The sequence below is a fragment of the Suncus etruscus genome, chromosome 13, assembly GCF_024139225.1.
Source record: "Suncus etruscus isolate mSunEtr1 chromosome 13, mSunEtr1.pri.cur, whole genome shotgun sequence".
Classification (NCBI taxonomy): domain Eukaryota; kingdom Metazoa; phylum Chordata; class Mammalia; order Eulipotyphla; family Soricidae; genus Suncus; species Suncus etruscus.
This window is the reverse complement of record NC_064860.1, coordinates 21,003,833-21,075,921: the sequence shown is the minus strand read 5'-3', so window position 1 is coordinate 21,075,921 and position 72,089 is coordinate 21,003,833. Positions and strand designations below refer to the sequence as shown.

Below are 72,089 nucleotides of genomic sequence, written 5' to 3'. Positions count from 1 at the left end.
CAGAAAATTACAGACTAAAATCAGTTCTGATTAATGATGAATATATCTTCATCTTTAACAAAATATTATCATTGCATTAGATATTGAATGGATTAGAATGGAGGACTTCCAACAAGAAGGGTGGTGGAATAGTTCTGAGAACACAGTCTTTAAAGGACAGAACATTCTCTCAAGTTAACATTCTATATTTAAATTGAAAGGGAAAGATTGTGACAGTCTAAAATGCATAATTTCCCAATAGTGGCTCCTGTGAGCTGACATAATTATTGTGACTATATATTTTTAAATTATTGGCACATCTTGTAGTAGTATATGTGAAGCTTGCCAAAAGGAATTGAGTAGGGTAATACCAGTTATCGTCTAAAATGTCTAAGAGATCTGCTCAACTGAGTCCCTTCAACAATGCATGCTGTTCTGGAGGAAATCTCATGCGTTTTAATTCCAAAGTTACAGTGCATACAACCCATCAGCTATTTCAGTGATTTCACCTAAAAACTTTCTGAAAGTGCAATCAGACACCGCCCCACTACCTACTGATTAGCACACTCCTGGAATGGAGTGCAGTGATACACTCTACATTAGTCCAGGGGATTTTGATGTCTGATAAAATGTGGATATCATTCTTTCTTTGAATGTCCAGGAACCAAAAATCAGGGGTATTAAATTAGTTTAGTCTTTGTAAAAGTTGGAAAATAGTTTTTTAGCAAATAAAATGATGCCACTGTATGAACTTATTCATTTTCTTCATAAACTAATGTTTATCTTGAAAATGTCTATATCTGTACTATCAATGTTCAATTTACATGTGACTATAATATGCTGTCACTATATACTCTCTTTAATATGTCTCATTCTCTATGCTAAAAAGTATTTTATTTTCCAAGCAATATTTTAGGTATTATCAACATATGGAAAGAATGAAATAAATGTGAATAAATGGAAAATGGTAAATAGATGAAGGTGGCTAAAAAATGATCACAATTTTAAGCATTTTCTATTAAAATTTAATAATTAGAAGAAATTGTAAAAATCCATTTTTCTCTACTCAGAATATACAATTTGGCAATGTCACTTCCATTAGCTAATGAGATTTTTATTATAGTATCATAAAGTAGAATGTTGGAATGAACTTGAACATTTGAGTTTTCTTTTTTTCTGTTTCTGTAACAGAGCCAACAAATGTGAAGACCTGGGCTAGGTTCTTAGAGAAAAGATAAGATAATGAAAGAAAGATGATGCTTCCCAGAATTTCAGAAACTAGCCAGAAAGTAAGTTGTGGAGGTGGGGCTGAGTCTTCTTAAGTCTGCTAACTAGTGGTCAATACATGTGTAAGGTCTGGAGTTAATATACCACAGTAGAATTTTGAGCCAGATAAAGGAATTATTTTAAGTTACTAAATGTTGGTGTATCTTATTATGAAGACAAAAAATGTAAACTATTTTAACTTAAATACAACTTTATTTCTATAGTCAATGAATGTTTAATTTTATTGTTGGTTCCTAAACTCTGGCCCACTCTCTGGGTTGATACTTAAGATCAGATTTCAAAATACAAACAGTCCTACAATGAAAAGTAAGAAAAAAGAAGAATTAATTTGGCTTAATATTTGAAACTATAGACTCTAGACATTAGAAAAATCTTATTGTATGATTACTGATAATTATGGTAATTATGGGTAATTCACTGTTTGTTTTTTTTGCTTTTCTATTTTTTTGTTTCTGAAAATTTTCTTATATGGTTATTGGTGATTTATTTTTCTCTCTTAATTTTGTTGTTTAAATTTTTTAGTTCTGTTTTGGGGTCACATTTAGTAGTTCACAAGGATTAGAGATCTCTAGGATCACTCCTGGAAGTAGCTGAGGGGATTTCAGTGCTAACCATATGGCAATGCTTTATCTCTCTTTCCCCTTATTTCCTCTTAGCAATTTAAATTATCTTCTTTTATATTCTTTGTGAATTTACATTGGGAATTTTGTATTTTTCCTCCATTAAAGAAAAATTTTTATTAATTTTAGGATAATATTAGTTGTTTATATTTGTGGCATATGTTTTCCTTAATATAGTAATTGAGTTTAATTATATAATATTTTAAAGCATAAAGTGTATGATATGCTAATTTAGTTGTGTTACTTTGAAAGTCTGATAAAAAAACTAAATATCTTATACTTAATACGTTTGTCTCAAATCAAGTGGAGATTGAAAGGCGTGTGCAATACAGGTACTCTATCCTCACTGTACTATTTCTCTGGCTCTCAAAGGTAAAAGAAATACATTTTTCTCTGCAGCTTCCAGAGGACTCGCCCTTGATGCCCTGAACCCCACCCCTTCCTAAATCCCACGAACTTGCCCTTGAACAAAAGATACATTTTAACTGTTGCAAACCTAATGACCTGTGGTTATCTAAATCTTGCAAAAATGTAACTGAGCAAATGTCAAGTGTCACATACTCCCTGAAATGGACCACCCTACTGTAATTTTCCACTGTCTGAAAAGCTATATAAAGGCTTGTTAAATCTGGTTCAAGGCCCTCATACTCTGGCTTATGTTAGGCCATATTGACAGACCTTGCATGTGCTTGCATAATGAAAACCTTTGCTTTTGCATGGTCTCTGCCTCTTGGAATCATTAGAGGAGTACGTGTGGAATTCCCAACCTTATCAGCTGTACAGCATACATTTTAATATATTCTTTTTTTTTTTTTTTGGTGTTTGGGTCACACCCGGCAGCACTCAGGGACCACTCCTGGCTGTCTACTCAGAAATCGCCCCTGGCAGGCTTGGGGGGACCATATGGGATGCCGGGATTTGAACCACCAACCTTCTGCATGCAAGGCAAATGCCTTACCGCTGTGCTATCTCTCTGGCCCCTAATTTTAATATATTCTATTTGCATATTCATTCTCATTTTATTACTTATATCCTTTTGAGCTTCTTTTTTTACTGAAAGTTATTTTTAAGACCTAATTTCCCAATATTTATGTAGATGTTAAAGATAACTTTGTGGTTGCTTTTAAGGTTAAATATAACATTACTAAATAATGTATATTGTGATTTTCTTTTAAAGTTGTTTTATAGCGTAAAAGATAGTCTGGGAAGCTTCTGCGCTTCAAAGGAAATAGTAACTAATATACAAAGGCTAAACCATGAAATAGAAAAAATTATTCACCCAGTACCCATCAAATAAGGGGTAATATCTAAAATATACATATATACATATATAAATATAAATACATATATAAAATATAACTTTACAAGAAAAAGTCTAACTTCATCAAAAATTGGGGAAAAGAAATGAACAAACACATCCTCAAAGAAGCAATACTGATATCCAAAGACACATGAAAAAAAGCTCCACATCACTAATCATAAAGATGCAAATCAAAACAACAATACCAGATCAGCATATATCACAAGAAAGTAAGAACAATCAATGCTGGCATGGATGTGGAGAGAAAGGTAGTTTCATTAACTGATAGTGAATGATGGTGAGAATGCAGACTGGTTCCAGCCATTTTTTTGGAAAATGATATGAACATTCCTGAAAAAGATAGAAATTGAGCTTTTATATAATCCAGCAATATCACTCCTAAGGATATAATACAGGAACACAAAAACACAATACAAAAATGACCTCTGGGCCAGAGAAATAGCACAGCAATAGGATATTTGCCTTGTATGTGGCCGACCCAGGCAGGACCCAGCTCAATTCCCAGAACCTATATGGTCCCCCAGCCTGCCAGGGGTGATTTTCTGAGTGCAGAGCCAGGAGTAACTGCTGAGCACTGCTGGGTGTGGTCCAACAACCAATCAGTAAATAAATAAAGTTTAAAAATTGCACTCTGGGAGCTGGAGCGGTGGAGCAAGCAGTAAGAAGTTTGCCTTGCATTTAGCTAACCTAGGACAGACTGCAGTTTGATCCCCCAGCGTCCCATATGGTCCTCCAAGCCAGGAGTGATTTCTGAGAGCATATCCAGCAGTAACCCCTGAGTGTCACCAGATGTGGTCCAAAAAGCAAAAAAAAAAAAAAAAAGCACTTTTTACTCCTATGTTGACAGTACTATTTTCAATAGCCAGAATCTGGAAATAGCCTGGGTTCCTGACAACAGGTGAGTGGCTTGTCGCAAAGAGTGGTGAGTGCAGATAGAGTAGAGAAGAATCTATTATGACAATAATAGTTAGAACTGATCACTCTGGACAAGAACTGAGTGCTGAAAGCAAAGAAAGGGACATGCAAGGCATCATTTATTAACAATAGTGCAAACTACAGTGTCAAAATGGAAAGAGAGAGAAAATGGAGAGAGTGATTGAGAGAGAGAGAGAAGCAAATTGCCTACTCTACAGGAAGTATGGGTTGGGGTTGAGTGGGAAGTGGAAGACAGGTGGTGGGAGGGGTGTACTTTTGAAGATTGGTGTATATTCTGTGAATGAATACCACCAATAAACAATTTTGTAACCATGGTGCTTAAATAAAGCAATTAATATTTTTTTAAAAGGATAATCTTGTGAATGTACCTTTGTAAAACGTTTCTATTTTGTTATGTCCTAAGACCGTCAATTTGGTCAAGATCCTTGATACTGTTTTTAGGTCTTGTTACTGTCAGTTTTATGTCTACTTGTTTATATTTTCCCTGAAAAATAAATTCTCCAAAGATAGATCTCTCAGTCAAAAGTCTCTTAATGTATCATCACTGTCTTCTGATGCCCATGCTTTCTTACTGAATTTAAGTTTTCCATTTTAACTATACTTAAGATATATATATATATATGTATATATACATACATATACATACATATATGTGTGTGTTGTGAATCACTAGATTTAGGTTCCTTTGTTCTGGAATTTGTTAAAGCAATTATTTGTTCAGTTTACCTGAAATGTATGATTTTTCTGTACCTCTCTCTCTCTACTGTTTTACACTGCCCTACTGCACTGAGTCATTTCCTTAATATAGCTATTAGTTCACTAATTATTTTTTCAGCTGTCTGTTCTTCAATGTGACATGCTTATTACCCCCTAAAATACTTTAAAGGTCAGTATAACTTTACAGCACTACTCTCCTGTCCTTTTATGTTATTTTATAAAATTTAGATGATAAAGCAGCTTGCTTATACTATTTTATTCATAAGACCCAACTGTGATCAGGCTGACATTTTTATTTATTTATTTTATTTTATTTTAAAATCTTCAAGTCTTTTTTTTTTTTTTTTTACAAATTCATATCTCATTTGCTATGAAATAAAATTTCTGACATGGAACTTATAACAACTTAGTGTGGGAAAATACACATAAATGTCATGTTCCTGTTTTCAGTGTCTTAGTCTTGGTTTTCATTAAGAGAAAGAATGTCAGATTCAATGATTCCAGAACATGTTAATTTTTATTTACTTTCTACTGTGAATAGTGAATTCATAATGTTATAATTGGACTGATAAAAGAATCAAAAAGGGCACATTTTTTATTTAATATAAATGATTTATTTAAGCACCATGATTGCAAACATGATTGTAGTTGGGTTTCAGTCATAAACAGAACATCCCCCTTCACCAATGTCCCCCTCATTCCCATTCCCTGCCTGTTTTTGAGACTGGCATTTTACTTCAGTTATTTTTTTTCCCCAAAGTTTAGTAAGCTGTTTTTTTTTTTTTTTCTTTCTTTAGGGGTAAGTGTTAAAAAAAATACAGTAGTAACCATGTGAGAATGGCAATTGTCATTGTTTACATAGACCCAGAAAAATATGGGGAAAACAGAAGGAAAAAAAAGTATTGGCCTAAATACAAGGAGATTTTACCCCTGAAATATTCCTGCATAAAACTGACTCTGAGCTCCAGGCATATTAGGCTGTCCAACTCCTGAGGCATTCACTGTGGTCCCCGTGAAAATTTTGCACATTGGCTGTTGTTGGTGTCAGGTTTCTGTAGTTAAAGATTCTGTTTTCTGTGCATTTCCTTCATCGAAGTCAGGCTGATGTGGAGCATCCTCTAGTTTCACCTCACCATTAGATACAGAGACATGCCCTGCATGCAGGTTATTGCTGTTGCTAAGTCATCTGGGTGTTAAAAGAGCACTCTTTGGAGTAAGTCAATGCCAGAGCAGCGGTAGGGTCTTCCCTGGTAGAGGTTTGCTTCCTGGTAATGTTATAGACAATTGTGGTTGTTTCTATTGATGATATCCATTGATCAGGGGTGTATGGGCAATGCCCATTCTTCTAAGGCCTGAGCCAAGTCATTATGCCAGAGTTCAGGGTATAAGGCCTAACTGCATTACAAAATTTGTGTTCTGATCTCTATTATACAAGAATTTGTTTGCAAATGTAATATTTTCCCATTTTAATGTGCCTATACAAAAGAGTAAAAATGCCAAAAGGTATTATTGGTGCATCAGGGGGGTGAGAGAACAAAACCAACATTACCTGTAACTTGGTTCTAACATGAATTTTAAACAGAGAGACTCTTCTTCCTTATTGAACACATCCCAAAGGGGAAAAAACAGTGGGCAAAGTTGTCACTATATAAAAAAATATTCAAAAAGAGTTATAGATGTTAAGGGAATACATCTAAGATATACAAAGGAGATACACATGTCATGTCTCTTTTATGTCTTTAGAAATAGTTGATGAAAGGGTGTTGAATCAGGGACACCACTTTAGCCTGTGATTTGGCCATCTGGAGTCTACAAAATGGCTCCCAGAAGTCCCATATCAGGAAATGTCTTTGAGTGGGGGCTTCTCAGAAATCGAATATGCTAGCAAGCACAGGTACACAGTGAAAAAAAATTGAGGATAGGAGGCCACTGAGAGTAGATTAATAGAAACAGAGTATTGGGTTCTTCTCAGGCTCAGTCTATTTTTTCACTTTGGGAGCTGGTTGGCAGCTAGCTTGAGTGAAAATAATGATCTGCTTCATGAGGAGCCAAGAACTGAGGCTGAAAATGGTTAAATGTGCGGTAATAGGCAGCGTGGGTGAGAATAAAGGACTAGAAATGATCCTGTAAGGTGATGAACCAATGGGGAAAGGAAAGTATACAACATAGACATTTTGTAAATTGTAAACATAGGTCAAACCCTATTATATCCTATTAAACTATCTATACTTTACACGTGCTGGTGCTAGCCCCGTGCTATTTGAGAATTGCCATTGCTGGGAAGGAAAGTTGCCAGTGACTTCCCCAAGACAGACCCTCTTTGCAGGGTGGGGTTTGAGGAAAGTCTGGGGTCCCAAAAGGGCACAATTTTATTAACATAATTTAACATTAGTATATTGATTAGCAAAGGTAAAATGATGATTCCAGAAAATTTCACTTTCTGATATATGTAATAAAAATATTTGCAGTAAGATAACTTGCTCCAAAGTACCAATGTCTTTTATCTAACATCAAGATCGAATGGAAACTGAAACCCAAATTTGCCAGAATTAGATAGTCATCTGATTAATTCATCCCACTGTTATGAAATTTTCCCAATAACCACTTCTTCATCCAGATAAAATAGCTAAAAGGAAAATTATATATGTATAAATTTACAGAGGAAGCTTCATATACCAAAATCGTATAGTTACTTCTTCACATCTCTGATGAATATCCTCAAGGTAAATGAACTTTGCATGTAGGACACAACCCTTTATATTTAGTTTATGTTCATCCTTAAAGCTAAAGATGTAGATTATAGACAAGTTGTATTTAGATTTTGTTTTAAAATTTATCCAACTTCTTCATAACTTTTTGGATGATTTATTTGCTTACTGTAAAGTAATTATTGATATATAAGGACTCACTAAAGACTTTCTTTCAATTACTCTCTGAATGTTTATACTTTTTTTTCTCTCATACTGCTGTCAGTGTGCATTCGTAGGTGGTGCTTGGGTAACTGTGTGGGTACCAGGGATCAAACCTAGGTTGGGGGCATACCCACTATTCTTTCTAGTTCCTCAATATAAATCAGTGCCTTATATACCTGAAACAAAACTTTTATTTGTGTGGGGTGGTGTGTGTGTGTGTGTGTGTGTGTGTGTGTGTGTGTGTGTGTGTGTGTGTGTGTGTAACTGCATGACCTTACAGGGCTTAATTAATCCAAGAATTAGACATTCAATGAAAAAAAAAACCAAGGAATATAGTAAACTAGTGGTCATTTTTGTTTTCTTTAATAACATAATCATTGAATTAAAAACATTAATTTGATTAAGATAACATAAAACATAATAAATTACATCAAAATTTAGATTCTTTTTTTGTTTTTGTTTTTGAGCCACACCCAATGGCACTCAAGGGTTACTCCTGGCTATTCGCTCAGAAATTGCTCCTGGCTTGGGGGACCATATGGGATGCCATGGGGGTGGGGGGATTGAATCACCACTATCTGTTCTAGGTCAGCTGCGTGCAACACCCTACCACTGCATCACCGCTCTGGCCTCAAAATTTTAGATCCTTTTTTTTTTTTTGGTTTTTGGTCTACACCCGGTGTCACTCAGGGCTTACTTCTGGCTATGCACTCAGAAATAGCTCCTGGCTTGGGGGACCATATGGGAAGCCAGGGATCGAAAAGAGGTCTGTCCTGGGATAGCAGCATGCAACGCAAACTCCCTACTGCTGTGCTATTGCTCTGGTCCCAAAATTTAGATTCTTTAGAAAACTAGAAAGCATACATGGATCTTTGACTATCACTATGTTCTTCTTATTCTTATCCTTTATTTTAAAGTTTGCCAAATATAGGTGAAAGTACTGATACACATATCAAATTTTTCACCAGGAGGAACTTCAATTTTTATTTAAAGAAGACTGAAAATCTCATCAAATAAGATGTTTAATTTGACTGCAACATTTTTTCTGTTCATGTTTTTCCTTTTCACTTAGCTTTTTGTATTGTGAGCAGAACATTCTGTGTTTAAATTATGTCATCTGTTTCAAAATAAGTATAGAAATGAAAATTAAAAAGGCAGAACCTAAATTCTCTGAGTAGGAGCTAGCTAGTGTTTGTTATCTATATAACATCTATCATTGACTATTCTATGAAAACTGTAAAAATTATCTTTTAAATATGTACATAGCTGTTAAGACCATCTTGTTTTATTTCTCATTAAAGGACATTGTTTTCTTGGTGATTTTCTGTTTGGGTAATTTTCTTGTTGCCCTAAGTCTGGTGCTAATGTTCACCACTATTATTGTATCACTATAAATGTCTTAAAGTCTGTTGTTATTTGATTTTTATATTACTTTTGTTTGGGTACATAAGTATTAATTAATATGTCTGTGACTTACGTTTCTAGGTAAGTCATTATACAATATTTGTATTGTCTTTTTTTTAATAATTTTGAACTGGAAATCTAATTTAAATCACTTACATATAAAGGGGGTTTCTGCCATTCAAATTTTTCTATTTCTCAGTATTTTTATTGTTTCACTTTACACCGGCTTGTTTTTTGTTATCTGAAGAGTCTCATACACAGCATATTTAAATTTTTCATTCATATAGTCAATTGTGTTTTTTAATGGTTAGCTTAGTTTATTTGCATTAGTTGGTGAGTTAAGTTTTTTGCAGTAGACAGATTATTGAAATATTTTGCTACTGCTAACATGATTTGTTTTCTCCTCCTCCTCCATATCCTCCAAATCCTCCTCCTCCTTTTCTTCTTCCTTCCAAAATATTTCCAAAGGTATTCTAGTAGCAATACATATACATGTTTTACTTTTATTTATCAAGGAATGTTTTTATTTTTTTACCCAAAAATCATTTGCAGGATAAATTATTCCTACTTAGAAATTTATCATTGAATGACTTGAAAATGTCTCTTGGAGTCTAAAAGTTTCTGTAGTGAAGTCTGATATAATTGCCTGATCTTAATATTTGGAAGATGTTCAACAATTATTTCTTTGAATAAGCTCTCTGTTTTCTTCTCATTATAACTACCTATTGGGAATGCATACATCATATTACTTTTCCTAAAGGAGTTAAGTATATCATGCAGTGGTTCCTTGTTACTGAAATTTCTTATTTCTCTCTTCTCTATTTGAATCTTTTCTAGGTTCTTCCTTGCTGGGTTCACTGATTTTTTTCCTCCATATGAAGAGAATTTCCAAAGCATTCGTTATTTTTCGAAGGAGGGCCTACTGGGAATTCTTAGGACTTTATTAGCTTTGTAATTAGAACTACTTGAAGTATTCAGGGGACCATATGGAGCTCCTGGGTTTGAATTTGGTTTAGCTGCATGCAGGACCATTACTTACTATAAGGTGATACCCAGCTATCAACCCCAAATAAAAGTCTGTTCCCCCAAATTTCTCCTTTCTTAAACCTCTTCCTTTGATATCTAAAAGCCCACCGAATAAATACTTTTGTCTAACTTTCTACCTTCTCCCTCCTGGTGGTTGGGTGTTGGTATAATAAAGAAAAGTCAGTTTGGGCTTTGCACTCAGAGATACCACCAGGCACAGACTGGCTTTATACTGACTGGTTTGGCTTATTATTTCTTTGCCACTACCCTGATTTTTCAGACCCACCTGCAAGTGGTTTAGAAATTTTGTGCATGGGATGATCTCACAATCTGTGGAATTTTATTTATAACTGGCAACTGAACAGGGACCTGAACTCTGGATCTTCATATTCTGTACTACCTCTCCAGCCCCCTCCACTATCTTGATAATATTTATTGAATTCCTCACATCATCATCTTCATTAGATTTTATTTAAGTCTTTAATTTCTTCCTTCTACTGATTGCTTTTTGAGGTAATTTTGCATTACTTTGTGTTTTTCTCTTAGAATTACTTTTCTTCTGTTTGTTTCTCATATCTGATTTGCTTTTAGACAGCTATTTTGAATTTTTTATTCCATTAAAATGAAATAATACTCTGTGCCTTTAATATATTTCTGGAGTTGTGTTATTTCATGCCTGTAAAATAATAATCTCTTAAAATTTTAGGTGACCTTCTATGGTCTTTTCTGCCTTTCAGTTTGGAAACCTAGATCAGTATTATAAATGTGCATCAGTAACAGAAAACTGAGCTGATTGCAAGCTCTTCCAACAGATCATTTTCAGGCCTTGCTTCTGGCTCTGTACTCAGGAATCATTTCTGGTGTCAGGGGAGATCAAACCAGGGTTGACTGTAGCAGGTGAGTGTCTTAATTTCTATACTATCATTCTGGTCCTGATTATGATCTTTTGAAGAACTCTCCAAAAACAGTGCACAGGCATTCTAAGAGTTTCTCCTAGTGATGCTGGACCTGTCTATGTAGCCCTGGAATTGAGGCATCGGTGCTCAGATCAGCAACAATGTATAATTGTTGTACCCAGTCGTGGTAGGGACCCCTATTTGCACCCAGCAGTGGACTCATATAGAAACACAAAATTTCAGATTCTAACCAGTATTTTTCTCTTTTCTCATGAGAAGAGTGCCATCAATTTAGCTAATTCTCATCCACAAATTTGGCATATCTTCTATTTCAAGGTTTAATTTCCCTCAAACATAAGAAGAGCTGGTATCTAAAGAGACTTATTGAACTAAGAAAAACAAGTTACTTACTCAAGATAGAACATTGATAATTGTGTTTGGTACTTACCATGCAGATCAAAATGTTGATGCACTAGGAACTAATTTATTTATTAGAGTAAAAAACTACAGATGGTATGAACTAATCAAGCTAAATTTAAGGCATATGTCAACAAATATATGTTCATAATATTTAAGATATTTAAAGTTATTGATCTTGTTAGCAACTTTTTTTCCTGTCAATTATAGTTTAAGTGTGAAGGTTGAATGTTTTATAACCATATAATAAGAAAATGCACAGTATTTTCATTTAGTTTCTGAAGTACGTTTTCTTTTATAGTTGATGTTGTAACATACATTGTGATTCTAAAATATTTTAATGACTTATTAACATATTTTAAATTTTATTTTATTCATGGTTTACAAAAGTTTTTGTGCTAAAGTTTCATGAGTAAAACATTCCAGCACCTCACCTTCCACCAGATTATCCACTTTCCTCTACCACTGAAAATAATGTTAAAATTTTCTGAAAAAAAAAAAATCTATATTGTAATTTGAAGTAAATAATTTTTACTACTCAAAATTTAGTCTTATTAGACTTATATAGTTATTTGTTAAAAGTTATTTTTACTTTAAAATCTCAATAAATGATTCTAAGTTGTTAAACACAATATTTAATTTTATCCTATCTTGATTAGTTATGTACAATTAAATTATTAGTTTCAGAATTGTTTAAAAATTTCCTAATGAATTTTTTCCTTTTTAGTTTTGAAGGTTGTGTTACAGTAAACCTGACATACTGTTCTGAGTGAAAAAAAAACAGGTTAAAAATTATTAAATTAGGGTTGAGGAACTATGTCCAGTACTAAGATTCTAACAATCTACAACTACTGTGTATACTGTATAAGGTGTCAATTTTTTCTTATTTCTTAAAAATTTAATTTCTTTTTATATGATCTGAAAACACATTGCAGAATTTGATCACTTTGTTTTGGTGAAAATATTTAAAGATCTACTTAAAGGTTGAGAGAAGAGACTGAATAGTCAGATATATTTTATAGATATGACTAGTTACAAAGTCAAAAGTAAGATGGAGGTTTTTAGAAATCATGATATTTAATATTTTTAAACACTGTTCCCTTCCACATTCTGTATCCCAGACCATTAAAATACTACCATTTTTTTAGATTACTTGAAGGACCATTTTCTATTTCCTTTGTAAATCTAAAGTATTATGAGTGCATGCTGATTATGATTATTTGGTGAAATATGCTATGCTACTCTTCCATTTTAAGAAAATGGTGACAAAGAAAATAACCTAAATCAAAAAGGACAAAAAAACTAACAATATGAGGAAATTAATAAAATAGGAAGAGATTAAACAAGATAAAATAATACAAAAGTTTATTCTGAAGAAAGATATACAAACTTTACAAGCCCAAATGAGTTCTGGGGGAAATGGCTGATTACTGAAATTTGAAAAAAAAAATGGTTTACCATTGGTGTTACAAAAAATTCAAGATAATTCCGAAAAAAAACATTGCAAACAACTAGATACCAATTTAATAGATAACTTAATGCAACAAATATATTCCTTTATAGAATACCATACTATATTTAAGGATACATAACATTTGTAATTCCTCAGCATTTTAAGTTTACATTATCTACTAAACTAAAATAAATCTTCAATTTTCAATTTGCATTTCTTCTCTATTAATGGTTTTCACTTTTCCTTATATGTATTTTACTATCATAAACAAACTAGACTACTATTTAAATGATATGCAAAAATCATTTTGACTAATTAAAGCCTAGATCAAGCGTCAATGCAATCTCCAATTAAAATTATGAAGGAATTCTTTAAGGTCCTATAAAAATTTTTCTAAAATTTTCCTGGAACACTATAACTCCCTAAATAGCCAAAAAAAAAAAACCTAAAATAAAAGAAAATACATTTCCTGACTTTAAATTGTAATATAGAGTTATGCTAATCAACCCCCTGTGATACTGGACTAATTCTTAGACCAATGCAAAAGAATTGAAAACCCATAGCTAAATCAGATCAATGGACAGTTGATACTTGGGAAAGGATCTGTGTTATAAAAAAAAAGGGGGACAGAAATCTCTTCAGCAAATAGTGCTGGGAAAATTGGATAGTCGCATATAAAAAATAAAATAGGAGCCATATCTTATACCATTCACACTAAGTGTTATGTCATACCAGACTGCAGAATATGCATTGAGAAAAATATATAAAATTTTTCCAGTATATGGACATAAGAGATTTGTTCAATGATTTGAGTCTAGAGGCAAAATAACAGAAACAAATATAAATCAATGGGACCAGTGGAGACAAATATTATTTTCATAGCAAAAGAAACACATTCTAAAATAAAAGATAACCTAATAAATAGAAAGAGTTGTTTTATATAATCCATCAGGTAACAGGGTAATATCTAAGAGATTTAAAGAATTCATAAATACCAACTATAACAACAAAATCCAATAAGCCATCCCCAAAATAGGGAAAGGAGATAGGCACTTCTCAAAACAAACAAACATAAAACATGGGGATGACAAGTAGGCATATAAAAATGCATTTGTTGATGCCAATTATTAGTGAAATGGAAATTGAAACATAATTGAGTACTGAAATTTTATTTATGAACTATTTGCTTCTTAAAAAAGAGGCAAAGATGTTATAACACTATTGGTTGGTGGATGAAAATGTTTGAGACTTTGAGACCAAATCTGGTCTGAGCATTAAACCAGTTAAGTAGTTTTCCTGTTTATGGTTTTTAAATTTTGAACTAGACTTTACCACTCTGTGTCCTTCACTTCTTCATTGTTATTACCTACATCTGAGGTTTACTTGCCAGACTCTGGCCAAAGATAGTTAATGAACCCTGGTTAACAGTTTTGGTTTGCAAGTTAGAAGGAGCCCTAAAATAAACAAGACTATAAAATAGATGATGGAATGTTCATCTTTAATTCTCTTGCATGAAGTAATTTTGTGGTCTAGCCTTATGGGTAATTTCCCTTGCAAACTTTATTGAGAGCTTCACTCAGCAATGGTGATTAAGATAATGCACAAAAATTGGCAGAAGTTGCTTGAGTATTCCTGACCCAGTTTGAATCAAAAACTGAAAAATATGCTGATGAATATTGATGCCAAGCTCAAGCCTTTTATTGTTTCTTGATTTAAAAGTTGGATATTTATTACTTAATATTTTTCTTTTCCTCCCACTATTGTGATATAAATTCTCTGCTTCTAAATAAAGAACTTCTAACTTAAAGTTCTATGATATCTAGTTCGCAAAATTTCAACTGATTTAATGCTCCAGTTATTTGCCCTTTCCTTTGAATAGATTGTCACATTTTGAGATAATGAAGCTAAAATGAAAAATTCAACTCTCTGTGTACAAATATTTCTTCCCTCTTTGGAAATGAAAATAATCCTATAATAGTTTGCTGTTTTGTATGAAGACATCTCTAGTTGTCTATAATCTGTGAGTTCATTTAAATGTCATAGATTCATTTCCAGATGTAGGATATATATATTTATATATGTATACATATATGTTGCAAGTCAGTCCCTGAAGAGGTTGACTGATGGAGAGATGGAGGATGAGGTCTTTCCCCTCCAGCTCGGAGCACGCATCTGCCACCCTGTCCAGCCGACGGTTCTGAGGTGAAACTGCGGTAAACAGCTCGCAGACAGTCAGGTTTGTGGAAATATTAGCTTTATTTGGTGGACAAGACTGAAGTCCAGAGTCTCAGCCTCAGTTCCAGCAAAAAGCCCTTCGCCTTCCACAGACCCTTGTTTTTATCCCCCAGAATCAGGTACCACCCAATGGTGGAAGCAGAATTAGGTACCACCCCACGGTGGGCGCAGAATGCCAGGTTACGCCCTAGGGTAGGGCACAATCACCAATCAGGGTAGGGTCAGTAACATAATAATCCCGTAAAATGTTTACATACACAACACACACATTATATATATTTTTTTCATCCATTAATTTTTTTTCATATTTTTTGTTTGTTTTTGGTCCATACCCAGTGATGCTCAGGGGATACTCCTGGCTATGCAATTAGAAAAAGCACCTGGCTTGGGGGATTATATGGAACGCCAGGGAATTGAACTGAGGTCCGTCCTAGGTCAGCTGCGTGCAAAGCAAATGCCCTATCTCTGAGCGACAGCTCCGGTCCATATTTTCATATTTTTATTTGCTTGTTTGTTTGGACTACATCAGCCATGCTCAGAGGTTACTCCTGTCTCTGCACTCAAGAATTATTCCTAGTGGTGCTCAGGGAACCACATGGGATACCAGGGATCAAACTGAGACTTGCATGCAAGACAAATGCCCTATCCACTGTGCCATTGCTCCAGCCCCTCTTTTCATAATATTTGCCTTCCTCATGTAAAAAAAAAAGTTTTGGCTTAAAAAAGTACTATTGTTCACTAAATAAATGTGGTGGAGAATAGTAGGAATTTCTCCTATGGAATTCTTGGCACAGATTCTCCAAGATAAGCTCTTTCCTCTTTAAGAAATACTAGTTTGCATTCTTATTGTGATAGTAACTTTATTAAATATATTTCAACCAAAACATAAAATCTACCACAACTTATCAGTGATCACTGATGATATTTTTTTTCTTTTTAAACTAAGACATTTGGGGGATTAGAGTAGTAGACTGCTTGCCTGGTACATCGCTGAAGTGTGTTCAATCTCCAGACACCTAATTTTGCCAAGAGTGATCCTTGAGTTCAGAGTCAGGAGTAAACCCTCATCAGGGTATGGTCCAGAACACAAACAAAAATAACACATCTGTCACTATTTTCATCAAACAGCACATGGCAAATAAGAGTCATGACTTCTAAAGGAAGAATACACTAAGCAAGGGTTTAAATTTTATCTTCCCACCAACACAGTGTTTGCATTCAGAGATTATGTAGGAAATTCAAAAAGTGATCATAGAAGATTGTGATGATACAACTGATTTCCACTTAGTCATATGAAGGGAAGGAGATGTTGCTGTAAGGTTTCATTTCTTTTTGTTGTTGTTTTGTTTTGTTTTGTTTTCTTTTCTGATTTTAGGCCACACCTGGTGACGCTCAAGGGTTACTCCTGGCTATGTGCTCAGAAATCGCTCCTGGCTCAAGGAACCAAATGGAAAGCCAGGGATTGAACCCAGGTGTGTCCTGCGTCAGCCGTGTGCACAACAAACACCCTACCGCTGAACTATCTCTCTGGCTCCAAGGTTTCATTTCTTAGAGATCTCCTCAGGACCTAGGCTCAGTCTTGTGCTTGGTCCTATTCTCTGAGTCCTTATTTAGTTTAGGTTGTTAGACCCTTACTCACATGAAAACTGTTTTTACAGTCTTGACCTTATTAAGATCATTTAAACTCCTGGCAGAATCCTCCAGCCTTTTCTTGTCTTCTTGTCTGCCTGTACTATGACCCCTCAAGGTAAACAAAAATTAACAGAATTTGTCATACAAAATTATATAAATTTGGCTGATTATTAAAATATTTTTGAGCATTGATTTCCCTATGGTCCTTTTGAGTTCTAATAACCTTTTAGTAGTACTGTGTGATCGTTCTAGATGAGAATGTGTGAAAAGTCTAGTACAATGTTCAGAAAATGCTTATTAATTTTAGCTTGTGAATAGTGATGAAACAAATGATCAGTACGTTAATTTCACTTCAAGCAAAAATCTCAACTTTCCATATTGGAAATCTCATATTTTAATTTCATTGGTCTTTACAAAGTAGATACTTAAAATTAAATGGAAATGGACCAGAAATGCATTTTGATAATATTATTTTATAGATAAACATAGAATATTGCTTTCACGTTTTTAAATAAGACTTATGGAAAGTAAAAATTGTTCTCAAGAAGCTGAATATTCCAAGCAATAATTTTCTTTTTTGCCTCACATTAAAAATGAGAGAAATGATTGAACTGCAAAAACTAAAGCAAATTTATAGAAATAATTTATAAAGTGTGAAAGATAGATTACCTAGATTTATTCTCATTCTATTAAAAGGCAGAATATTTACAAAAATGTATTTAAGACTTTGACTCAGTCTCAGATGAAACAAAATGTAAGTACATTGATATTTTTCTCTGCTTTTTTTTAGATCATCTGTCATAACCTCTGTTTATAGGCAAACCATGTGTGATCATTCAAGTGAACAGTTTCTTTTTTCCAAGCTGTTAATTTAGGAAAGATTTGGGGGTTCTTGCTTGATTTTAGTTTTCTGTCCCTTTTTTAGTTGACAGTAGTATTTAACAATTTTTAGCATCCCTCTGAAGATGTTGAGATAAAGCAGATGCTTCTTGGAGAAGGTGCTGTGATGTTTGTCTAAGAAATCAATATATCCCTTGGGTTCAATGGAATGGGAAATGTGTTGCCCGAGCAATCTGACCCATCCTGAACTCGTACAGTCTTTCTGTTCTCTGTGATAAGGAGGATGTTTCCTTCCATACGTTTGTGCTCAGCTCCTTCTTAAGCTGTTCTCACTGTGGGATTTTGGTTGAACCCAGGTGGCATAGAGAACATGCTAATCTCATATGTTGTTTTAAATTTTCATGGCTTTAAACTTTCTACTCTAAAGGTATTAAGTGGAGAACTGGAACTGGATTCTTAGTTCAACATGAGTAAGACTGGCCCTTCTCTATGCTTTGCTCTACAAAGCTTGTCCAGTGCTGGACACATTTTCTACTGCAGCTCATAACTTTCTTCCCTATATTCACTGTGTTCAGGCCTCTTGCAATTTTCAAACTTGTCCAAATGCCTCCTACATTTTGCCTAGTTTCTCAGAATTTCCTTACGGTCCTTGCATTTGCCTCTCCATTTGGTTGCAACTAGAATTCTCTCCTCTCAAAAAAATATTCTAACTACTGCCTTTCCTCCATTTCTTCTGCTCAAATATAGCAGTGACTCCATTTCTCTCTCCTTTTTATTTTTTTTAAATACTGAATTGCTTTTTTTTATTCTTAGAGAATTTGAAAATTTTCCACTCCTCCTCACAAACACCCCCCAGAGGAGCGTATCATTAGTTCGTTTTAGCAATGACCATTATTAAGCTTGTTTTGATCACCAAATTGCTTTTAAAAATGAGCACAATTCTGAATGCAAATCAGTAACATCTCTTGAAATCAATTTTGGAAAATGAGGTCAGCAGCAGCAGCAGCAGCTTCTGTCCAGTAAATAGATTTGTGATTCAACCATTGAGCCGTTCTTAATTCAATCAACATCTCCAAATAACTAAATTTAGCATTATGATCTCTATACTCCACATGTTCCCAAAACTCTATCAAAATTCTCCTCTTAAGAAAGAGAGAGAGAAAGAGAGAGAGAGAAAAACAGAGAGAGAAGAAAAATATCTACTATAGAGGTAGGCATAGGGGAGGCAAAGGGTGGGCAGGAGGGAAACTGGGGACAATGGTGACAGAAAATGTAAAGGGATGTGTGTTAGTCATTGTATGACTAAAACTCAATCATGCACAACTTAGTAGCTGTGTATCTCACAGTGATTTAATTAAAAATTAATAAAATTTCTCTTCATCTATAGAATGTGACTTACAAGCTCATATCATGTAAAAAAGATATTCAGCTTACTGCCTTAAATATAGAGCAATAGATTCCATTGTTATTTATGATCACGCAGGATTGGATATTTATGCCTATCTATTGGATTATTATCTCTCCATAGTTTAACCTCCTTTAAAGTAGGTGACTGTTCTTGTGTTTATTGCTGAAATTTAATGCTGACACAGGTGCTTAGCACATAGCACATAATATGAAATTCTGAACTATTTAGTAAATGTTTTGCTGGAATAGTAATAATTCCCCACTGCCTAAAACAGTACTGATACATAAAAGTAATATCAAAAAAAGTAGATAAAGGAATAAATTAACTTTTCATGTTTTGGATGATCTGTCAGAGACATCCTGATGTAAAGCAGATATTATTCAGATCTCTGTGGGTCCACATCATTCTCAAAAGCTCTTCTCTCATGTCAAGAACACACTCCATGAAAGCTGTCTTTTCTGTCTGTCTGATAACTTCTTAAGGAAGATGTAAGAGAATTAGAAATTTAATATCTTTAAAATCAAAGCCATTTTCTTTACCCTCAACTCAGAATCTCTTATGTTCTGCTGCTAAACAAAGTGAACCTTTTTTAAACCCCTTCAATAGACATTTTCCAATTAGTATCAAGTCATAGTGATTTTTTCCTTCTAAAGAATCTTGATATTTTCACTCACCTCCATTTATGAGTGCCCTTTCAATCTAAGCTTCTAGAAACTGTCACCTCAAGCTACTTTAGTAACTTGCTTATGAGTCTATAGCATCCTCTACAATCCACTCAGAAAATCATCCTTAATCAGCCAACTTCCTTTTTATAAAATGTATATTTACAGAATCGGTTCTACAATGTTTAACATGACTTGCATGTTAAAACATGACTTTTCCTCACTTAAACCATAGGCCATAATCTTGAATGGTCCATATTTACTGTTTGCTTCTTCAAAACTTGAGAGGGTCACAACTTCTTCCTCATCACAGAACTTTTTCAAATGTTAGTATTCAATTGAAAGCATTCTTCCTCCACCATAACTTATTTTTTCTATGTTAAGTCTGCTATCACTCTTTCACTCCATGGTCAGATGTGAATATCTTGTCCATTTCCTTGAAAAGCTTGTTACATGTAAAAATTAAACTTTGTTAACTCTGTAATTAGACCAATAGTTACCCTTTTTATTAAACTGTAAGCTTCATAAGAGGGTCAATATATATATATATTTTTTTTTCTTCAAATTAGGAGTCTATAATGAATGAGACAGAGTGGATCTTGAAAGTTCTAGATGGTTCTAGAAAGACAATTCAGAGGTAGAAGCTATTCTGTCACAGAATTTTTCTTTTTTAATTACTGTTGAGATTGTCAGGTATCAAATGCAGAGTTTCAACAAGAAAGGCAAGAGCTCTATTCGTGAGCTATATCCAAGCCTTTGTGACAGATATTTCAATTCAGCAAACCTGAAAATAATGACTATTATATTAAAAGAAGTATGCTTTCCTTCTGTAAGTCTATATTGGATGTGGTTAGTATGTAGCACTTATGGTTCATTTAAATGTATAAGTGAGTATATATACATTTTAAAATCCAAATTGTGTCACATAGAAATGTGTCTTTAATGAATGGTGCTGTGTATTCTTCATGCTCCACTTTGAAATCTCAATACTACTTCTGTATTTTTTTACTTTCTTTCTTTTCTTTTGTACACCACTATGATGTCATAGTTGATGGTTGTGATGAGAAAATGGACGATATTGTGCACACCACTATGTGGTCATAATCAAGTTACTAACCTCACAATAGAAATGATGAGGCAGACCACAATGACTTCAAATTCATGACTGTGACTTCACAATGGACATTATGCTGTATACCTCTATGAGGTCATAAGTCACATTTGTGATGTCAAAATGGACTTTTTGATTCATACCTCCATGTAGAGTTAAGTCAGTTGTGAAATCACAGTGTTCTTTACAATGCATCACCATTATGGCATCATAATTTATTATTGTGGAATCACAAGGGACAATTTTGAGCGCTCCTCTATGAAGTCAGAATTCATTGTTGTGATGCCACAGATTCCTTCATGTTGTGTCATGATTATGAAGCCATATTTTGTGGAATCACTATGGACATTATAATGTGTCATCGCTTTGACATCATAATTCACAATTGTGACATCACAGTGGACATTATGCTGCACACTGCTATGAGGATATAATTCATGATTGTGGCATCACAATGGACATTTTGATGGGCACCTGTGAGGTCATAAGTCAATGTGTGACATCAATGAATTCTTTATGATGCACCACAATTATGAGGTATTATAGTGTGATTGTGACATCACAATGGACATTAACATGAGCCACCACTATGACATCATACTGGATTATTTTGACAGCACAATGAAAAATATCATGTGCACTACAATGAGGTCATAATGCATGATTCTGACTTCACAAAGGACATTATAATGTATTCCACTATAAAGTTATATGTCACAGTTGTGACTTCACAATGAACATTAAGTTATGCCAATACTATGCGATCATAATTTAGTATTATTACCTCACAGTGGACATTAGGCTGCACATTGCTATGAGGTCATTATGCCTGTGATGTCATAACAGACATTTTGATGCACCAATCTATGAGGTCATAACTCATGGTTGTAATGCCATGGGATCCTTTATGATGCTCCAACATTATGAGGTCATATTTCATGATTGTGGTGTCACAATGGACATTATGATGTGCACCACTATGAGGTAATAACTCAAGTTGTCAAAATAGACATGGGGTAGGACACTATGTTGTCATAATTCATGATTGTGACTTCACAGTGCTCATTATTATGTGCTCCACTATGAGGTCATAATTAAACACTGTGACATCACAATAGACTTTATGATGCACACCACTATGAAGACATAATTAATGATGTGGCATTACAATTGACATTTTGGTGTTTACCTTTATGGTTGTGCATAACTCATGGTGGTGACATCACAGAATTCTTTATGATGTGCCACCACTATACCATCATATTTCATGATTGTGACAGCAAAATGTACATTATGATGTACATCATTATGTGGCCATAATTCATGATTCTGACTTCATTGTGTATTTTATGTTGTGGCACCACTATGAGGTCATCATTCATGATTGTAACTTTACAATGGACTTTATGATGCAAACCACTACAAGTCATAATTTTGGGGAGAGAGGCCAGAAATAAGGGGATTTCTGCAAGCTGGTCTTGAATATAAAAGAAAGTCTCTATTTAGAGACTCATGTCCCCTGCTATTATGAGTGCTGGATGAGCTAAGGAGAAAATCATCCAAGGCAAACTATCTAGGCTAATAGTACCATAAGTATTACAACCGTTATCTTTACATACTTTTTGATTTAATGATGTCATGTGCATTGCTATGCTATCTTGACATACTTCCTGATTTAATAATGCCATGGGCATTGCAACCACTATCTTTGCGTACCATCCAAATCAATGATGCCATGCCATTGGTGATGGGAATGTTGCACTGGTGATGGGTGGTGTTCTTTACATGATAGAAACCCAAACACAATCATGTATGTAATTAAGGTGTTTAAATAAAATATAAACAAAAAAAAAAGAAAAGTAAAGTAAAGGCCTCCCAATTCTTACCACAGGCTGTGCTCTTTACACTGACTGTATAGAAAGAGGAGGTATAGTAAATGCACCCCATATACACCTTAACACAGGCCCTTTGCCTGGTCTGTGTTGTGAATTGGGGGACAAAAAAAATGATGCCATGCACCTGTGACTGTTGTCTGCACATACCATCTTGTTGCTGTAATGCCTTAAGTTTGTCCTTAAAAGCCTTGTCCCTATCTTCAATAAATGAAGCCTATTGCTCCTACAATACTTCCCTGTGGGTAGTCTGTGTCTCTCAGTCTTCCCACATTTTCCAGAGTCCAACCTTTGAGGCTACAGGCTGGAAGAGAACCTTACCCACCCTTGCATCAGCCTTGTTGAGGGGGAGCACCAGAAACCTACAATAATTCATATTTGTGACCACACAGAATTTATTTTATATTCATTTATCCTTTATATATTATATATCATTTATCAGGTCATATTTCACTATTATGGAATCATAATAGATATTATGACACACACCATTATGACATCATAATTCACGATTGTGAAGTCACAGAGCAATTTATGATGCACCACCACTGTGAGGCCGTAATTCTTGATTGTGGCATCAGAATGGACTCTATTTATTTATTTATTTATTTATTTATTTATTTATTTATTGTTTTTTGGGTCACACCTATCAGCGCTCAGGGGTTACTCCTGGCTCTATGCTCAGAAATCGCCCTGGCAGGCACAGGAGACCATATGGGATGCCGGGATTCAAACCACCGTCCTTCTGCATGAAAGGCAAATGCCTTACCTCCATGTTATCTCTCTGGCCCCAGAATGGACATTTATAATGTTCACTTTTATGAGGTCATAATTCATGAATGTGTTAGCACAGAATTTCTTTATATGTGCTACCAGATGAAGTCATATTTTGTGATTGCAATATCACAACGAACACTACAATGTGCCACCGCTATGATGATTATGATACCACAAAAAGAACAATAAGATGCACTCCATTATGAGATCATAATTTAAGTTTCTGACATCACAACAGACATTATGAGGCCAACCATTTTGTCATCATAATTCATGTTTGTGACTTTACAATGGTCATTAGGATGCATGCAACTATGAAGTCATAATTAAGCATTGTGATGTCACAATGTACGTTATTATGCACACTGCTCTAAAGACATGATTGCGGCATTACAACGGATATTTTAATGCATATTTCTATGAGGTCATAATTCAAGATTGTGACATCACTATAGACATTATGATGCACAATTCTAAAAGATACTATTTCAGTATTGTGACTTCACAATGTATTTTCCAATGTTTGACCACTATGAGGACATAATTCATGATTGTGGCATGACAATGGATATTCGGATGTACACATTTTTGGATCATAATTCATGGTGGTGACATCACAGGATTTTTTAGAATGCACCACAATTACAAGGTCATAATTCACCATTGTGATGTCACAATATACATTAACTTGCACCAATCTGAGGTCAGATTTCAAGTTTTTGATGTCACTATAGACATTATGATGCAAAATTATAAGAGTCATATTTGAGTATTCTAATGTTACAATGTATTTTACTGTGTGTCACAACTATAAATGTCATAATTCATGGTTGTAACTTCACAATAGTATGATGCATATAACTATGAGGTCATATGTCACAGGTGACCTCACAATGGCCATTAAGATGCACTACCACTATGATGTCATTATGAATTACTGTGATGTCACAATGGACATTTTGATGCACACCTCTATGAGGCCATAGTCCATGGTTTTTGACTTCAGAGAATCCTTTATGATGCACATCCTAGTACTGCTTTTGTGACCTCAGTCACCTTTTATTTGAAAAGTCAGAAAAAAATGGGCAAATATCACCTTTGAAAAGAAACTCTGGGAGATGAAGTAGAAATTCAGAGTGAAGGTGGGGAAAAGCTAGATAATCAGAAGCCTTGCATAGTGTGCCTAATTGTCTTTCTTTTTGTTATCCTTCCCCACACTCTGTTCACTTCCCAGACATTCAAACAAAGCACTCTCTCTGCCTGGCATGTATTTTACCCTAGGGCATATTCTAGGATTTTCCTGTACATTATGAGTTTATTGAAATCATCCTCACACATTGAATTTTTTTTCCAGCAAGATAAAAGTGACTGTTCTCCACACTAAAGTGAAACCTGGTTGGGGGAGATAGAGAGGGTGGTTTTCTTCCCTGGGATCAGGTTCTGGAATTAGCCAATGGGAAGCTTGAGGATATTTAAAAACATAATGGCAGAGATTTGCACACCAAGGAGCTAAAGGAGAGGCAAATAGACTCCATACATCTCTCTCTTTTTTTTTTTTTTTTGCCTTTTATTCAGGCATTGTCCTTCCTTCCCCTATAGGCAGCAGAACCATAGCCCTAAAAGAACTGATTGCATGGCCAGGAAAAATTGCTGTGATTTGGAAACAACTTATTTTCTCTTGAGTGGTAATAAAGTAAATTGCTTTGCTGTAGAATTGTTTATTTATTTTGTAGCTCTTACAGTGCATCCTTCCATACACTGGAAGAGTATATATAGGCCATGCCTCACATATGTAAAGATTGTGCTCTGCTTCTTGAGTATTATCCACCACTCCCACCAGCAGTGCTGTTATAGTTAACTGAGGCAATGTGGAGCTTCTTTGTAGGAACTCTTTATTTTGGGACGTGGAAAGAAAAGATACTAAGTGGAGAGTTGGAAAGACACTATAGGAGGTAAAGTTTGCCTTGTGCCCAGTTTGATTTGTGACATGCTGTGCAACCTCAAACAGCACTAGGAATGACCTTTGAGTACAAAGCCAGAATAGCACCTAAGTAAAGTGTGAACCAGAACCTCTCTTCCAAAATGCTAAGGGAAGGGCCAAGTGATATTTGTCTTATATGTAGCCAAGTAGGTTCTAGGTTCTATCTCCACCATCCTGTATGGTCCCTTTAGCCTACCAGGAGTGATTCCTGAATACATAGCCAGAAGTAACCCCTGAGTACTTCCAGGCACTGCCCTAAAAGAAGCAAAACAAAACAAAATGCCAATAAACTCTCAACTCATAGTTCATTTGATTACTTATTACTTTATTTAAAGACTATGGTTACAAAGTTGTTCATGATACAGTTAGGTATTTTTTTAGCCTAAAGTTCTTATTCCAGTACTTAGAAGAACTAAAATGACACTTGTGGGTTACTGCAAGAATTTACAAAACATGTCTTCAGATACTATGGAGAGTTCTCATCCGAAACAATTAGATTGGTAGCAAATGTTTGGCATATGCTTCTTTTGCTAAATGTCAGGGGCCAGAAAGATAGCATGGAGGTAAGGCATTTGCCTTTCATGCAGAAGGTCATCAGTTCAAATCCAGCTTCCCATATGTTCCCCCATGCCTGCCAGGAGCAATTTCTGAGCATGGAGCCAGGAGTTTCCCCTGAGCACTACCGGGTATGACCAAAAAAAAAAAAAAAGCTAAATGTAGGAATTATTTGGTTTCTCTAAGGACCTTCAAATGGAATTGGAAATTTGGACCCAGTTTGTGTAATTTTGAGTAGAAACTAAATGAAACAAGATGATGCTTAGCTGAAAGGAAAGCCATTTCCCCATTTTCAAAAGGGGAGAATTAGGGTCATTCATAAAAATTAAACTCTTGCTTTGTGTGTTAGGGATTCAGAAATGTAGACCATGGACATTTAGTAATGTGTAAGTCACTGAAAGCACTAAAGTAGAAGGCATTAATTAGTTGATGGCTAGACTTCTAGACTTCTTGTTGGTTTCTTGAATTAATTGTTGTTTGTTTGCTTGACTTGGCTTTAAATGCTGTAGTTGTCCATTTTCTTAGATTCATTTTGAGTGAAACTTTATTTAAAAGTAAAGTGCTCAAGGCCACTGCGTCTACTAATAAAATATATTTATGTGCTTTGAAAAATATTTTGGCATGTGTTTTTATTTAAAACATGTTACAAGATTTCTTATAGAAAGTAAGTGTGCCTTCAGAAATAATTTTCATCTATTTTCCTTATTTTCAATCATGCCATTTAACAACTTTTAGTTTTTAAATATAAAGTAATATGCTTTCCTATAATCTGTTTAATAAACAAAGTCAAAAGACTACTTACTAAAAAGAAAATTAGAATTCTAGTTCTTTTGATTAGTAACCAGACTTAGTACCAGAGAAACTTCAAAGTATTCTCTACACATTGAACTTTCATCAGTGATGCTGCAAGCCTTAATTTTCATCTTTCAAGACAACCCTTGTGATAGCTTCAGAAATATAAAAGGAAAGAATAATCAACTTTCAAAGCTTTTATACAATGGTCGGTAATCTTGTTTTTAGCTCTCGTGCATTCACAACCAGATAGTTCCTTCATTATATAATGCTTTTATAAATGTAATGGCAAAAACCTTTTGCTACAAAAACATAGTCAAGTCATTCATTAATGAAATCCAGAGCCCAGGGGATTTCTAGAAGAAAATGAAAAAGAATTAGACAGCGTCAAATATAAGCCTCTTCAAAGGGAAAAAGATTATTTAAGTTTGTCTTTTACTTACCAAATTTTGTTCTGCATATTTCTTTACATATGTCATTTTGCTTGTCATAATCCAGCCAAAGAATGTTCAAAGAACATAAAATCCTATAAATAAAACACTGGATATGAATGAATTTATATTAAAAGGTAACAATGAAAATTAATAGTACCTTTCTTTATAAGTCAATTATCCTTCCTAGGAGCATTCCGGCAATACATGATATAATAGAGAAAAATAGAGGAAGTCTGGAAGCATCATGACATGTAAAATATTTAATTTTCAGAGTATAAGTCACAGGGGTCCTCAAGCTTTTTAAACAGGGGGCCAGTTCACTGTCCCTCAGACCATTGGAGGGTCTGACTATAGTAAAAACAAAACTTATGAATGAATTCTAATGCACACTGCATATATCTTATTTTGCAATGAAGAAACAAAACAGATACAAATACAATATGTGGCCCGCGGGCCATAGTTTGAGGACCACTGGATAAGACATTTGAAAATCTTCTTAAATAGACCTGGTATCATCAATCAATATTTGGGGTGTTTGAGGGGAATGAATTTGACTGTGAGGCATTTTTGTATTTTCAACTTTTATAGAAACCCCATCTGATCAACACCAGAATATCAAAGTGGAAGGTATAATCACCGATAGTTTATGCTGAAGTCTATACCAGAGAGAACCTGGAAAACTGGAGCTTCATCAAAGTAGTGAAATGAACATGCCATTAAAATGAAAAAAAAAAAAGTAGTACTTCTATTTAAGCTTTACATAGAAGGTATAACTTACTTTAGTACTACATGTGAGAAATTGTTTCAATAGCAATGCAGGAAAAAAATGAAATAGGTGGGAATGTCTTCCCTCATTCATTACTACTATGTGCCTTAAATATTACTGAGAAAGAGTTGTAATTCACTTTGCCCACAACAATAAAAGAAACCATTATATTTGGGCATCAACAAAAATTGAGTAGACAGAGCTAAGAGTGTGTCAGTCTGTTTTTTTCTTTTTCAGCTGGCCTGTGGATGTGATTATTTAGACATCTCATCACCTCCAGCTCTCCCAAACAACTTCAATCACGGTTGTTCTTCCACCAATGCTCAAAGGATACAGTTAAAAACTTAAAAGTTCTGTCACATTGCACTCACTAAATATTTGTAAAAAAATAAATAAGACTTATTAGAAAAAATAGAATAGTTACAAATTAAGGTAAGGAGGACAATTGGGAATTGACAAGAGTTGTTAAATATATTCAGTGGGTCAGTTTCTCCCTTGGACACTAAGTAATTAGTTATTAAGGGAATATAGTGATTTACTTAAGTTCTGTTTTCCCATGATTGGAGTGTAGTTTGGATCAGTCCATTTCTCACTTATGGCACAGAGGGAATTGATGGATGTACATTTTTACATCAACTTGTTTCATAAAATAGTAAATGGAGCAGATTAAAGGTGATCTGCTCTTTATCAACACTAATTGAAAAAACATAATTATAAAACTAAACCTTAAAGATTTTTATAGTGTTTGTTTCCCCTGAGTTTTGAGGCCACTTGCAGCTGTGTTCAGTGGTTACTCTATAGGTAATATTTGGGATTGCGCATGGGGCTGATTATTGAATCAGGGGTTTTAGCATGCAAAGTGTGGGGTAGTAACAGCCTATAAAACTCTATCTCTGGCCCCATATTAAAGTTTTGGAAATATGAAAATGTGTGTGTGGACATTCACTCGGAGATGTTTGAAGGTATTAGTATTGAAATGCAGAATGAACAGAAAGAGGGATATTTGAGAAGAACATAATTAAAAGATCTTCAAAGTGCATGGAGGAGAATAGAGAATTAATTGATGGCACAGTAGGCATCTTGTAAGCTGTTTAGTAATTGTTAAATTTGTAGATGAAAATGGGGCTTAAGGATAAGTTAAAATATTTACCACTCTCCATATATGAATTGTCTCTACTAATAATAATATGAATCTGAGAAGTTAAATATTTTCTCTAAAGTTCCTGAAGAAAAATATTCTAATAACATAATATATAAACATATTTAACGATTAATAATTTCTGTACATATATGTTTTAATTAATATAAAAACCACATATATAAAACCAGTGATGTCACTAGGAAATTAATTTTATTTTAATCACTTTCCCTAGTGAATTTATAAGAGACAACGTAATTAGAACCAATCCCTTCCACAGGATACATGTTATATAGCCATAAAATTTATTATCCTAAAACCTTAAAGAATAAAGAGATGAGATGAAGAATATAAGGGGCTTTTTGATTTGTTTTATTTATTTTTTGTTTCTTGAGCACACCCAAAAGTACTCAGGACTTACTCCTGGCTTTACACTCAGGGATCAATAGCTCTTGGAGGGACAAAGGGAACCATATTGAGCGCAATGGATCGAACCAGGGTCAGCTGCTTTCAAGTGAAGCTCCCTGCTACCTTGCTCTCCCTCCATCCCAGGAAGAATCTACATTAATTGATTAAAACAAGAGTTTTTGTGGGGTGCATCAAAAATAAGGTGTGTTCTGTAAGGGGCTGTACTGAGCAAAAGAGGACTTTATCTTTAGCACAGTTATATTTTCACTCCATAGTCACCTAAAAAGAGATGTCCCTAATAGGTTTGTAAGTTAGAGAGAAAGGGCTAAGCTATAATATCTTTGTAGCAATGTATGCCATCACCTCTTTATTCATCCCTGCCATCTCTTGTGTCTCTGTGCACTTGAAAGAGCAAGAGAACAAGCCTTCCCCATGTTGAGTGTCAACTGCTAATTCCGCTAATTGCTGAGCAATGGTCTTTTTTTCCATGATAGATAAGGGAATATTTGTATTTATGTGCTTTTTAGTGCAAGTCAACACTTGAAATGAAAAGAACAAGGAGACTTAGTATTTGAGGAAAGGATGAGTTGGTTATAACAGACCATTGTGCTGGAGGAAATACAAGGGGCTTGCAAAGTAGTAGAGAAAGGTGCCATGCAGGAACAGAACTCCTTGTATGTTGGTTTCTGAAGAAAATTGGTTCTCAACTCCTTTTCTATGGACAAAACTTCTTTGTGGTGTAAATGTGGTATAAATAGGATGGGCTTGGTAATAGTTGGTCAGTGAAAAGGAAAAGAACTAAGTGCTTTTCTTTCCATACTCACAAAGAGAAAACAGGCACCAATCATTGCTGCTTTGAGGGTCACGTCAAGGTCTGCAGGCATGTGGATCCCAAAATTATCAGCATTTGTGAAGACACCATTTACAAATCCCGACCAGTACTTAGAAATCTTGCCAATAGTCAGCTTTTCATCAATGGTCTTCACCTGTGGAAAAAAACATAGAAATACCACATTGGCAGGTGGGAAAACAGATGGTTTTATATTTCTCAATATATTGATTCATGAGAGAAACTATTTTATTTATCCTCTCTTGATGGCACATCTCTCATAGTCATTGGCTTATGTAATTGTAGTTTATAGAAATAGCCTTCCAGTTCACTTTAGGAACTTAGATTTTTTGACAGTTACTTAATCCGTCTTAGCTCTACCCCAAACAAAACCTTTTACTTCTTTTTATTGCTGTTGATTTATCAGAGCATATAATAGCAAAAAAAACCCTCAAAAAACCCAAAAAAAACAAAAAACAATTAGGCCCAGAACATCACAATGGGCACAGACATATAGTCATGATTATGCCTTGAAACCAAGAAAGGCAATAGATCAGATTCAGATTTTAAGTCTGAATCCATGCATAGTATATAAGGAAACAAGTAAATAAAATAGACAAATAATTTAATAAAGAAAAATATAATTTTTAAGAAGTCTTGAGAAAAATATCAGTAACAACTGATATAATTTGCAATCTTAAAAACTTATTGAAATGATCTTATAATTATGTACAACTTTTATAACTATTATGCAATTATTTGCTATACTAGATCATACCTTTATTTTAAAATGCACAAATGGACCAAGTCGGTCAGATACTTTAGACTCTTTCTCTGGTTCATTTTCTATTTTTGATTCTGAAATTACAATTTAGATTCATATTCTCTAAAATCTTTATTGTGAAGTTCTAAGAAAGAACATGTTAAAACCTAGAAGGAAATGTAAGTTTGAAACTAACTGCTGTTTTGCTTTTGTAAACCCTGGCTTTACTTTAGACATTAAGACTGCCATGAGAGGCCTCAGATACCTGGCAGAATGGGCTAGGCCAGAACAGCTAGTTACAGGAACTTCGAGGGCACTGTACCAAAACAGTTAGATAAACTAGCAACACATAGGGAACTGCTGGCGGACAGGCCCCTCCTCTACTACTTCAGCGAATGGAAACACTAGACAACAGCCAATCACATTAAAGGTTAACTATGATGGTTTGAAACTTCTGTGACCCTATTTGAAAATTTGCCTAAGAGGTCATTGCCTAACGAGGGTCGACCACAGTATGCTGGTAATAATAACCTCTCATGCCTTTTAGCATTGCTGTTCGTCTCCTGTGGTCTCTGTGGGACAGATCTCAAATTCGGAGCTTACAAACATATTTGTAGCAACATGGATGGAACTAGAGGGTATCATTCTAAGTGAAGTTAGTGTTAGTGTGCAAACTGAAAGTCCTAGGAGGAATGTATATGAATGACAGGCTGAATTAAAAATAAACGCAAACTACTTTTTATGTGGGTTTTCAACCACACCCAGTCAGCAGTGCTCAGGGGCTATTCCAGGCTTGGTTCTGAGGAGTTATTTCCGTCAGTGTTTGGTGACCGTGAAGTACTTGGGATTGAACTAGAACTCCTGCATGAGAATGTACACTCCAGCCTATGGGGCTTTCTCTCTCTCTCTCTCTCTCTCTCTCTCTCTCTCTCTCTCTCTCTCTCTCTCTCTCTCTCTCTCCTCTCTCTCTCTCCCCCTCTCTCTTTCTCCTTCCTCTCTATTACTCTCTTTCCTCTCTCTCTCATTCTCCTCTCTCACTCTTCCCTCTCTCTCTCTCCTCTCTCTCTCTTTTTATGCCTGATATGTATTTTCAAGAGAAACTATTTGGACAGTTCACATTATTCCTGATTGAATTGGCTTTGAGTTTTGATTTTACACTAATGTGTATATGAGATCAGAAAACAAAATTGACTAGTCTGGTGAATGTAGATGCTTATATTACTGGTATTTTAATGAAATGTGCATCTGGGATATAGAGTGAGACCCAAGTTGGAATGTGTTGCCAACCAGAATTTCAGGAGAAATATGATTTAGACAATTTTAAGTAGCATATACATTATATAACATATGTTTGTATATAACTATAATACATTTTGTTTATGTAAATAAAATATATTTATTTTATAGAATGAGTGCTAATATTGAACAATTTAAAATTGTACAAAATGATTTAAAACACTTCTTGGACTTAGTGCCTCTGGAATTATTAGTTAATGCTGACCTGCACAATATAGGCTTCTTATATTATACAAATATATCATATTGTATGTTTATTCAAATATATAATTATGTGAACATATAAAATTGTTATATTGTATGTTTATTCAAATATATAATTATGTGAACATAAAAAATTGTTATGTGTTACAAAAACTAGGACCTTCACAAAAATTTCCTTTGTTTTGTCAAATTACCTCAAAATCCACATCTCCAAAACAGCTACATGTTGTGCAAGGACCAACAATTTTCAAAATATCTTCTTTGTTAGCATTTTGGATTGTGAATTTAGGCCGGAAGGGGTCCCACTTCTGTGCAACATAGCCAACTGTTGTACCAGGAGGGGCTTCTATTTCTAACTGTAAGAAGAGATAATGACAACATAAGAGTTTGTAAGGTCACTGTATTTTACTTTTACTATAATGAGATTCTACTTCTAAAGAGTATACTGTTATAAAATTATTTTCAAATTTTATACATAATTCTAAATGTATGCACCTAAGGAAGCAAAACAATAGGTTTAAAATACATTAACAAGAATTCAACATGAAGTTATATGCTTGACACTGAGCATAGAAAGTTATTATCTTCCATTTTTTTCTTAAAGAGAACCAATTTCCAGTCACTGCTACTTGGCTATTTGTGTGCTAGGTAAAATTATTGTCCTGTTGTCCAATCCTACATGGTACCTCAAATCTACTCTTTCTCTGGTGTGATTATAGCATCAAGATCTATTTTGAAGCATTTACCAATTATTAAATATACATGAACTCTACTCTTTTTTTTGGGGGGGTCATACCCGACAGCGCTCAGGGGTTGCTCCTGGCTCTATGCTCAGAAATCTCTCCTGGCAGACTCGGGGTGCCATATGGGATGTGGGGATTCGAACCACCATCCTTCTGCATGCAAGGCAAATGCCCTACCTCCATGCTATCTTTCTGGTCCCGCTACTCTTTTAAGATTATTGACTTTTAGCCATTCTATGCACAAGTCACAAAATACATATTTTAGTTTCATTTATATACACCAACTAGATTCTTTTTTTTTAAATTTATTTAAACACCTTAATTACATACATGATTGTGTTTGGGTTTCAGTCATGTAAAGAACACCACCCATCACCAGTGCAACATTCCCATCACCAATGTCCCAAGTCTCCCTTCGCCCCACCCGACCCCCGCCTGTACTCTAGACAGGCTCTCCATTTTCCTCATACATTCTCGTTATTAGGACAGTTCAAAATGTAGTTATTTCCCTAACTAAACTCCACCAACTAGATTCTTTATTCACATCTTCCAAAGTGTCAAAGACTAGAAATTACATTTTTAGGCTTTGCTTTTATTTATTTATTTTTTTGTTTTTTGGGCCACACCTGTTTGATGCTTAGGGCTTACTCCTGGCTAAATGCTCAGAAATTGTCCCTGGCTTGGGGAGGACCATATTGGATGCCGGGAGATGGAACTGTGGTCCTTCCTTGCTAGAGCTTGCAAGGCAGACACCTTACATTTAGCGCCACTTCACCAGCCCGAGAGGCTTTGCTTTAATTAGTTTTTTTATTCCATTCCCTCCTATTCTCCCAATTTTTTTATTTTTAAATTTTTTGGGCATATTTGTACATCCATCTCAAATGTCCTATAGAAGAAAAACAAAAATATGATAAAATAAAATAAAATAATCTAGAGGTGTGTGTGGGGTGTGTGTGTGTGTGTGTGTGTGTGTGTGTGTGTGTGTGTGTGTGTGTAAATGTTTTGGTTTGGGGGCCAAACCCAGCAGTGCTCAGGACTTACTCCTAGCCCTACACTCAGGAATCACTCTTGATGGTGCTCAGAAGTCTATATGGATGTCAGGAATCTAAACGAGGTTGGCTGCATGCAAGGCAAGCAACTGCCCTACAGGCTATAGTTCTGTTCTATCCCCAATAAAAATTATTTTATTTAAAATAATATCAAATTTCCACAATATACTATAATTTTGCCTCTTGAAAAGCTTAAATTCATGTTTGTAGTTTTCTTGAAATGCTTAGAATGCCATAGATTTGTTCTCGGATCACTCTTAAACTCTTTGACTATATTTTGAACAAATTAACACTATACTAATGGGTACTAATAAAAGATGTGTCCTATGTCTAATTTGTGTGAAACTCAGTTGTGATTTATGTGAACATGAGTTACTATGAATAGAAACATTTATTTTTCAGAAAATTTCAACAGGCCATATATTCCATAGGTATATGATACTACTATCTTGGGGCATATTAGAACTTTAAATTCCTCAGTAGTAGAATAGAAATTCTTGGACTGTAGATTTATGAGCACCTTAATTAACTAAACTAATTAATATAACTAAACTCATTACTTAGTTATGTGAATCTTTGGAAAGTTAGTTTTAATATATAGTAAAATCCTACATAATTAACCTTTTTCCTTCAATATTACTATTTATCCCCCATTTTGTTTAGTAGAATATTTATTCATAACATAGGTTCTTTTTGTTTGTTTTTGTTTGTTTTTGAGCCACATATGGTGGCACTCAGAGGTTACTCCTGGCTCTGAGCTCAGAAATTGCTCCTGGCAGGCTCAGGGGACCATATCAGATGCTGGAAATAAAACCCAGGTTTGTCCCAGGACTTCTCTTGCAAGGCAAATGCCCTACCACTGTGCTATTGCTCCAGCCCATAGATAGGTTCTGTTTTGTTTTGTTTTGTTTTGTTTTGTTTTGTTTTGGGGGGAACACCCGTTGATGCTCAGGGGTTACTCCTGGATATGTGCTCAGAAATTGCTCCTGGCTTAGGGAGACCTTATGGGACAATCAATTTTGTTGATTTTCTTTTGATGGGCTTTTCATTTAGTTCTCTGGAGATCTGGGCACCACCAGTGAGTCTTAGCCAATCAAGGACCATTGGTTTAATAAAAGGGTACAGACATAATTTGCTGGTCATATCTTTAAGTATTGACAATACCATGGTCACCCCTACTGTGTTGGAAGGTTGGAAGACCACACTTGGTGGTGCTTGGAGGCCTCCAGGGCTACATCTACCTGTGCAGGGGCCTCATGTGATGCTGAAAATCAAACCCAGTTTGGGTACATAAAAGGTATGAGCTCTAACAGCTATATTGTCTTCAGGACCCTGTTTCCTAACTTTACATAAATAAGTCATGGTGGTCCCACTATTGGACTGGGCTAGTTTCATCATGAACATTATTGAAATGACAGCAAAGAATTTTATGCAGTAGAACAATAACTTACTGGACAAGAAAGTGACAGATTTAAGAGAATTGACTTGAATTTTGAGTTAAGTCTACTGTGTGTAAAATGTTTTCAAACATAAAAACATGCTTTCAAGAACTTTTCCAGAAAAGGAAGTGTCAAGAGTGGTAAACATCATTATTACTTCTTTTCAAAATACTGTCTCGTACCTTTTATCTTTCAGAAATTGTCTCCTTAACCAGTCAGTACCCATCAATATCAAGGCAAGAAAGACTCTTCTGCCAGTAAAATGCTACAACTCACAAAGGGCTCAGATGACAATTAGCATATATTTTACCCTTAGATTGATATTATTTTTAGAGTATGTAAAATGTTCAGGACATAATTTAATTGCAAATTTTAATAGACTACAAAATAAAGCATAATATTTTTATATTGTAGGTTTCCAGAGACCCCAAAATGCACAACACTTGCTTTATTGCAATAAACATTCTATTATTGTCTGAAACTCAAGGATCTCAGGGGTGCTTTTGATTTTTAGTTGGCAAGGAACAAACTTTAATGAACCACCAATTCACCAGTGTTCCTATCCTAAAAAAAGGCATACAGATTCATAGAAATGAAAATATAATTGCCCCAGAGCACCAGAAGTATTTATAAAGAAATAATGGTTTATCATTTCGAATGTGGCAAGAAAATTCCCCGCATGCCCTATGCCATGACTAACCTCTTGTAAATAGCAAGGACACCAGCAGCTGTTACATCTCAAGGGCCTGTGGACAATGATTACCTCTTGACCTGAGTTGTCTGTGACCCGAAGAGTGCAGGAGCGAAGGGTGGAACAGAAGGTGCGATTGAAACAGATGCTTTCTTCCACCGCAAAGTATATCCTTTGACCCAGGCTGTTTTTAATCTCATACTTGTTGGTGGTCTCTGTACCAAGTATCACTAATGGAGCAAACAAATTTATTCAAAATAAGCCTATTGCTTAGCAACAAGCCCTTTAAATAGAGAAGAGGTAGTGGTGATAAAGAGAATAAAGTAACTGGTTATTAAATATTTTATATTTTCTTTACACAAATTGATATCCTTGTACTATAGAATTTGAAGTCTTCATTATACAAATCAAGAGTTGCTTAATTAATAAATATTGTTTCCAACTCTATTTGCCTTGTTAACATTCAATATGCAATTCAACTATTGAACCAATATGATAGGGTCAGAGCTAAAGCACAGCAGTAGGGAGTTTGCCTTGCACGCAGCCAATCCTGGTGGGACCCGGTTCCATTCCTGGCATTCCATATGGTCCCCTAAGCCTGCTAGGAGAGATTTTGGAATGTTTCCAGGTGTGACCAATAAAAAAAATAAAGAACCAAAGTAGTAAAGAAAAATCCAATGCTCAAATAATTCTATCACCTATAATTCATGATATTATTTTATCATAATTCTATCATATTATGGAATTTACTGGAACAAATCAGTGGTACTACTAATAATTTTTGTCTAAAATCTCCATCTGGTAATATATATCTACAACTTTATTCTATATGGCTATTTTCATTTTGACATAGCTTAGGAATAGAATATTATGTTAAACAAAAAATTGTACAATTGAGGGCTGGAGTAATAGCACAGTGGTTAGAGTATTTGCCTTGAATGCAGCCAACCCAGATTAGAGCCCCATCATCCCATATGGTCCCCTGAGCCTGCCAAGAGTGATTTCTTTATTTTTTAAACTTTATTTATTGATTGATCAATTGATTTGGGGGCCATACCCTGCAGTGCTTAGAGGTCACTCCTGGCTCTGCACTCAGGAATCACCCATGGCAGGCTGGGGACCACCTGGGATGCCAGGAATTGAAATGTGTTCTTCCCGAGTTGGCCACATGCAAGGCAAACGCTCTACCAATGTGCTATCTCTCCAGCCCCTCAGGAGTGATTTCTAAGCACAGAGCCAGGAGTAACCCCTGAGCACTGCTGGGTGTGGTCTAAAAATAAAATAAAATTTATGCAATTAATTTAAATTTAGTTAGACATAATTATAATCACTTATTGTTAAATTATTTTTCTCTTTGATGGATCACCAATAAAATGATATAACAGCAAAATTCTGGTAGTCTTAGTCTTTATCTCTGTTCATGAAATTAAGAAAAACTAAATTAGAAACAATAGATATGAAAAACGTTTTAGGGTTTTAAGATTATAATGGTAGATTCTGAACAAAAATATTAATTTAAAAGGATATATGTATATCCATGTTCTTAGTACAATATACGTACACTTAGTACAATATATATGGAATACTAAACATCAAAGCAACAAACAACATTATATATTGAAACTACAAACAAGATATGGAAACAACTCATATATACAAGTACAACTGAGTGGATCAAGAAGTGTAGTCTAGGGCCCGGAGAGACAGCACAGCGGCGTTTGCCTTGCAAGCAGCCGATCCAGGACCAAAGGTGGTTGGTTCGAATCCAGGTGTCCCATATGGTCCCCCGTGCCTGCCAGGAGCTATTTCTGAGCAGACAGCCAGGAGGAACCCCTGAGCAGTGCCGGGTGTGGCCCAAAAACCAAAAAAAAAAAAAAAAAGAAGTGTAGTCTATATACACAGTGGGACATCATGCAGCTGTAAGAATGGGAAAAATCATGCAATTTTTCTGCTACATGCATGGAATGACAGGATACTGAATGAAGTCAGTAGGAAAGACATAGATACAGAAGGAGCTCCTTCAATGTGGGAGTTAAAGATAGACGTTAAAGGAGGAGAAATGGCCCAAAGCAACAGAAATGGAGAATGGTTCACATAACTGAACTTGTGATGAGGAGAAATTGACCCGGAGAGACCTTTAGGAATTTTGTAGAGGGAAGTAGACACCTGGTGGAGGTAGTAGTTTTGAAATTATTTATGAATGAAACCATCATAAGCAAACACAGAATTTCAAAAAATATTTTAATGCTAAATTCCTAATGACATCTCCAGAGACTTAAAGTTTAAGATTCTTAGTTTTGTCTAAATCACACTAACTTTATTTTCCATTTTTATTTTAAAAATAGATCAGTACTCCTTTCCAAATCCATTATAGATAATAGACATTTAATTTTTTCTTTATAATAGCATCTAGATATAAAAAAAGGAAAACTAAACCATTTTAAAGCATTTTCAACAGTTTTAACTGAAATTGAATTGGATATACTTACTTCCAAGGAGTTCCACCTGCTGATGTATAATGATCAGATCTAACTGTTCATGAAAATAGAAAGGGAATAAGAAGAATTACATCACAGCACTTTGAAAACCTCTGCAGGGGTCCTCAAACTTTTTAAACAGGGGGCCAGTTCACTGTCCCTCAGACCATTGGAGGGTCTGACTATAGTAAAAACAAAACTTATGAACGAATTCTTATGCACACTGCATATCTCTTATTTTGCAATGAAGAAACAAAACAGATACAAATACAATATGTGGCCCGCGGGCCATAGTTTGAGGACCACTGCTCTAGAGAGACCAATACTACGTGTTTCTTTGACTTTTTAGAGTAAAAAAATATATGTAATATTTTTGGGGGGCAATCTGGTAGTGGCCAGAACTTCCTTCTGACTCCATGGTTAGAGATCACACCTGATGGTGCCTGACAGATTATTTGGAATGCCAGGGATTGAATTTGGATCAGCTGTATGCAAGGCTAGTGCCTTTCCTATTGCACTATCTGTTGCTGGTCACAACAGCTTATATTTTATAATTAAAAAGAAGAAAAAAAATATTCGTGTAAAAATTAAAAACGGTGGCGAAGGCCATATTTTGTGCTGATGAAATAAAAAAGAGATTCAGGAAAGAACTACTCCAAGGAGATGTTCTGAGCACTCTTGGTAACAAGGGTACAGAAATTTTAAACCTCCGTTCTTGGAGTTTGAGAGTAGCCCTGGTATAGGAAGGGAGAATGTGGCACACTTTCCTTGCATGCAACTGATTTCAGTTTAAATATGAGTGTCACCTTTGTGTCCCCAAGCATGTATCATGCATGGACACAGAGGTAGGAACAGCTTCAGAGTACTACAGGATGTGCACCCTCCCAAACTGAAAAGAATCCAAAGCACCCTGAGCAGCTGGGGAGGTGGAAGTTTGAGGGGACCGTGGAAAAATGGTGAAGGCATTTTCTTAACATTGGTGGAGAGACTGCAAGTAGGTAATAACGGCTTTAATATTATTTAATATATAAGGCCTCAATGAAAAATTTAACAAATTCATTAAATTAATAAAATACACTTTTTGGGGCCGGAACGGTGGTACAAGCATTAAGGCATCTGCTTTGTCTGCCCTAGTCTAGGATGGACCATGTTGGATCCCCCGATGTCCCATTTGGTTTCCCAATCAAAGGGCAACCCCTGAGCATCACCAATGTGGCCCCCAAAAAATAATACACTTTTGCTTTTAAACAAATGAAAGGGATCTTGCACTACCCTCTGCTCTGGCCTCTTTATTCCACTCACCTCATATAACTGTTCTACTCAAGCCTAGTGGAGACAAAGGACCTCCCATGGCCAAAGAAACACGTTTCTACATTTTTTTTTCACACATCTTTGATCAGAGGAACCAGAAACCATGCTGATGCCAACAAGATGCTCATTCACAAAGAAGAGGTATGTCACCAAAGACAAGAAAATCAAGCCCATGCCACTGAGAGGGAATCTTATTTCCAGCCATGGAGTAACTATATATGGCTGAGAAGTGATTCAATTACCCAAGCATCCTGGACAACTTGTTTTTCATTGAGATAATACAAGTTTGTTCTTAAGATGCATTTTATTTGTCTGTATCTCAAGCTGGATGTCCAGGACTCAAAGATTCACTAAGATGAAAATCCTAAAAACCAATTACTGTGCCAGACATCACTTCCAAAGGTTTATCTTCAAAGATACCTTCATGCATTCTGCATTTTATTATAAACCTTTATAAACTTCTGGGCACCTGGTAAACTATTACTAAGAAATGGTCACTATTAAGCATCCCAAAGCTAGAAATTGCAGTGCCATTATTCACCTCCAATTATTTTGCTTATTCTGAGGTAGAGATTAGACTAACTTTATTTCCTTTTACTTGAACCACATAGATAAAAGGTGCCCATCATCTCGTCTTTGAAAGCCAAAAAATTCATTGTTCTCCTATAATGACAGTTTAATTTATTATTACAAATTCTACTGTAAACAACAATTGAAAACACTTTTGTTTAAAAAAAAGTATATTTTAATTCATCTTTGGTTGGGCACTACTGGCAGTTCATTGTTTGTCCTCTGAGAAGGCTGTAGGCTAAGGTAAATCTCTAACAAAGAGGCACGGTTATAGGATTAGAGGACAATTCCTCTGGAGGCCAAAACAAAGGGCTGAGATTAGGAATTTTGACTGGTAGATCTATGAATTAAGTAAGATTGATTCTTGAAATACAGACTTCTCAATGAGATGCACTCAAGAGTGAAAAGGGAAGTTGTATTTTTTTTTTACTAACTCAGAACAGCTATTGTTTATTGAATGAGGTAGTCATGCAGTCTTTGTTTGTTTGGGGAAAAGAAGCCTCCAAAACAGTGTTCAGGAGATCATTGATGTCTTGCTCACCATTCAATGACTCAATGGTAGGTCTCAAGGATACCATGTTGTTTTGAAAGCCTATTCAGGCCACTTGGGGATCATGTGGTGCTGGGGACTGAATTGAAGACAGTGGCTTACAAGGTATATGCTATAACCCTTGTACTATTTCTCTAGCTACCAGAACATTTTTGGAGCGCTTTATCTGATTTAATTCTGGGCTTAGATAACATGACCTGTTGCATGTGAGGAAATCCTCACATATCTAAAAACATATACTCAAATTCAAGAATTTGAAAATGTTAAGCCAGAATTTCCTTCACTCTATATTGTCAATTTTTACATGCTTTCTATCTTCTTAAATGGATCTCATTTAACAATTTTACTGGCTGAGAGAAAACATTCTTCAGTGATACAATGGGATTTTTGAGTGCTTTCATTCCCATTTTATCTACTCCTCATTTCATTCTCTTTAAAAATAATGATTTGTTTACACTCTAAGGGTGAACTCATGGATGGAGGACTTCGTTGGCTTATTCTGGTAGTTTCTCTTAATTAGTCTTGGACCACTCTTGAACTCTTGTGTTTAAGAGGTTTTTTTTTTAAATCCGTTGCTATTAACAGACAAACTAGAAAGCCTTAAACAAATTCAAAAATATGATGTGAGGTTCAGAATAAGCCAAGCATTCTTTAAGCATGAAACTATAAAGTGAAATCCAGTGACAGACATGAGTATAAGAACCAATTTGTTATTGCTATTTAAGGTGTGCTGGTGATGGATATTGGTGTTCAAGAACTTTCCTAGCAGTCTTTAAGAGGTCTCATCTATTTATGGCATGCACATATCATTGGACTCCCATCCCAAGTTCCCAAAACCAATTCCTCATTTATTCCATCAAAATTAGATGTCTAAGACATGCATTTTATAGTGTGGGTATGTAGAGTTGAAACTTTTATGCAGTTTTAAATTCTCATGTGTTTTAAGCATCTCATAATAAATTGCTTGAACCTTTAAAGACAAAATACTGTTTACTATTATGGAGGTGTTAATTCAATCTGGAAATAATGTGTTAGTTTTAAGTAATATATTAGCTTAAAATGGTCAACAACTATATATATTTGTGTGCATGTCTGAGTTACATACATACAAATATATTGGTGTTTGTGAATATTTTAAAATTGTTTATGGAAGCAAAACTTTGAATAGTTTTTGAATAAATTTGACTAAGTGGAGTTTACACATATATTTAATTACATTCATAGATGACTATTCCTTACAATCTTATGATACAAATTTTTAAAATTGCTCATTTGTTATATAGGCACTAAATTAATAAGGGCAGGGAGGGTTGAATTTATGGGTGGCAGGGCTGGGCATGAATGTTAGCAGCATGACTCAGGAGGCTTGTGGAGGAGAGGAAAAGGTGTCATAGTTGGCAGGATTATGCACAAATTTAAAATAAACAAGTGTTATTGTATTTTAAAAACAAGGAGATTATCTTTTCTTTTAAGGTATAATCTGAAAAATATTCTTTAAAATGTGATTTTGGAAATGTCCTCTATGTTATAACTGAAGCCAATATATTTATATTACTATTTATTGATTGTAAAAAATGTATTCATGTCAAGCATATGGCTCTGGGTGTGCCATCATTCACAGACAGAAAAAGGATAAGAGATGACCATATGTGATCATCAAACCTAGCCCTCTGGCACTGCTTTATCACTTTAATACTTGGCAAAATCTTGTCTGACAACATTCCCAAACAGCTTGCAGTAGTTAATCAACGCTAGTCAGCTATTACAGCTGATCCTTTCTGCAGATGGAAGATGGTAGGCTCGCTTTCCCCAGCTCTTTTACATATTTCCCTGAGCTCCCTGGTCTCTGAAGTACGTTTAACTGCCAGTGGGTTTCTGGAGAAAGCATCTGCAATTATAAACATTTTCCCAGGAACATATGCTGCATACAGCTACGGCTTAAGCCCTATCAGGCATAACAGAGATCACTTGTACCTTAAGGGAATTAACACAAAGATTTGATTTTGATAAAGGAGATAGACTTTATAGTTTGAAAGGATGCCAAACAAGCTGAGAACTGTAACAGATGTGCTGACGTCTCAATATCAGTGCATTTGTAATCTTTGTAGGATTAAATTCAAAAGCAATAGTAATGTACCTACACATCAATCCCCTTTACATTTAGATGATGTGATTTCATGATTGACTTCTAGGCTTGGTTGGGATCTTTGCTTATACACTCACTGATGACTAAAACAATGACTGTATTGAATAATAATATGACCTTTTAAACAACTTAGCCTGTGCATATGACAGTAACATGTATACATTGATAACAGAATCACTTGTTTTTATTTGATTTCCATGCACATTTTGAGTGCCAAGAGGGAGGATACGTTGATCTTTTATTTTATTGTAGAAGTCTTTCCTAAGTTCCTTGATCTTAACACCTATTTACTCCTCCATATGCAATTTGGTGAATTTATCAGATCTTGATATACATTCTTAACTATTCTGTCAACAGAATGTTTTGCCAATTAGGTTGCAGAATGGGTGAGGGGAGCTCTGTTTTGGGCTTTGCTTTATGCCATGATCATAGTGTGAACTCAATAAAAATTCTTTAATTAAATAGCTTTAGATGACTAGGCCTTTCAGACAATTCCTTGAGGGTAAATTTGCTGACACTTTGAGCAATGAACAGCAGGAGGAGAAATGTGCTAAGTAGTTCATTTCCAAATGTTTGCTTGTGTTGTCACTGTTAACATGAGAAAGGAGAAATGTTGATAGAAGAATATATTGATTTTTTTTCCAAATAATAAGTGAGTAAAAGAAACTTTTTTTTTATAAAATCATGATTTGGAATATTCCCTGTTTCAGTAAGATATTTATTGTAGTTCCTAAACTTTGGTTGAGATGCAATAAACTGTGTTTGTGTTCTTATATAGAGATAGCATTTGAGAAAATAGGAAAGAAAATAAAAATACACCTAATTGTCATGATTATTTTTTGATGAGGGGTGCACTCAATAGTTCTTAGGAATGGGGATCAAGTCCAGCTCAGTGACAGGCAATGCAAATGCCTTAACTCTTATATGATAACTCTGTCCCTAAAATTCAGCTAGATTAAATAGAGTAAAGTTTCCAAAATAGTTCCAAAAGTATACCTGTAATCAACTTTTGTATAAAACAAAAATAAGCCCCAAATTGGTAAGTATTATACTTGGCTGGAAAACAAGAAGCCAGCTTTGTATTTACTGTAAGGAGACTGAGCTGATAGAAAGAGAAAAAAGAGACAACACCTGACTTAAGTATTCGAGACCAGGAGGGACACTGCCAGGCAGAGAGCGATGTGGTTGCCAGATTTGGTGCTCTGGGTTGGTATGGGAGGTGGCAAGGCTGCCATCCAGGTCTGGTGCTCCAGGAAGAAAACGAGGAAGACTTTGACCTCTTTGATTCTGTGAATCTGCAAGAAAATGAAAAATGATAGACTGTATTAAACATGAGAATGTGGGCCATTTTCTTTAGGTTTTCTTATTATATTCAGGAAAGCTATATAGTTTCATTTATAAATTATATGTGTAATCTTTTAATACGTTATATTACAAATAACATATAATTACATACTAAGATATGTAGTTACATGTATAATTGTTAACTTTTGGCATGACTATTCACATAGAGCTATTTAATTAAAAATATCTATTGAGGCCGGAGAGATAGCACAGCAGTAGGGCATTTGCCTTGCAAGCAGCTGACCCAGGAACAATGGTGGTTCGAATTCCAGCATCCCATATGGTCCCCCATAACTGCCAGAGCAATTTTTGAGCAGAGAGCAGTAGTAACCCCTGAGCACTGCCAGGTGTGACCCAAAACCCACATATTTGCTATGATCATGCTAGATATAAAACTTATATATAATATATATTTACATAAAATTTAGATATATGTAAACATAGTTGCCCTCTTTCCCTACATGGGAAAATCCACCTCTTTGGAGTTGTTAAAACTATTGAGAATGGGAGGTGACTGTATTTTGGGGTATAAATGGGTGCTCTTTCTATTTGTTCACTTAAAGAAGGTGGATATTTGGCATGACAGGGATGGTCCTAAATGATTTTTGCTATAAAAAATAACAATAGACCAAATACATTTGGAACCACTGAGTAGATGATCATCTCCTTTTTAGTTATTTTTAAATTTATTTAATATTATTGGTTTTAGGGGCCATTCCTAAAGATACTAAGGGTTTATTCCTGGCTCCATGCTCAGGAATCACTCCTGGCAGGGTTTTGGTGACTTTTTATGGTGGCAGAAATTGAGTCAAGTATGCCAGGTAAGCACCTATACTGTCTCTTCAACTCCTGTTGCCTGCTTTTTACATTGCTATTCATCCTGTTACATAGACACCACTTTGCTTCAATTTACTTTTTTCTGCTCACTACCACTTGTCACATTAGTCATAGAAAACGAAGAATAGAAATCCTATGATGGTCATGGGGGAAAAATGAGAATCATGTATGCAAAAAACATGATATTAGATATTTTTGTAGGCACATTTTTATTTGTTTTCAAGCCACACCCAGTGGTGCTAAGAATTACTTCTGGCTCTGCTTTTAGGGATCACTCCTGGCAGTGCTCAAAGGGCCACAGGAATGCTGGGGCTCACTCTGTATCAGTTATGTGCAAGGCAAGTATCCTTCCTGGTGTGTTATCTCCCCAGCCTGGCAAGTACACTTTTCTTTAAAGCAAGGAGGAATATAAGTATCTGAAGAAAATTAAAGAAGAAAATGAATTATTTAGCTTCTGAAAGGATAATGTAGACATATGGCTGGATTGACAATTATGAGTTTCAAAGCCTCTTCTCACTTTACAAAGATGGAGGGTTCTTGCAACTTCCAGAATGTTTTCTCTCTTTCTTATCAATCACGGCTCTATGGAGTCCCTCAGGATTGTAAAAACAGACTTCGATGTGGTGGTGGTAGGGGTTCAGTTTGGAGTTTGAGGATGTACATTTCTAATATTGTACCAGGTTAGTTAATGCTGTTGGTTTGAGAATAGACTTGGAGAACAAATTATATTGACCATATAAATATTCAAAACTGACTTAGAAATTCCTTAAAGGCAAAACCTAATTGATATCTGACACCTTAGTATTTTGTATAAAAGTTTCTTTTATTTTCTGACAGTAAGATTACCACTAAAGCTCATCTAGAATTATATAAGACAAAATATTTAGAGATTTCTATAATTTTAGGCTCAATTTACTTAGTGAAATCACCTTTTTTTGGATATTACTAGTTGGTAAGATGCTATTACTTCAATTATTTGTTAGATTGAAGGTAAAGATTGGCTATTTATTTACCCTGCATGTGGCAAGAATCTATGTAATAGTATACAAGCACCCTAATAAATGATGCATATAAAATTCTTTGTTAAATATATAAGTTTATATTCTATGGGCTGTCTACTTTTTTACTTTCTATTATTATTTTTCCTGTTGGTTCTTTCCATTTGAGTATCTTCCTGACATAGACAACATTTATTTTTAAAAACAACAGCATTTTGTGCTCATTTTTCTTAATTCAGAAATACCAGAGGTCTCATGTGTGTTTACCTCATCAATATTATGTTGCTTTAGATTTAATACAAGTTCCTGATAGTTACTTTTCAAATATTAGAGGGTCAAGTAAAACAAATATTTTAGATTATTATGGATTATATATATATATGTATCTAGAGACAGATGGATATAACACTGATTCTGGATTAATATAAGGAAGAATTTTTATAACAAATGCAAAAAGATGCAAGTACTTTTAATATACTTACTAAATATTAGGATAACATCTATATAATTCACAGAAGTGTATAGTGTTTTCTCTCTAGCCCAGACATTCAGCTTCAAATAAATTTGCATGTGATATTTTTCTGAAAGTTTTATGTATCTCTTAAGATATATTTTGGGGCTGGAGAAATAGCTCAAAAGACTAATTGGCATGCAGAACCTCCACTTCCCTTAGTTCACTGCCTCATACCAAATAGCTACCCATTAAGGTGGCCCTGGTATTCCCAACTCTGCTAGGCCCAGGTAACACTAAGTTGTATAGAGCTAGAAGTGGTTCCCAGGCACCATGAACATTTCTTGGGGGACTTCAAAGTATATTTGAAAAAAAATTGCTAAGTTGTTTTTGGAGATAGCAAAGGAATTCAGACAAGATCTGGATGATCACTAGGAGAGGAATGCAAAAAACAGTATTAGTTCCCATTTTATTTCTTCACTTCAATATAAGATATATGTCGTGTGCATAGGAATTTGTTTGTAGTTTTTTTTTTTTTTACTATAGTCCAGCCCTCCAATGGTCTGAGGGACAGTGAACTGGCCTCTGAGGACCACTGGATTCAAGGAATGGTTCTTTGGATACTATATGGTTTGGGGTAATTGCAAACAGTAATGTTTGGTATAGATGTGGTATTAATGAGGTACAATTACTTGATAATAATTTAATTATTTAAATTCAACATTGTAGTACTAGATCTAGATGAATTCCAAGTTTGTATTACCTGTAGTATTTGGAATTTGGAAATATTCTCATGTTCAACTGTATGAAAACCATCTTGTCAGCAGGCTCCTAAAACAGAGCTCCCTCTTGGTAAGATCACAGCAATTTGCTTCCTATGAGGTCCTTATTTTGACTTCTCAGATCAGGACAGACACCAAGGATATTGACTGAAGAACTCCTATTGCTCTTGACTTATACTTGATGAACTAAGAGGACCCTATTTGATTATGTGGATAGAACCCAGATTGGCTGCATGTAAGGTATATACTAGATTTCATGCCCTGAAATTTACCTTTTTGTAACCAGTTAAATGCTTATAAGAACCAATTTCAGCTCTCAAAGCACTCTCAAGATGAGCACTTTAAAAAACTAATACCCAACCACAAACATGCTTGTAATCATGATGCTTAAATAAAGATATTAATATATTTATTTTCTTTTTATTAACCAAACCTAACTTGACTAAAAGTGGCTGAATGTTCAGGATTATAATTTGAACTCTTTTTTGTTTGTTTTGGGACACACCCAGTGGCATTCGGTGTTACTTCTGGCTCTGCACTCAGAAATTGCTCCTGGCTCAGGGACCATATGGGATGCGAGGGACTGAATTCATGTCCGTACTGGTTAGCCACATGCAAGTCAAATGCCCTACCACTGTGCTACCACTCTGGCCCTGAACTCTTGATATGTAGATTTTTTGCATTTTCTCATTATCTTTCCCCTGTTGAGGGCTTTACAAATAACAAAAAATAAGCCTTAAGGCTTAATTAAAGCTACTCTAAGGACAAAATTTGGGCTGTTACCTACAATCATATTTAGATTTGCAAATCAAGGTATCCAATAAATTTGATTTTAGACTTACTTTGTTATCATAGATAACAAAAACAAGTAAATCAAGATCTTTAGTTTCTTAAACCGAGGATTGTAGAACCCAAGAAGTAGTACAGGGCAAGCATTGCCTTGCATATGGTCAACCCTGGTTAGATACCTGGCACAGGATATGGTCCACTATATATATACTTTCATGTGTCTCTCTGAGCACAGAGCAAGAAGTAAACCCTGAGAGCAACCAAACCAACCAATAAAACAAACATAAAAAAGCTGTGGATCCCAGGCTCCTACAAAATGCTGTAACTAAATTGTGAGATATTTGCTTGAACATAAATTTATGATTTTTTAGCAATAAATGTTTGGCTTATATTTCTATATTTTTTACCCAAAATCTGGTTAAAAATTTTTATGCAGAATGAGCCATTAGTGGAAAAAAGTTAAAATGCACCATCTTTTTTATTCTAAATGCTCTATCTTGAGGGAAATAGTTGATAGTGATAAAATTTAGATGAAGGTTCATCTTTGCTGTGGAGGATGCCGGGTGGACTATTGTCCATAGGCGACCTTAATAAGGGGTTCAATATGTTCTATAACTTGAATTTTGTGGTAATTACTTAAGTATCTTTTTATATTAAGAATCATGGATTGGGGGCCTGTGAGGTGGCGCTAGAGGCAAGGTGTCTGCCTTGCAAGCGCTAGCCAAGGAAGGACCATGGTTCGATCCCCTGGCGTCCCATATGGTCCCCCCAAGCCAGGGTCAATTTCTGAGCACTTAGCCAGGAGTAACCCCTGAGCATCAAACTGGTGTGGCCGAAAAAAACAAACAAACAAAAAAAGAATCATGGATTGAAGCTTGGCGCTGTAAACATAGTTTTAGACGTTGTATCCTATATAACAAAAAATGTCAATGAATAGGAATTGCTTTCCAATTGCTGGTAGAAGACAATTTTATTCTCCCTCATTATAAATTTTACTGAAGAAAAATAAATGAGAAAATCATTCTACATATTTTGGGTAGACTATTGTTGCTTTAAAAAATGCAGGGTATGGGTGGTGTTCTTTACATGACTGAAACCCAAATACAATCATGTATGTAATAAAGTTGGTTAAATAAAAAAAAATGCAGGGTATCTGGCATTGGCCCTAGCTCATGTCTGACCCAGAACTTAAATCCTTAGACTTCAGAGTCCTAGATGCCTTGATAGAAAATTCAGGGTCCTTTGCCTGGGTTAGGGATTAACTTCATAAACTTTAGATCAACATTCTGAGTTTATGCCCTTTCTCTTTTGAAATTCTATTCATATAGGAGCAGCCTTTAAAAATGATAATTCAAATTAGATTTTCCTGGAAAAACTAGTTTTGTTCTCAGACTTCAAGTTTGAGACCTTCCTGTTATAAAATTATGTTCAGTTATACACAGGCGCTATTAATTGACATTAATGGTTCCCCAGTCTGAATGACATCCTGTATTTAGACTGTCCCTAGTCATAGAGTGCCGATTAAGCTATCCAGGGAATGAAGTAGAAGTCCCAGGTAATTCAGGTCTTCAATATGCTAATCAGAAATATTATTTCACGAGAACTTCATAATGCTGTCCATGCTACCTTTAATTATAGTTGAAGAATATAGCGCACAAAGATATTTTAGATAAGTGAAGTTGATATTCGAACTGGTGCCATCAAACCACACAATTAGTTCAAAAGCAACTTTTATTTTTTTTCAAATACAACAGGGTCACTCAGATGTTTGTTCGACTTGAATACTTTGAGTCTATTGTACAGGAAAGCTAATTTTCCACCTGAAATTTAGTCTTCAGACATAATTGTGACTGTCCATTTCTTCGTTTTGGCTAGATTAATCATATTTTGATCAAATATTGCTTTCTAGTCGCAAGTTTCTTCAAAGACTCAGATGACCAAATAAAGAAGGAACTCCTTTGAATTCCTATCTGGCTTTGAATTTCTATCTACTCTTTTAAAAATGTATAAGCAGTTTATAAATATTTCACGGACTCGGCAACTCTTTACTTTCCAGGGTATAGTTGTTGCCGTAACTCTTATATTATAAAGGGCTCGTGTGTTTTGGCCTAAGTGTTAGTCCTAGTCTTAAATGAAAGGGAGAACTTGTCAAGATTTTTTGTTTGTCTTTAAATAAAAAAATGAAACACACTTATTAACATTCATGACTTTTCTGTTTCATGGTTACATTGTGTTTGAGCTTTTTCAGTGATACCCCACGACTAGCATACATGAAATGCTAATAAAAAATGAGATGATCTTCTTTGTTGTAACTATGCTAAATAGCACCCAACATGTTATTTTGATAAAGGAAGGATATAATCATTACACATTTCTTTCAATGGATCATTAATTTAGGAGATTATAAATTGGTGGACTCTATTATCCTATTTGTAATTAGGTTAAAAGGTTTCTACCAATTATCTTAATCATAATTCTTCAGGCTAAAACTTTTTATTATAATTTACAGTTTAATGGTTTGCTTTGATAATGGAGTAAAATGCATTCTAATTTTGTTTTTTACATAATTTTACAAGTGTTTTTACTAAGGCTGCAGCTCATTATCTTAAAATAGTACCTTATATTTTGTCTTTATTTTAATTTTTTTATTTTTTCTCTTTTGCGAAGTTCTTTAAAGTTACAAAACACTAATGATAAAAAGTTTTAGAAATTTAAGAAAACTCTAGCTCTTTCTCCAAAGTCCCCAATTAATTTATATGCTTAAATTTGTCATTTTGTTTTTCTTCTTTTTATATAACTTTATATTAAATATCTTTTTGAAGATTCATGGTATAGATATATTCCCTTCTAGAACAAAATGTTTATTGAAATTTGCTAGTAAATACTTTTACTAATTCTTTATGATACCATTTCTTTTTCCTATATCATTGGTACCATTGTTATGGCATTTAATGATTTGATAAGATAAAAATCATAATATGACACCAATACCTGATAACACTGACTTGAAATCAATTGTTTGCTATCAATATTTATGACACTGATCACTTTCCAATGATGCAAAATTACCAATTATTTATTTTATATGGCTGTGCCAAATATTTCAGACAAATTGGAAATTAAAAATAATTGACCCATACTTTCAGGTTGATTATATAAAGAAGTCTTTATAAATTTTTCTTCAACCTATTCTGTGTTTGACATTAAGTACTCCCATTACGAAGTTTGCTATGCAGATTTTTTATTAGCTCTATATTTTTCATAACTGGCATACTGTGTACCTCTCAATGTCTATATTATTCTAGAAATATGATTATTTTATATCTCAATTAATACACAATTCTTCTTGGAGTTAAGATTTTAAAATATTTACACATACAAAGGGGATGTGATAGAGTTTTAACCGTAAGCCACACCAATTGAAACTTCCCACCTCAGTTTATTATCAGTCATAATATAAGGAAAAATTTATTAGTTAATCTTACTTTCTCTTACCTTTAGAGGCCATGAAGATGTCAAAACTGCTACTTCAAAGACAGCCAGGTTAAAAGAAAAGGCTTTTATTCTTGCAGCAAGGAGAGGAAACACAGCATGCATAAAACTTCAGAGGGTGTCTTTTTACTTCATGTCAACTCATAAGACACAGCGGAGAGTCCTGCTCAGTTTCTCAGTTCGCTATTTTAGTAGCTGGTCAACAGGGGGAGACAAAGCTTTCACCAGAGGTGAACACTGCTCAGAAACCATTGTGGGGCTGGTGAGAGCAACAGTAAAACAATAAAAAGAAAAGGAAAATAAAAAATAAAATAAAATCAGACGGGAAAATAGGCATTATTTAAAGAATCTAAATTCCCCCAGACAGTTTGCAAAAATTTCTCAAAACATATATTTACATTCAATATCATACTTACATATGATATTAGTAATTTTCTGTTTTGCTAGTTCCATATTCTATTTCATTTTCTAATTTCTAGTCTTTGACAAATTTTTTAACATGTATAGTTATCAAGACATTTTTGTATGTTAGAAATTCTTAAACTCGGGACTGAAGAGATAGCACAGCGGTAAGGCGTTTGCCTTGTATGCAGAAGGACCATGGTTCAAATCCAGGCATTTCATATAGTCCCCGGTGCCTACCGGGGGCAATTTCTGAGTGTAAAGCCAGGGGTAGCCACTGACCGCTGCTGGGTGTGACCCCTCCCCCCAAAAACGAAAAATGAAATTCTTGAACAGCAATAATCTTATTTCAATTCCCATTCTCTGTCTCCTAAAACAACCACAGAAGAGAGGGATTTATTCCTAGTGACAAAGAAATAAGTAAATCTGTGTTTTGTTTCTACTTAAATTTGATTAATTTATACTGTTTGAAAAATACCACCTCAATAATTTCACAAAAACTATTCAAAACATACAAGACATATTGATTGCCCTGCACACTGCAGAAAATAATAAAGATATGTAAACTAGTCTAGACAGGTCACTTATTAGTTAGAGATAACGTGGGACTGGAAGACTTTTCTGAGTCATGGATGCATGATTTGCAAAGTTTGAATTTATCAGCATTTGCAACCATACATACCAAGAAAGCATTGACAGTGAACAAAGGTCATAAAGTTTGCCTCATAGACTGCAGCTAGCCTAAAGTTGTTATTCTCATTTGGCAAAGATAACATACTTTGTAGTTATTTTAAAATAATTGGTCTTGAGAGGAACTTTCTGACACCTAAAGAAATCTTTCTTTAAAGTAAAGCATGTATTTCCTTTTGGGGGGGTTTGTTTTGTTTTGGGGTCACAGCCAGCAAATCTTAGGGGTTACTCTTGGCTCCTGATCATATGGAATGCCGGGGATCAAACCTGGGTCAGTCTCAGGTCTGCTGCGTGCAAGGCAAACACCCTACCACTGTATTATCACTCCAGCCCTAAAAATGTACTTCCTAAATTTCTTACTGTTATACATTTGGAAAATATTTAATCCATTGGAAAATATTTAATCCAAAGAAACAAATGGAGTTTTCTTTGTCCTTTCCTTCTTTTGTTCTGGAGTGGGGGGGGGGGGGGCTTTGGGTCACACCCAGCAAAACTCAGGGTTACTCCTGGCTCTGTGTTCATAAATCGCTACTGGTTGGCTTGGGAGATCATATAGGATGCCAGGATTTGAACCACTGCCTGTCCTGGGTTAGCTGCATACAAGGCAAATGTCTTACCACTGTGTTATCTCTCCAGCTCCAAAACAAATCAATTTTTCAAAAGAATTTTAGAAATTAAAGTTATAATACCTTTCTGTCTTTTATTTTAATGTAGTTGAGATAACCTGGTTATAATTGCATTGCTATTTATACTTTTGGTACACAAAATTACTGCATCTTTATCACCAAAGACCATCCACTATTATCCCATGTCTCTTCTAGTCCTTTCCCTTTCCCCAGTCCCTCTCTTTACTACTTTAGTAGTCTTGGTTCTGTTGTCAAAATTCAAGGGTTTGTTGCCATATGCTATGATTTTTATACAGTGCATTGTTTATTTACCCAGTTACTCAGTAAATACTTCTATTTTTACCTGTGCATAGAATTAAGAAGCACATGGAAATTGAATGATCTAACATCCATGTTGGGGAGTATATATTCTCGTGCAATCCCAATTCAGGGAGCAATATTATTTATATGAGTCATTTACCACCTCCTCGGCAAACAGCTGTTATAACATATTCTTTCTCTGAAAAGCAGAAATTCAAATCAATGATGCATATCCCAAATGAGCAAGATTGTTTCACCATCAATAATTGTTTCTTTTCCTTTGTTACTGTCAAACAGGAACCATCATAAACATAGTTTTAAATAATGAAAGGATAGAAAACTGAATCACACATTGTGCTTACTAGTAAGAGATGAGTTTCTTATATACTCTCTTTCTGCCTATTTAAATGGTTTTGTGCCAAAAGTTTAGAGAAAAAATAAGAGGAGTCCAGGGTATAGCGGGGGGCAGGGTGGGGAATCTATGACACTAAGATAAAGCTGGTTCTAGAATAAAAAAATAAAGTGTTTGGAGGTTTACATTTAGAAGAAGTGGAGATTTCTAATGGATTCTATGAACTGAAATGCATGGGAAAATGATGCCCTGTGCTTAGTTGACTGTCATGTTCTAGACAGAAACCAAAGTTTAGCTTGTTCAAGCAGTTCTTTTTTTTTTAAATAAATAATAATATCTTTATTTAATCATCATGATTACAAACATGCTTGTAGTTGGGTTGAGTTTAAGTCAAAAAGAGAACATTCCCTTCATCAATGCAACATTCCCACCACCAATGCATGAAAATTCTTTCTAACTGCCAGCACTCTGTAGTTACTTCAGGCAAGAATACATTGGATTGAAAGGAGCTGTTTGAAGCTATTCTTTCCTAAATATTATGGCATTCGCCTAATCTCTTATGCACCATACAACTTTAGTAGTTAAAAATGGTGTTTTATAGGGCCAGAGCAATAGAACAATGGTATGGCATTTGCCTTACATATGGCTGACCTAGACAAACACGGGTTTTATCTTTGCATCTATATGGTCCCCCAAGCCTGCCAGGAGTGATTTCTGAATGCAGAGCCAGGAATAACCCCTGAGTACTGCCAGATGTGACCCAAAATAAACAAGAACAAATAAAATAAAATGTTTAAAAAATGGTGTATTTTTTAAAGATTCAACAAGTAGTTGGGATATTCTAAGAGATTTGAATCCAGTCTTGGCTATGGATCAATAGAGAAATTACAATAGAATATAGACCTGTGCAATTGAACTGAGTAACTTTGTTTTGAGGTATTCCTTATAAATGTGTGTGTGTGTGTGTGTGTGTGTGTGTGTGTGTGTGTGTGTATATATATATATATATATATATATATATATATATATACATATATATGTGAGGAAAGGGAGAACGAGGAAGACAGGGAGGAGGAGTGGGAAGGAAGAAAGCAGGAAAACTAGGAAAGAGAAAACAAGAGAGAGAGAAGGAGGGAGAGGATGAAAGGAGAGAAAAAGAGAGAGCGTGAGTTATCAAGTATACGTAAAAAGAGAATTAGAAACACATTAAAATCTTTAGAGACTCCAGTGTCTTTATCAAGAACTGCTTGACCATGTTTAAACTCTCTTTCTTTCCACCATTATAGAAAAATAAACGTACCTTCTGCCAGGGTACTGGTGCCTTGCTCAAAGTGCCTTTTGTCTGCCAGCCTCTGCCTGCACCTTCGGCTCTTGTCCCAGTACTGCAAGCATCCCTTACACACCCACAGCCCATAGCCTGCATTGCTCATGTCCATGCTGATGGCGGCCGTATCCCTTTCAGCTTCTGTAGCTGCAGTTCATTCAGGCAGGGAGCATTGCAATGATTTACTGTGGCACATATGCTGCAGTGTCAAAAAAAAAAAAAAAAAAAAAAAAAAAAAACCTTCCCCCAGCTTAGATTCCCCCAGGAACAAAGCTCCAAACACACTGAGATACTGAGATTCTTATAGCAACAGACATACTTAAAAAAATAAATACAGTTCATAAATGCTCAAAACTGTGTAGTATTTACTTTCCAGGATTCCCTTTATAGGCGAGTTCCTAAAATAGCATTAGTTTATGAATGCATGCTTTGTTATGGGCTGCTTCAAATACTAGCTGTGTTCTGTCTTTATATAATGTGACTTCATAAGTTGAGATGGAATGAAAAGGAAGGCCTTTTTGTGTGATATATTTACCACCCTCCTCCCTCCCCACTACACTACTTGTCAATCCTTTTTGAGCAGAGTTGAGGATTCCTAAAATGGTCACTCAGAAACTACGGGACTAGTTTTCGCAAAAAACTTTTAGGTTTTCTTTGGTTCTTATTCCCTTGCTTATTTTTCCCACCCATAAGCAAATGCTCAGTCAGTGGAAAATAGGACAGAATTTTAATATTGCTTCTGTCCTCAAATCAGAATCAGTCTTAAGTAAATGAGATGTATATAAACATGCTATTATTTCTTTGTGCATGGCTAGAAATAATTCTATGTTTGCTTCAGGTGAAGAAAATATATTTATTACTTTTTATTTTGGAATCTCCTCGGTCAAGTTTTTCATTAAGTTACTAAGTAGATTGTAGGCTGATCGTTAAAAAGAAAGGTATCTGTGGCACAGATGTAGTTGGAACATGCTAGGAACCATATTTAAACAGGAAGAAAAAAAGTTGTTTTTCATTTGGTTTGGAGACCATCCTCAGCAATGCACAGCATTTACCCTTGGTTCTAGACATGGAGACCTTGCTCTACTTCTTGTACTATCTTTTCAATAAATAAGTGAAAACAATTTACAGTAAAGTTTTTCATTTAATCAACTATCTCAACTATACGTTCAAAGCTCAGGGCTAAATTTAAGAGGTCATTATCCATTCATAGTGGAGAGACTGGTGTATAAATCAGCAAAAGATGAAGTTTGGTTTAAATTAAAAGTTGTTTGTTCATTTCATATATTTGCTCTTTATTTATTAGTTCCTTTTTTGCAAAATATTTGCTGTCAATTGTTCATGTATAGATTTGAGGGTAAAGATTTGAGGGTCAATAACTCTTCTCAAATAACTCATTTTTGTTCTGTGTATTTTCATATTCTAATGCATTGCATGCTTAAATTAATGTTACCTTTATTGTTTATTATAAGATTTACCTATCAAGGATCTAATTTCTTCATGAAAAGGAGGTCAGCCTATTTTAATTTCTGGTATATATATATATATATATATATATATATATATATATATATATATATATTCTCAGCACTTATAATAGTTGTTGATTTCTAGGCAAACTCCTAAGGTATACAATTTAAAACCAGCTTTAAAGTTCTGTAGGGTTACTGTCCTGTCTCCTGAACCTCTTGGGAGTGGGCCGAAAAGGGCCCAGAAAAATAGCTCTCTCAGAGGTTCCAGAAGAGCACAGCCACTCCGCTTCACTTCGCAGCCCCGCACTCTTTCTAACCAATGAACCCCATCATAACACGCAGAAAAAAAATCACACTACAAGTGTGACAATGAGGAAACCTCGCAGGCAAACACCATGCACAGAAAATGAAGATGATAGTGCGAGTGAACTAAAAAATTCCAACCATCTGATTAAACTCTCGGATAAGGAGTTTAGAATAGAAATAAGGAAGATGTTTGTAGCACTCAAAAAAAGCATAGATTGATCTGAACAGAACAGAAAGACAGAAATCAGAAAACTCCAAACTGAAATAACAGATCTGAAAAACATGGTAGCTCAACTGAAAACCTCAGTGGATGGCCTAACGAGCAGGGTAACAGTAGTTGAGGACAGAATCAGCGTGCTGGAAGATGAGATGCAGAAAAACTCAACACAGCAGAAGAAATTGGAAAAGACCCTTAAAACAAATGATCAGGCAATGGAAAAAGTACTCAAGGAATGTGAACAGATGAAAATAGAAGTCTATGATAAACTCAATAGAAACAACATAAGAATCATTGGAATCCCAAGGCCCAGGTAGGAGATATCTAAGAAAAATCAACTGTCAAAGACATCATCAAAGAGATACTCCCAGAGTTAAAGACTACATGCAATAAAAGCCTGCATGTCCAAAGAGTATCAGCTAAAAGAGACCTAAAGAAAAACACCCCAAGACAAATCCTCATTACAATGACAAATCCCACAGATAGAGGTAGAATACTGAAAGCAGCAAGGTCAAAAAAGGAAATTACATTCAAAGGAACATCCATAAGAATTATAGCAGACATGTCACAAGAAACTCTCAAGGCCAGAAGACAGTGGTGGGATATTGTGACAAGACTGAATAAAATGGGTGCTTCACCAAGAATACTGCATCCAGCATGACTCATGTTCAGGTTTGAAGGAAGGATACATAGCTTCATGGATAAACAATAGCTCAGAAACTTCACAGATGAAAAACCAGCCTTAAAGGAAAAACTGAAAGGTCCACTTTAAGACAAGAAAAACCAACAAACACAGCAAACTTATATACAATAAAATGACATTAAATCCTATGACAATCATCTTCCTCAATTCAATGGACTAAATTCACCAACTAAAAGACAGAATGGCAAAATGGGTCAAAAAGATGAATCCAACCTTCTGCTGCCTACAAGAAACACACCTGAATAGTCAGAACAAACACAGACTCAAAATCAAAGGCTGGAGGAAAATCATCCAAGCAAACAACACCCTTACAAAAGCTGGGGTGGCCATATTAATATCTGATGACACCAACTTTTACTCAGAAAAGTTGTAAGGGACAAAGATGGACAGTCTGTACTAATCAAGGTATATGTGCAACAGGAAGAAATCAGATTATTAAACATATATGAACCCAATGAGAAACCAGCAAAATATCTAATACATTTACTGACAAATCTGAAAGAAGACATCAATAATAACAGAATAATTGTGGGAGACCTCAAACAGGCCCTGTCAACACTTGATAAGTCAAGAAAACTGAAACCCAACAAAAACATACTAGCCCTGAAAACAGTAATGGAAGAAGGAGGACTAGTATATATATATGACACTCCACCCCAAAAAATCTGGATGCATACTATTCTCCAATGTACATGAGTCATTCTTCAGGATAGACTACATGCTGACACATAAAACATACCTTCATAAAATAAAGAGGATAGAAATCTTGCAGGCTACCTTTGCTGACCACAAGGCTCTAAAATTAGATGTGAACTACAAAGGCACACAGAAGAAAAACTTTAACAATTGGAAATTAAACAGCCTGCTACTGAACAACCAGTGGGTCCGAGATGAAAACAAAAAGAAAATCAAAACTTTCCTGGAAACAAATGATAATGAAGACACAAACTGCCAGAATCTATGGGACACAGCAAAAGCGGTTCTGAGAGGAAAATTTATAGCGTTGTAAGCACACATCAGGAAGGAAGAAGGGGCCTACCTGAATAGCTTAATGACGCAGCTCATAGAATTAGGAAGTGCTCAACAAAAGGACCCAAAATTAGGGAGACAGAAGAAAATAATAAAACTGAGAGCAGAAATCAACGAAGTGGAAATCCAAAAATCAATCCAAAAGATCAACGAAAGCAGAAGTTGGTTCTTTAAAAAAATAAACAAGATTGATAGACCATCGGCAAAACTCACAAAGAAAGAGGGAGAGAAACCTGATAACCCACCCATATTAGAAATGAAAAGGGGAGATCACAACAGATATTGCAGAGATCCAAAGGGTAATCAGAGACTACTTTGAAAACATTTATGCTACTAAACATGAGAACCTAGAAGAAATGGATAAATTCTTGGACACTTAAAACCTTCCACAGTTAAGTAAGGAGGATGTAGCATATTTAAACTCCCCCATAACTATTGAGGAAACTGAAACTGTAATCAAACATCTGCCAAGAAGAAAAGCCCAGGCCCAGATGGATTTACTAATAAATTCTTTCAAACCTTTCAAGAGGAGCTACTACCAATCCTAGCCAGGCTCTTCCATGAAATTGAAAAAACGGGAACACCCTCAGACAGCTTTTATAAAGCCAACATCTCCTTGATACCAAAACCAGACAGAAATGCTGCCAAAAAAGAAAATTACAGACCAATATCCCTGATGAATGCAGATGCAAAGATCTTCAACAAAATCCTTGTAAATAGGATCCAATGCATCATCAAGAAGATCATACAGTACGACCACGTAGGTTTAATCCCAGGAATGCAAGGATGCTTTAACATCTGTAACTCTATCAACATCATACATAACATCAACAACAAGAAAAATAAAAATCACATGATCATATTAATAGACAAAGAGAAAGCATTTGATAAGGTGCAACACCCATTCTTGATAAAAACTCTCAGCAAGTTGGGAATGAAAGGAACCTTTCTCAATCTAGTTAAAGCCATCTACCACAAGCCCATGGCAAATATCCTCAATGGAGAAAAACTAAGAGCCTTTCCTCTAAATTCTGGTATAAGACAAGGCTGTCCACTCTCACCACTCCTCTTCAACATAGTACTGGATGTGCTTGCTATAGTGATCAGGGAAGAAAAAGATATCAAGGGATTCCAGATAGGAAAGGAAGAAGTCAAGCTCTCACTGTTTGCAGATGACATGATACTGCACTTAGGAAACCCTAAAGACTCTACCAAAAAGCATCTAGAAACAATAGGCTCATATAGCAAGGTGGCAGGCTACTAAATTAACACACAGAAATCAGTGGTCTTTTTATACACCAATAATGATAGGAAAAAGATGGACGTCAAGAAGGCAATCCCAATCACATTAGTGCCACACAAACTCAAATATCTTGGAGTCAACTTGATCAAAGACGTGAAGGACCTATACAAAGAAAACTATAAAGCCCTACTCCAAGAAATAAGAGAGCAAACACGGAGATGGAAACACACACCATGCTCATGGATTGGCAGGATTAATATAATCAAAATGGCAATACTCCCCAAAGCACTGTACAGATTTAATGCGATCCCTCTAAAGATACTCATGACATTCTTCAAAGAAGTGGATCAAACACTTATGAAGTACATCTGGAACAATAAACACCCTTGAATAGCTAAAGCACTCCTAGGGAAAAGGAAAATGGGAGGCATTACTTTCCCCAACTTTAAACTGTACTACAAAGCAATAGTTATCAAAACAGCATGGTATTGGAATAAAGACAGACACTCAGATCAGTGGAATAGGCTTGAGTTCTCAGACAATGTTCCCCAGACTTACAATCACCTAATCTTTGAGAAAGAAGCAAGAAATCCTAAGTGGAGCAAGGAAAACCTCTTCAACAAGTGGTGCTGTCAGAACTGGTTAGCCACTTGCAAAAAAGCGAAATAGACCCCCAGTTAACATCATGTACGAAGGTAAAATCCAAATGGATTAAAGACCTCGATATCAGACCTGATACCATAAGGTATATAGAACAACACGTCGGTAAAACACTTCATGACATTGAGACTAAAGGCATCTTCAAGGAGGAAACTGCATTCTCCATACAAGTGGAAGCAGAGATAAACAAATGGAATACATTTAGCTGAGAAGCTTCTGCACCTCAAAAGAAATAGTGCCCAGGATACAAGAGCTACCCACCATGTGGGAGAAACTATTCACCCAATACCCATCAAATAAGGGGCTAATCTCCAAAATATACAAGGCACTGACAGAACTTTACAAGAGAAAACATCTAATCCCATCAAAAAATAAGGAGAATAAATGAACAGATACTTGGATAAAAAAAGAAATACAAATGGCCAAAAGGCACATGAAAAAATGCTCCTCATCACTGATCATTAGGGAGATGCAAATCAAAACAACGATGAGAACCATCTCACACCACAGAGATTGGCACACATCACAAAGAATGAGAACAATTGTTGCTGGCGGGGATGTGGAGAGAAAGGAACTCTTATCCACTGCTGATGGGAATGCCGTCTAGTACAACCTCTATGGAAACGATATGGAGATTCCTCCAAAAACTGGAAATCGAGCTCCCATACAATACGGCTATACTTCTCCTAGGAATATACCCTAGGAACACAAGAATACAATACAAAAACCCCTTCCTTACACCTATATTTATTGCAGCACTATTCACAGTAGCCAGGCTCTGGAAACAACCAAGATGCCCTTCAACAGACGAATGGCTAAAGAAACTGTGGTACATATACACAAAGGAATATTATGCAGCTGTCAGGAGAGATGAAGTCATATAATTTTCCTATACATGATGTACATGGAGTCTATCATGCTGAGTGAAATAAGTCAGAGGGAGAGAGAGAGGCACAGAATAGTCTCACTCATCTATGGGTTTTAAGAAAAATAAAAGTCATCTTTGCAACAATCCTCAGAGACAATGAGAGGATGGCAGGGACTTCCAGCTTACTTCATGAAGCTCACCACAAAGAGTGGCGAGTGCAATTATAGAAATAACTACACAGAGAACTACCATAATCATGTGAATGAATGAGGGAACTGGAAAGCCTGTCTAGAGTACAGGTGAGGTGGGGTGGGATGGAGGGAGATTTGGGACATTGGTGGTGGGAATGTTGCACTGGTGAAGGGGGATATTCTTTATATGACTAAAACCTAATCACAATCATATTTGTAATCAAGATGTTTATATAAAGAAAAAAAGGAAAAAAAGTTCTGCAGTGTTCATATATATGTATATAAAAATAGGCATCAAGAACAATGGAAAATTCATATAAATCAATGCATAAATTAAAGAAAAGATGACCAATGTAGTTTAAACTAAGATTGCCATTAATTTAATATCTAGGTTCTTTATGTAAGAAAAAATATAGTATTTTTAAAATGTCCAATATGATGCCTATATTTCACTTATTTATTTCAGTTTACGACTTATTTTTTTAGTGTGTGTTATTTATTATCTTCTGTCTTTTAAGTTATTTTAACTCATTCTTTGCTGAAGTTGTTTTTATTATTCATTTATCATCTTGTTTTACTTGGATGTCATAAATACTTTTTCAAATACCATATACCTGGCCTTATATATATGCTTATTATTAAATATAATGGTATTTCAATAGCCATTTATAAACATTGGTCTAATTCTATAAATAAAATCTTCCACATAAAATGTTAGCCCCTTATAACAACCCTTCAGTATAACATGGTAGCTAGATTAATTTGGATCCTACATTTGCTATTTGATTTTTGTAGGCATAGTATGTTGTTGCTTAGAATATCTGCTTTCTTTAAATTCTTTTTTGCCAAGGGAAGACTATGTTAAGTGACCCAGAAATGTGAATAAGTGGCAGGTCATGTTTTACAAGTGTGTCTTTGGTTGTTTCTAATATTACACAGACCTCAAAGCACTGCCAGCTGTGGCTTTGGTGACCCCTGAGCTGAATTGCAGTTTTATAAAACTTTCTGCACCATTTTAAGTTAACATTTTTCTTGTTTTTAATTTTATTTTCATTTTCAAGTTCAGATTATTTAAACATTGTAATTTACAAAGTCCTTCATAGTTGGATTTCAGACATACAATGAATTAGGGCCAACCTCACCACCAATGTCATCCTCCCTCCACCATGTTCCCAGAGTGTATCCCAACCACCACCCCTTGCCCCCCTGCTTGCCAGTATAACAGGGTTATTTACAGTTTAGATTGTTAGAGTTTGGGTCTTCCATTGTTGTTGACTTTGGCTTGGATATTTAGTTCTGCTCTTTTTTTAAAGCCTGAGACCAATTCCCTTGGCCCCCATCCTTTCATATTTTTATTTCTCTTTCTTCACTCAGTTTCTTTCCATCTCCTTGCTATACTCTGGGGCCAAAGGTATTCTTGACAACTCCCATTTAGACCATTGCAATTCTTTATGAAATTATTCTAAATAACACATTTAAGCGATATCATTCTATATTTATCCTTCTTCTGGATTATTTTATTTAATATATTTTCCAGTTCTCTCCATTTTGTGATAACCTGCATTATTTTTTTTATTATTTCTTACAGCTATATAGTATTTTATTGCATACATGCACCACCTCTTTATGATCCACTCATCTGTTGTTGGACATCTAGGTTGATTTCAAGTCTTAAGTATTGTACTGAGTGCTGCAATGAATAGCAGTGTGCATACATCTATTTGGAAAAAAGTTATTCTGTCTTGAGGATAGTACCCAAAAGCAGGGTTTCTGAGTCACATAACATATCAATGTTAAGTTTACTGAGAACCTGAGGTACTGCTGTCATAGGGGTTGGTCATTTAACTTTTTCTTCCTTTTATTTGTTTTATCATTCTTACTCTCTTTGATTAACAATTTTGCTTTTCTGACATGCTTCTCTTTGTATCATGAATCTCTAGCAAAGTCTTCTAATTTTTTTTCTGATTTCTTTATTTTTTTTACCTTAATATACAATTCTCAGAGTGTCCATTTGATATCTTGTTTTTTGTTGGGAATTTTTTTGTTTTGTTTTGCTTGATTATTCTATTTTTCATTTGTTTATTTTTGATTGATATCTATATTTAAGCACCATGATTACAAACATGTTTTTAGTTGTGTTTCAGTTACAAGAAAGAACAACCCCCCCTTCACTAGTGCAACATTACCACCATCAATTTTCCCCATCCTGCCCACTTGTATTTGAGACAGGCATTCTATTTCTCTCACTCACTACCATCATCATGATAGTTGTCATTGTAGTTATTTCTCTAAGTGAACTCACCACTCTTTGTGCTAAGCTTCATAACAGGGACCTGTCCTTCTAGCCCTTATCTCTATTGTCTCTCTGTTTTATTACAATGATGTCTATTATTTTTCTCAAATCCCATAGATGAATGAGACTATTCTGTGTGTGTCTCTCTCTCCTTCTGACTTTCTTCACTCAGTGTAATATTTTCCATGTTCATCCATGTATAGGAAAATGTTAAGACTTTTTGATAGCTGTATAGCATTCCATTGTGTATATGTACCACAGTTTCTTTAGCCACTCATCTATTTCCGGGCATCTGGGTTGTTTCCAGATTCTGGCTATTGTAAATAGCACTGCAATGAATATAGGTGTGCAGAAGGCATTTTTGTATTATGCTTTTGCCTTCCTAGGGTATATTCCCTAGGAGTTGTATAACTGGATCATAGGGAAACTCAATTTCCAGTTTTTTGAGAAATCTCCATATTTTTTTCTATAAAAGCTAGACTAGATGGCATTCCCACCAGCAGTGAATGAGAGTCCTTTTCTATCCACATCCCCACCGGCACTGATTGTTCTTATACTTTGTGCCAGTTACTGTGGTGTGAGATGGTACCTCACTGTTGTTTTGACTTGCATCTCCCTGATGATTAGTGATGCAGAGCATTTTTTTTATGTGTCTTTTGGGCATTTGCTTTTCTTTTTGAGGAATTGTCGATTCATTTCTTCTCCCCATATTTTTGATGGGTTAGATTTTTTTTCTTGTTAAGTTCTGTCAGTAACTTGTATATCTTAGATATGAGTTTCTTATCTGCTGGATATTGGGTGAATAGTTTCTCCCATTCTGTGAGTGGCCTTTGTATTCTAGTCACTATTCCCTTTGAGGTGCAAAAGTTTCTCAGCTTAATATATTCCCATCTGTTTATCTCTACTTCCACTTTTTGGACAGTGATGTTTCCTCCTTGTTTGTTTATTTTAATCATCAGCGGCTTTCAGTTACCCAAGACCATGAATGTCAACCTGCATTTGTTGATATCTTATTAAGAGACTTTTGTCTCTGAACTCATTTTACTTCTTATGTAAAATATTTTGTATGATTTCCAAGAGGCTATGTTGAGTGTTTTTCCTATTTCTCTTATGTGGTAAATATTTCATCCTAAGTGAGATCTTGGAGTCTTTTATCAATTCTAATATTATTCACTGAGGTATTTCTGATGATTTCTCAATGAAGTCATTTCCACAATTTTCCCAAGAACTTAAAGAGAAGCATTAGAAATTCCTGGTTTTACCACAGAACTTCTACCAACTAGTTTAGTGAACTGTCAGGGTTAGAGTTTAAGAGAATAGGGAGAAACCTCTGAGAGACTGTCAGCTAGGTGGCAAGCCTATATTCCTAAAACCCCTTTACATTCAGGCTGTTTTCCCCTCGGAGAGCCTGCCTGGCTTTCTGAGTCCTTTGTCTTTGGCTGCTTTGCTTTCCAGCTGGAGACAGTTAACTGTGAGAAAGACTGTTCATTCTATCTTTCCTTTAAACATCCTTCCTGCTGGGAAATCTAAATGAAGAGTCTTAGACATTTTTCCTCCTTCATATGAGGCTCTGACACAGCAGGGAGGAGCTGAGTAGCTAGTTTGTGTCCACATTTTTTTTTCCTAGACTGCCTACACATGGCTTTAGCTTGCTTTTAAAATTGGAGAAAATATTTCTAATTCATTTCAAATTGGGAGGGAATATTTTAAAATTGGGGTATTCAAGGCACTGACAGAGCTGTAAAATCACACTTTCAAGTATTCTTTAGCTATTGAGCTTAGAAAGCTTACTTAATTTCTGTGTAATTTTTATGAATAAATGCTGATTTCATTCAGAAGAAAAGCAAAGTATAAATCATATGATTGCCTATTTCTAAGAAACAGATTTTTACCAACTAGGCCCTTATCACTATATTTCTATTACATTGTTTTATTTTGCTTGCTAACACAAACAAAGGCATACAAAATTATTTTGGTCCTTTGTGTCATTCAAAAGAAAGTCTACTGGCCAAATTTTAAAATAGATTAAAAATTTTTACAGAAATATAATCCATTTTGGCAGTTAATCAGAAGCAGGAATTTTTATTTGCAAATTCATGCTGTTATAAGTTGAGATATTCTGTGCATTTTTTTTAAATGGAGGAACAAAAGAAGTCTTTAAATTTCAAAGGTCTGTCTGTGTCTGACCATCACCATGTAATTATTATAATTAATGTCTCAGTTTTATGAGGGTAATATATTTTTTAAAATTCCCTGTCACTTTCCAAATCATAATTTTTTAAGATCTACCAATCAAAGGAAATTTTGGTTTTTTGAGCCTCTCAGCTGTACTTTTAGTAACCATGGAAACCAAACCAAACGGTTACCAAGACAACCTTTTCTAAAGCCTTGATTTCATTCTTTTTATTAGTTTTTCATAAGATTAATAAATTTATAGGACACTAAAATAAATATTACTGGATTTATATATAATTTACAGGTTCATCTTTTGTTTTGGATTCCTCATTTAAATAATATGTTTATTGTTAAATTAATGGTTCAAGAAGGAGAAGCAAGCATACTCTTATGACAATAACTGAGCATCTAATATGAGAATTGATTTGACCTTGATGTTACATGTATTTTCCCTTAGAGGCATGTAGCGTCAGAATGCTTACCTGGCTTCCCCTCACACTTTACACATACATAACTTGGCTTAATTTTATGTCACAATATTGCAAATGCTATTATTTGTCTTCAGTTTGCATAATCACACTACAGATAAAATAGATAATGTTTATTGTGTAAATACTAGAAGGAAATGATAAAAACCTTGAAATCACAACAGGGATTGTTTATCTGCTTGCATATGATTTGATTAAAGAAAGCATGACTTTACTAAATGGTTGCTCCTTTGTTGCCCTTTGTGACTCAGCAGTCAGTCTGGATCTGATCAGTGGACCTCAACCCCTGAATCTGAAACCTAATGTCCATATAAATGACACTTACATGTCTTGTCAGTGTGAGAGAAAGGGACTCCAAATAGTCAATAGGGGATAGATGGTTTCTTCTCTAGAACACAGATAATTAAAATCATCCAGTCTCTGGCCTTCTTCTGATTTACTTCACTTAACATGATATCCTTTAGTTCCACCTGAATTGTAACAATGCACATGATTCCCTAATTCTTATGGCCAATGTACTCCGTTCTGAATATATATATATATATATATATATATATATATATATATATACAGATATATCTATATCTATATCATCTTAATTATCAACTCACCTGGCCATGGCATCTGAGTTGATTCCACATCCTAACTATTGTTCTAAGTGCTGCAATGAAAAAATGGCAGGAATATATCCTTTCAAATAAATGTTTTTGTGCATATGGGTAGATACCATGACCTGTTCATGGTATACAGAATAACATGACATGAAAATATAAGGGACAGAAGATGGTAAAACAGTTATCCCTAAAAACTGTTAACCTTAAACTATAAAAATTAAAATACAGAGAAGGAGATAAGTGGAGAGAGAAGTAAGAAGAGGAAGATGAAAGGTAATAGGGGCAAGTGGCAAGGGGCCTTGGACATAACAGTCGAACCATCAATACTCTAAATATGGGTCGCAAACCTCATTAATTAAACTTAAAAATTTTCCTGTTAAGGAGAAAGACTGTGTGATGGAAGATAACCTGGGGACATTGTCAGAAGGAAGTTGACATTGCTAGTAGGATTGGTGTTCAGATAATATGTCTGAAACCCTTTATGGGTATATTTATAAATCATGACTCATAGATCTAAAAATAATATTTGAAATAAAAGAATATTTGGGACCACATCTAGGGGTGTTCAGGAGTTACTTCTGTCTCTGTGCTCAGAAATCATTCTGGCAGGCTCAGGGGATCAAATCCAGTTGGCCACACACAATGCATATGCACTGCCTGCAGTGTTCTCTGTGGCTCCCCCCAAAAATATTTTTAATGACATGAGGAATATTTATTTACAAGCAGATGACTTTTTTTCTCCTAAAACCACAACAAATTTACTTTCAGACTTACAGGATTGTATATGCAAGCAGACATGCATACATTATTTGCACTCCATTTCAGTCACAGCATCTTAATATTAAACACTAAAATAAGGTTTATGAAAACAAATCAACAGCTGAAATGGCCAAAATGTGGAATTTTTAGATAATTAAAATGATTCAGTTTATGATTGTACCTATGCAATCATTGCAGGTCTCAGGACGTGCTTAGTAAATTATGTGGTTCAACAAAGGAAGACCAATGAAACCAATACTATGAAATCATTAGGGCACAAACTCGGCTTTTTGACATTAATAATATTTAAATTCGGGGCCGGGAAGGTGGCGCTAGAGGTAAGGTGTCTGCCTTACAAGCGCTAGCCAAGGAATGGACCTCGGTTCGATCCCCCGGCGTCCCATATGGTCTCCCAAGCCAGGGGCAATTTCTGAGCGCATAGCCAGGAGTAACCCCTGAGCGTCAAACGGGTGTGGCCCAAAAACCAAAAAAAAAAAAATAATAATAATAATAATAATATTTAAATTCAACAAGAACATTTGACCTATAATCTAGCAAAATACTATTTTTATCTACCATAATCATGAATACTTATTATCATTTACAAAGTGATAATTAAAATATTTTCAAATAATTTTTCTATATATATGTATATATTGTATATATATACATATATATACATATATTGTATATATATATATTGGCCAGCCTCCCCCAAAGGAAAAGTTTGGATGCTACAGCAGGAATTCAGAAGGAAAGACAGTTTGGCAGTAAGGGATGAAGCCTCCTTCAATCTTCCCAACTGTCTGCTTCTCCTGGGTCTCCCATAATCATAATTTGTCTTGGGAAATCCTCATGTTCTAAGAGTCCTCTGGGTCAAAGGGGTCATGAGGGGGACAGGCCAGAGTTGGGGAGCCTAGTACAGAGGTCAGAAGTGAGTGTGGGCTATTTCTCTACTTTCAAGTAGAAAAGCTTTGATTTGATTCACTTACAAAATTTTCTTAAAAAATGCCAGTCTCAAACTTGTAAAAACTGTAGGATCAGTGTGTTAATAGTCACTGAAACTCATTTCTAATTTATTAATAGCACCAAGATTTCAAAGGAAGTTACATGTTCCAGAGGATTGAAATCCTTGTCAGCTCACAATCATCCTAGAAGCAACCTGGAGTGTTCCACTAACAGAGGTTCAACAACTTATTTAAAACCAAACACACCATGAAACAAACATGTAATCAGAAAGTGAGAAGTGAACATGATCTCCCCCTCACCTGAAAGCTAAAGGTTTTTTTTCCTTTTCCTTCTTAAGGCAAATTTAATGAATTCCTTAAGATGGTTCTGATAAATGTCAGTAGGCATCAAGATAAGAGTTTCCCTGAATGAGGAATTCATTGAATTAATAGACATCCATACTTTGTCCATTTGTCTCATGCATGCTGCATTTGGCTGCCAATGCTGAATCTAAGGAGGAAAGGGATCAGTAATTCTGTACTGGGAGGTACAAGTGTGAACCAGGCCTATACAGTTACACAGAAGTCGTAAGTGACTCTGCCACCAAGATATTGATGTCAGAGTGAGGAAATAAGAATCCAAGCTAACTTTTTTTTTTTAACCTCATGGGACAGAAATTATTATGTTTATTATGTGAAGTTTTTTGAACATTTTAAATAGTAGTATCATGATTGACAATAGTATTTAGGTTTCTTTTTGTTTACTTGTATGGGGGACCATGCCTAGTGCTCAAGGGGTTACTCCTGGTTCTGTGCTCAGAAATCACTCTGAAGACCATATTGGATGCCAGGGATCGGACCTGGATAGGCCGTGTGCAAGGCAAATGCCCTTCCTGTTGTGCTATCATCCCCATATTTAGGTTTCTAATTCTACTTTGCTATATACCTCCACAATGTCCTTTTTAGGACACACGTAATCCAACTCTTTGCCCCTCATTCACAACCTCGGTTCTGAGGGCAGTATCTCTGGTTTAGTTTTTTTGGTTTTTATTTTTGTATTCTTAGTTTGTTTTGTTTTGGAGTCACATTCAGCAAAGCTCAGGGGTCACTCCTGACTCTGCACTTAGAAATTACTCCTGATGGTGCTTGGGAGACCATGTGAGATGCATTGATTGAGCCCAAGTCAGGCGAATGCACTGCAGATGCCTTACCCACTAAATTATTGCTCTACACCCATGGGCTAGGTTTTTATTAGCCATCCTATACCCTTGCTGTATTTCTTTATACTCTGCATATGGCTGAGATCATTGAGGTTTTTTTTTTTGTTTGTTTATTTGTTTGTTTTTTGGTTTTTGGGCCACACGCTCAGGGGTTACTCCTGGCTATGCACTCAGAAATCATTTGGGACTTTTATTTGTTTGTTTGTTTTTTGGTTTTTGGGCCACACGCTCAGGGGTTACTCCTGGCTATGCACTCAGAAATCATTTGGGACTTTTATTTGTTTGTTTGTTTTTTGGTTTTTGGGCCACATGCTCAGGGGTTACTCCTGTCTATGTACACAGAAATCATTTGGGACTTCAGGGGATCGAACCACAGTCCATCCTAAGCTAGTACAGGCAAGGCAGATGCCTTACCCCTTGTGCTACCGCTCTGACCCGAGATCATTGAGTATATAATTGCTTTTTTTCTTCAGACTCTTTCTACTTAGCATGATTCCCTTCAGTTTTATCTTGGTTGTTATAAAATTCAAGACTTCGTATTTTACAATACCTGAGTAGAATCATATTGTATATATAGACCACCATTTCTTTATTCACTTTATCACTGAACATTGGTGAATAGATGTGCCATTTTTGCTGTATTTTTATGAATTATTGCTCTGGTGTTGGCAGAGATTCCCAGGACTAAAATCAGTGAGTCTATAAAAATTCTGTTCTTAATTTTGTGAGAAATTCCATACTATCTTCCATAGAGGCCGAACCAGACAACAATACCCACAAACAACAAATGAAGGTTTTTTCTTCAGTATGGAAGTGCCAACATTGATTGTTTCTAGGCTTTTTTGATCTAAGT

The 72,089-nt window shown here is 35.2% G+C and overlaps 1 protein-coding gene and 1 non-coding gene across 2 annotated transcripts; one reads left to right on the top strand and one right to left on the bottom strand.

Moving 5' to 3' along the window:
* The first annotated feature begins 22,725 nt into the window (after window positions 1-22,725).
* On the top strand, window positions 22,726-22,858 carry LOC126026322 (small nucleolar RNA SNORA51). Its single transcript, XR_007501616.1, has one exon. It is a non-coding gene; the product is annotated as a small nucleolar RNA SNORA51 (small nucleolar RNA).
* A 4,482-nt stretch (window positions 22,859-27,340) lies between these two features.
* Window positions 27,341-52,376, bottom strand: LOC126026021 (phospholipid scramblase family member 5-like). The gene is made up of 7 exons (XM_049785725.1): window positions 52,364-52,376; window positions 44,799-44,962; window positions 39,103-39,145; window positions 36,623-36,843; window positions 32,886-33,047; window positions 30,424-30,585; window positions 27,341-27,379 (listed from the first exon to the last, which is right to left on the bottom strand). The coding sequence occupies exons 1-7, from the start codon at window positions 52,374-52,376 to the stop codon at window positions 27,341-27,343; spliced, it is 804 nt and encodes a 267-aa protein (XP_049641682.1).
* Between the last annotated feature and the right edge of the window lie 19,713 nt (window positions 52,377-72,089).

Excerpts from the sequence above, each read along its gene's own strand:
- LOC126026021 (XM_049785725.1), bottom strand. Across the intron at positions 39,146-44,798 it reads GTCTCGAATACTTAAGTCAG|TTAGATCTGATCATTATACA; the intron begins GTGTTGTCTCTT and ends TTTCATGAACAG. Across the intron at positions 27,380-30,423 it reads TTGGTGCCTGTTTTCTCTTT|GATTTTATGTTCTTTGAACA; the intron begins GTGAGTATGGAA and ends TTTTATTTATAG.